This window comes from Siphateles boraxobius, unplaced genomic scaffold (genome assembly GCF_051911475.1).
Source record: "Siphateles boraxobius isolate OS27281-9 unplaced genomic scaffold, OSU_SipBor_1 7, whole genome shotgun sequence".
NCBI lineage: Eukaryota > Metazoa > Chordata > Actinopteri > Cypriniformes > Leuciscidae > Siphateles > Siphateles boraxobius.
This window is the reverse complement of record NW_027509197.1, coordinates 31,099,839-31,171,927: the sequence shown is the minus strand read 5'-3', so window position 1 is coordinate 31,171,927 and position 72,089 is coordinate 31,099,839.

The window sequence follows — 72,089 nt, the reverse complement described above, 5'->3', positions numbered from 1 at the left end:
GTTAGTGTCAGGTCTGGTGGTATGGTTAGGTTTAAGGGTAGGTTAAGGTGTAAGGGAAGGGTCAACTGTGTAATTACAAATGTAAGTACATAAATTAATTACAGCTGTAATTACATGCAGGTATTTTCATAATAAAAGTACAATGTAAAACATGTATGTACACAATAAGTCCATTGTATCAAATTATTAAATTCAATGTAAGTACATAGTACTTAAAGCCACTTAATATAAAGTGGGACCCAAAGTTACTTATAGTTAGTAGAATGTCTAAAGTGGACAATCGAAATAAAGTGGAACCAAAGTAACGTTTATACTTTTTCAGGACAATATATTCTGTGAAAAGTGCTATGCAATAGAATTGAAATGAATTTAAAATGTATGAAGTGAACTTACATTGTGTTGTGGTCTACTCTCTTAAAATATCAGTTTCTAAACAACCATAGTATTGCTCCTGTTTCTCTGAATACCTTCTTTGACTATAAAAATGAGATGTTGGCAAACACATTGTCAGTTGGCCATAACTCTTTAAATTAAATATGAACAGATTCAACAGCACTCCCATAATATCATCAAAAGAAGTTCTTTAGAAAGGAAAGGACTGTTATTTGAAGTAATTTGGAATATATACTAAAGTAAATTAGTTAAAGTCTGCATTTATATAATATAATTAAAAAAGTTGTGTGCAAATGAGCCCAGTAGCAGTATTCGGTTGTCAAATTGGTGCATTTTTGGTGGAAATTTAGAACATTTTTAGTCCCATGCGAAGTGCTTTAAACCACTTGCACGGTAGCGAAACCCATGAATATCTCATCAAAGTGGCCATCAAGAGAATTAGAACTCTCTTCCCACTCTTTGCAGTCTGAACTGCTGCCCAGCTGCATTAAGTTGCTTTTCCCCATTTACTGCCTTGACGCCTCTCACCACTGCTATGTTCCATGCCCTTTTATCTCCCCAGAGTGCATCTCAAAGTCCTATTATGGGTCTAGAGTTAATAAAAGCTTGGCCACAAAATGGATATGTGCTTCAATATATGCTGGAAGAGCCTACTTTTGTAGAGCCCTTCTGACCCACTTCTGACCCACAATATACAAACATGTTGAAGAAAATGTTTTATGTTTTAGATAGGCTATGTAAATATCATAATGGCCTGCGAGGCTGCGACAGCTCTTACTTTTTTTTTTTTTTAATTGTCTATTGCCTGACCAAAATGATTTTCCATTCCACTGTGCTGCTTTTCCATTGTTTTTCAATGTAAGCCCTCTAGACGTCTTTAACCACTGTGCTCACGTCTCGCGTCTTTTGCAGCATCTCATGCATGACACGCAGAGGTAGACAAAGTACACAACTTCCTTACTTGAGTGAAAGTACAGATACTACTGGTCAAATTACTCCGTTACAAGTAAAAGTTGTAAATACCAATTTTGACAAGTTAAAGTACAGAAGTACTTGTTTTTAAAAGTACTTAAGTATCAAAAGTAAAAAGTAAATGCCAGTGCATTGTTTAATTATTGTTGCATTGTTGTATGTACTTACAGGACCTTATGCCTCTGAAGCAGCCTAGTAAATACACCTACCAGTTAATAGTATGTTATAAAACCTATAGAAATTAAACAACTGAATTGACAAAAAATACTCTTTTTTTAACACTCCAACCACCCCAACAAAAGAAGTACACATCTGTATCCATTCATGCACATTTGAATCAAGTAGTCTGTAAAAATCCAACCTGCTTTAAAACCCAGCTACACCATAGCTGTATAACTGCCCAACAGCATGTTTTAACAGACAGCAAAACAGATAGACCTATTTGCAATAGATGCGCACACTGCACTGAGGATCTGTCTTCATCCATGTTCAAAGAAAATGATGGGAAATCGCCGTACTTCACAACACGTGACCCTACAAGAGTGATTACAGATAGGTACCTGTCACCTGCAAAAAAACAATCACGTTTTAGAGATGAAAAAAAAAAAAATCATCCCCTGACTGACGTTACTACTTTTTACTCAACGACCTTGACAAAGTTTTAGTAAAAAGTACAATATTTGTCTTTCAAATGTAGTAAAGTTAAAGTAAAAAGTTTCCAGAAAAAATTAATACTCAAGTAAAGTACAGATACTCAAAAAGTGTACTTAAGAACAGTACTCAAGTAAATTTACTCCGTTACTGTCCACCTCTGACACACAGCATTCTAAAAACGTGTTAAACAAGTTAAAAGAAGTTAAACTTTTAAAAAACTAATGCTGTTAGCAGAAATAGTTCTAAGCATGTCTTGTATTCCTTCAAATGTATCTTGGTTTCTTTCTTCAGTAGTTTTGCACATAAAAACACATGTTCTAAACACATGGCGCCGAGTATGGCTGCCGTGTCTCTCGCGACTCCACAACCTGAGTTTTTTAAACGCAGCTTTTTAGTTATTTTATATTATACTTTTTCTTAACATATATATGTAAAGTTGTTAGCCTGCTAGCTTATGACAGAGATACTTTATTAGAAATTCGAGGCTCAACGATCAACCGCCCCATTCCGGAGTATATTGATATTGACCCACTGGTCACATTAACAGAGGAATACCCATATACCAACTCAGCGGCGAGACCAAGGAAAAAACGCAACAAACATCGAAAAAGAGCACGCAGAGGAGGGATACTTGTGAGACTTAGGCGGCGAGCAACCGACCTCCACTCCCCAGTATATTGCTGGCAAACGTTCAGTCTCTGGATAATAAGCTGAGTGAACTCTGGGCTAGAACATCCTTTCAACGTGAGACAAGATACTGTAATGTTATTTGCCTAACAGAAACCTGGCTATCATCGAGCGTGCCCGATCACGCAATTGCCCCCCACGGCTTCTCTACGTTTCGGGCGGACAGATCAGCTGACCTCATCGGGGAAGAGGAAAGGCGGTGGGGTCTGTTTCCTTACCAACAATGCATGGTGTAATCCGGATAGTATACATCCCATTAAGCAATTTTGCTCACCTGACGTGGAATACTTAACGCTGCTGTGTAGACCATTCTGGCTGCCGAGGGAGTTTACGGCCGTCATTTTAACAGTAGTCTATATTCAACCACAGGCAAATACGGAGAGCGCACTGAAAGAACTGTGTAACTCTGTCGCTAACGTTGAAGACAAATATCCTGAGACAGCTTCCATACTGCTTGGAGATTTTAATCAAGCTTCCTTGAGTAAGGTACTGGCAAAATATTTGCAGCATATTCATTTCAAAACTCGCGGCAGTAAAACTTTAGATCACTGCTATTCTACCTTCCGCAATGCTTACAAACCTCTCCTCCGGCCATCGTTCTGGAAGTCGGACCACGCCTCTATTTTGCTGCTGCCAGCCGATAAGCATAAGTTAAAGCAGAACGCGCCCATCATGAGGTCAATTCCCCGTTGGTCCGACCAATCGGATGCTGAGCTCCAGGACTGTTTTGAGACTGTGGATTGGGAAGTGTTTTGGAAGGCGACTGCTGATATTCATGAATATGCTGATGTGGTGATGTGCTTTATACTAACGTGTTTTGAAGACATTGTCCCTATGCAATCAGTCTGTGTTTTTCCCAATCAAAAAGCATGGCTTGATCACTCTGTAAGACTAGCCCTCACTGTAAGAGACAAAGCCTTTTCTTCTGGGAACTCGGAGGAGAAGAAAATAGCTCAATACAACCTGCGTAAGGCAATTAAGCTGGCTAAGAGGCAGTATAAGGAAAAAATTAAGAAACAGCTGAGTGAAAACGATTCACGCAGGGTATGGCAGGGTATACATTCCATATCGGACCTTAAGGTAAACCTAGTTGTACAACTAATGTCTTGCCTACACTGACCGATGAGCTGAATCTTTTTTATGCCCGGTTTGAAACCACCAACACGACCCCCCAGAGTAGTCCCGCCAGCAGTGCAAACACTCCCAATAACACACCAAGGACATTCTACATCACAGAGGGTGATGTGCGACATGTATTTGAACGAGTGAACATCCGAAAAGTGGCTGGGCCGGATGGGATTCCTGGCCGAGTGATTGGAACTTGCGCATCACAACTTGCAGGTGTGTTTGTGGACATTTTCAATCTGTGTCTGTCTCTCTCTGCATTTCCCTCTTGCTTTAAATCAGTGGTCTCAAACTCAATTCCTGGAGGGCCACAGCTCTGCACAGTTTAGCTCCAACCAGCTCAAACTCACACCTGCAAGGAAGTTTCTAGCAATCCTGAAGACCTTGATTAGCTGGATCAGGTGTGTTTGATTAGGGTTGGAGCAAAACTGTGTTGAGCTCTGGCCCTCCAGGAATTGAGTTTGAGACCACTGCTTTAAATCATCTGCAATAGTGCCAATTCCCAAGAAGACTAAAATCATGTGTCTAAATGATTGGCGGCCTGTTGCCCTCACTCCGATAGTGAGCAAATACTTTGAACGCCTTATAAGAAATTACATCTGCACTCTTGTTCCAAAAACTTTGGATCACCATCAGTTTGCCTATCGAGAAAATAGATCCACAGAAGATGCTATATCCACAGTACTCCACAACACACTTACGCACCTGGAAAATGAAAACTCATATGTCAGAATACTCTTTATTGAATATAGTTACCGGAGTACCGGAGCACCTCAAGGCTGTGTGCTTAGTCCTCTTACACATATACTCACTATACACATATGATTGTACACCATACACATACACTCACTATACACATATGATTGTACACCATTACACTCGCCAAACTTCATTATCAAGTACGCTGATGATACCACGGTAGTGGGCCTGATTAGAGGTGATAACGAGTTGTTGTACAGGGAGGAAGTGGAGAATTTGGCACAATGGTATCAGGATAACAATTTGTCACTAAATGTGGCAAAAACGAAAGAGATGGTGGTGATGATTCATGGGAATGCTGTGGAAAGGGTGAGCTGTTTTAAGTTCCTTGGGATCAACATCACCAATAACCTCACCTGGGACCTACACACTACAGGAATAGTGGGGAAGGCTCAGCAACGTCTGTTCCACCTTAGGCGTCTGAGGAAATTTGGCATGGGCCCCAATGTTCTCTGTGCTTTTTATCGAGGCACAATTGAGAGTGTCCTCACAGGGGCCATCCATGCACAATGGCAACTGCACAATAAACAGCCGCAGAGCAATAAAAAGAGTGGTCAAAACTGCTCAGAAAATATGCGGCTGTAAGCTTGCACCTGTAGCAGACCTATATCAGGAGAGCTGCAAGAAGAAGGCCCAAAGGATTGTCAAGGACCCCAGCCACCCTAACAGCAACCTTTTCCAGCGGCTTCCCTCTGGCAAGCGCTACTGCAGTCTGAGAGCAAAAACTTGCAGACTTAGAGACTTTTTTCATCAAGCTATTAGGCTTCTTAACAGTAGATAGACTTTTATTTACTTATCACAGTAATGTACTGTATTCTAATTATTGTGAGCAGTTTTTAAAATGTGTTGTTGTTGTTGCTGAGGTGTGTGTGTGTGTGTGTGTGTGTGTGTGTGTGTGTGTGTGTGTGTGTGTGTGTGTGTGTGTGTGTGTGTGTGTGTGTGTGTGTGTGTGTGTGTGTGTGTGTGTGTGTGTGTGTGTGTGTTTTAACGTATGGATATAGGTATTCTAAACTGCTGCTGGTTAGGAGGGGGGAGACTTAAGATTTTTGCCTATTGCATTGTATGTAAATATTATATGAGAGGCAACTTCAATAAACTAAACTAAAAAGGGCACTTTAAATGTGTCTCCTGTAAAATTAATTAATACTAATCTTTTAATGCCTTTGGTGGATGGGGCAAATTAAAGCCTGCAAGTTTTGCATGTTGTTCTTACAGGAGTCATAGTATGAAGAAGTACCATTTGTGTCCACAATATTTAATGAAGAACACTAAAAACAATCAAATTATTAGTTAACATTATTAATTTAATAATAATTATTAATACATTATTCATTATGAATTTTGTTTAGGAATGGCATTGAAGAAGAAGTGACCATTATGTAGTATTCAGTGGAGCTGTTTCAATTGGCAAGCTTTGTATGTTTTTGAAGGTCTCTTATGGTCTCTTATGCTCAACAAGGCTGCATTTTTTTTTTTTTTACACAATTTAAAATAACTGTTTTCTATTTTAATAGTTCATATTTTAAAGTGTATTTTTTTCTGTAATGACAAACCTGAATTTTCGGGCAGACAATGGTCGGCACCTTCAGAAAACTTTCTAATATGCTGATTTGGAGCTCATTTAACATTTCATGTTGTATGATCAATATTGGAATTTTTGTTTTGTTTTGTTTTTTTTGTGGAAGGTATGAGCATTTTATCAGGATTCTTTGATGTATAGAAAGTAGTAGTAGGCAGACTGATTTGTTTTGCAACAATTTAAAAGTGTTTGCTGTCACTTTTAATAGAATGCATCCATGCTGATTTGAATTATTATTTTCTTCAAAAAAATCTTACTGACCCCAAACTTTTGAAAAGTATTGCATTCATTTAGTGTGATGGATTGAAAAGGCACTTGACTTAAGCTTCCACTATAGTGAAATAAACTCAACAACCTTTTGGTACTACCAAATCTTTTAAAAGAGTGCAATTATGAGTTGAAAAGAATCATGATTCTGATTTTCAGAATTATGATTCTGAAAATAAGCTTGTAGCTGTTGCTGAGTTTTGATTTTGCTTAACTTTGTTTTTCCTTGCCAACTCGACCCGGCAATTGAACCTTTCCTGCCGATGTGGTCAAGAGGTAATACAACTTTTATTAAAAATAGGTTTTTAGAACATTCAGCAACATTTTTCATCTATGCTGTAAACGATTCAGTATCAAAACAGACTGGTCTTAAAATAAGAGCAGATTGTGTGAGTGATTAAGCTGCTGAAATAGTCAGAAAAGATGGATGTCTGATTGATTCGTAATGTGTCTATTTGTATTCTCAGTATCGTGATTTTAAGAGTTTTGGTTGCCTATTCATTAGTACTCAATATACTGTAGTTTAATTCTCCTGAAATGAAAACCCTATTCACTGGTCTGTTTAAAACATTATTGAAGTGGACTGCAATAAATTACTTCAAATACAGTTTTAGTGCTCACTGCGTCCAACTTCTTAAACGTTCAGATACCTGCAGAGCAGGGGTTGTAAAGGTCAGAAGCACATCATTCACAGATGAACTTTATCATCTCAAGAGGGAGAGATTTGAGCAGCATGTGGAAAATGAAAGAAATAATGTGAAATTTAATCAGCTGCAGTCTGTTTCACTGTTATTCAGATTTAATTTGAGTGTTGGGACTCAGTGATGCATAATGTATTTTTCACACCAAAAAAAAAAATAAGAAAGAAAGAAAAAAACAAAAACAAACTGCTGCCTCCTATCTTTAGGATAGATTTATTGCTTTATTCTTCACCCCTCAAGAGGAATTCTATTTTTATCGCAGAAGGCCATTTTGTATAAAAGTCTTCAGTTAATTACACAACCCAGTGGCTTCGGTATAGGCTGCACATTTTCTCATTAGAAAACACAGGGAGCCTGGACTGAATACTCATGAGGTTATTAGTTTAGCGAACTTAATTTCATCTCAAGAAAATTGTTTGTACATGGAATTCTGATCCTGCCATCACCATATCAACCTTTTACATTAGCTACATTAGACGCAACTCACCATGATTACCTTAAGCTAATGTTGTGATTGAAATCACAATGTTTCTGATTTAACCCAGACCTGCAGGTGAGCTTTTGGGAATTAAACCCCTTTCATGAAATAGAATGCTGCTTGTCTTGTGCTTTTTTAAGAACCGATTAGCATTTTCAGCTTGTTAAGCTCAAAATATTAAGCAATATCACACAAGCAAACAAGAACTTCATTTAAAATGAATGTAAGGAAGTAGAATCAAAATGGAATTGAAATTCGAAGTAACTAATTTTTCAGCTACTGCAATTTTTGAATTGTTTGAAATGCCATCTGACATTTGTATCTAGTTTACATATAATTCCATCATATTTAATTTACTTTTTTTATCTTCATTTCCCAGAATGCTTTACCTGTGTTCTTTGAATTATTATTCAATGATTTCCTCTTCCTGTCAGGTACTTCCTGTAGGTGTAGCCAGTTCAATTTAAATTCACACGTATAAATCGGAGGGGAGAAAATTCTGAATTTTGTACTGACAACAATTGAGCGGTGCCATTTTGAGATCAGAAGATATGTTAGATTAGTATAATGAGTTGCACACCATATAGCCTTGTCAAAACTGTCAACATTCATTCTCTCCCTTAGTTCAAAGTGAGGATATTTTCTCTGAAGATAGATGTTTCCTTAACTCAGAGTTAGCATCTGTTCTGCTAGAAAGCATGTTGCTTCATGAGAATAGAGTGAGTGATATTGTCATTCACTTTGGCTAATAGAGGTCAAGGTCACAGCAATCAGATGAGAGAAAAGCAATCTTGCGTGACTAGGAAATTACATCAAATTAAATGAAAATGGCAGCTTAGAAAATACTGAAATTAATAGCACAATGGACTGTATGCACAATCGCTTCAGCATTTAGCCTCAGTGGCCACTGCAAATCCCAGTGCAGCGCATTGTCTGGAAATTATAAGGTAAATTATAAGATATAAATTAAATCTTCAGGAAGTGTCCCACAACAGGACACAGCGATATTGATCCGATCCACCTTTATGCCAAAGGCATTTAAAGTATCTGTAATTCATTACTAACACACTATGTTTATACAAAAATGCTATGTTTTATTTATTTATATATATATATATTAAAATACATAGGTATAGATAGTTGGTGTGCATAATGTCTGGTGTTCATATTACTCCAGCAAATTTCACTGGGAATTTTACAAGCATGTGAAGGCTTTTAGTTCAAAATAGTTACAGAAATTACAACATGGCGTGAATGAACCTTTAGTCACCTTGAATGCTGATTTGAGTTCCACACCTGTTTGCTGTTCCGTTGATTACTCCGTGTTTTTAAGCCCTTAGCTTCCTCTGTTCATTGTTTGTGTCATCTGTGTCGTTGGGTGATGTTTATACATTTCTGTGTTCCTTGAGCATTGTTATTAAAGACGTAGTATTTTCCTGTTCGTGCGATTTACTACAACTAAGACACCTGACACAAATATCTGAATTCAAATTTAGTTGACTTCTCAAGGCTGATGATGATGAAAAATGATAATGACCAGCATATGCAAATGCATGGAGAAGTAAACGTTTTTCTGGGCGGTAAATAGTTTCCAGATACAATATTTTCTGTTCCCGTAATCATAATGTATTCTGCAAACAAGAATAACTTTGAGGAAATATTACAATATATTCAAGATAAACATTTACACAAAGTCTAGGGGAATTTCTTTATTGCTGTGGGAGCAGAAACCCTTGACTCACAACTAGCTACTCTGTAAGACTGTATAACCTTGAGCCCTTCCATGCTAATCCCTTTGGGTCATTACATATACAACCTCCACCCTTGAATCTCTTTGCATATGGTCCAGGCCTCCTGTCCATCTCTTTCTGCCATTTAACATCTTTACAAGTTGACTTCCACAGCATGCAACAATCACTCTTTCAATTCCCTTTATGCCCAGCTTTAGACTTTATCTAACCAAACAGCTGCCAGTGCGAGGGTGAGGTCTGTTCCCTTCTCCCATGCACCTCTGCTTTCTCTGACAAACAGATGGATCTGTCCGTTTCTCTGTATGCAAACCATCATGGGGTGAGGCAGAGAACAGACAACAGGCTGATACCCGGTGTGCATCCCAAGCAGTTTCTCGGACAAAGTCAGAGGCAGCTGGAGACATTTCACATTTCAAAAATACTTACAGGTGACTTTTCAAGAAACTCATTTCAACACACTTTCACTGTTGAGAACTGAACTGTTGTGGTCATTTATCCAGAAAGGCATGCTATGTTTTATATATATATATATATATATATATATATATATATATAGTTGTACGGGGGGCTCAAAAAATCAATATAATATTTTAATTTATTTTATACTTGCATATGCCTAATGTGATTTGCATCAGACATGATAATATTCTAAAGTTTGCAGAAGCATTGACAGAAGCAAGCAATAATTTGCTGGTTCACAGGTAAAAGTCACTACAAGTTGCAAGGCCTTATTTTCATTTTATTAATCCAGCATACTTTCCTCATTTTAGGTTTGTTAGTCACAGCTATGCCACTTATACCACACTATAGAATCTATTATAATGGTTGAAGTTTATTTAGAGACTTTATTTGGGTATTATGGATCAATTTGACATCACCACTGTCTTGTTTCAAGATAATTACAGAGGCAAAGATGCAAAAGGGTGCATCATGATATTTGCCTAAAACTAATTGGAAAATGAACTCTTCTTTCACAACAGTATACATTTCTGCTTACATGTTTTTTGCATGGTAATGCCTGCACTCATCTGTTTTGTAATAATTTGACCCACCACCCCTGTTCTAGTGTTCATTTGCATATTCATACAATGAATGCTTTCCTTTTGCTAACAAATCACCTCTCACCCCCTTTATTTGTACTATTTTTTGATTTATCCTACATATTTTTTTATCACTACTTCTTTCTCGATTGTTCTATTTATGCAGAGGATTTTTACTATACCTTGAGAGAGCTGTTAGCTTTCCCATTAATCTCAATGAATGTTGGATACCTTGGCTCTCTTAGTGAAACTGTATTTTGTTCTGCTAGTACATCCGTGTAAGCGCTGAATGACCTTGATCCTTCATTTAGGACAGAAATTTGCTTTGAAAACAATTTGCTAAATGAATACGTGTAAATGCTAGCGTCTCTTTCAGCAATTCTGAGGTGAAGTTATTTTTACTCTACTGCAATTTAACTGCTGACAAAATGTGCACTGCTAGAAATATTTTAAAGCTTGCTGAGCTGTACTTGTTTTAGTTTATTTTTAGCCAACTAAATAAATTTCAACTTTGTGGATCATTCTATTTCCATTCTCTCTTGGACAGGTAGTTAAGACCAGCAGTTGTCTAGGATCTATTAGTACAGGAGTTTGTGCTTTGTTGTTGCAGTACACTGAAAAAAACAATAAGTAAAATTTACTTAATTTTTCTTTGGCAAGACTTTGCACGAATATTTTTTAAGTAAATATCGAGCCCGTTCTCATCCTTTGGCGGCATATGTGACGCCATATGACAAAACGGCGAAATACTACGCACATGGCACCCTTTAGCGTGAATATAACACGCGAACCCAAGGCGTCATAAAGTTGACTGGCATCCTTTAGCGTGAATATGAGACGCAGACCCTACCCCACACCTAAACCTACCCATCACAGTGCGTGTTATATTGACGATAAAGGGTGCAATGTGCGTAGTATTTCGCCGTTTTGTCATATGGCGTCACATATGACGCCAAAGGATGAGAATGCGTTAAAATATCACATATGGAATTAAGTAAACTCTACTTAACTAAATTAAGTGAAAGTAACAAAGAAAATAAGTTATTTTAACTTGGCTAGTAAAAGGTTGATTAATATCTATTTAGTTGAAGTTTCCTTTGCAATACATTTCACTTAAACAATATAACATTGAATTAAACCACACGTTTAATGTGTATGCTTTACTTAGAAACATATAAGTAATTAATACAATAGATATTGTATGAACACCATATCTACATATCAGAACGCATTATGTTAACGGAGAGAACTCAGTACTTGGTAGACAATACACAATGACGATAACATTTTGTGGATCGTTTTTGTGTTTGAATGTGTCATTTTGAGTAGAAAATGAACTCCAAATGTCACAAAATGTCACTAATCCTAACAACAAAAGTAATGATAAAACAGTGTAAATACAGCTGGAAAACAGTTAAATGTTTTTAAATGCATTAAATGAACACCAGTATCAGAAAAGTTGAGTAATTTAATTTACTTCATTTTATAACATTGATATTTATGCTTTCATTTCTACACGCTTGAATTGAGTACTAATATAGAATTTACTTCGTTTTTTTTTATTCTTGCCTGAACTAACTTTTCATGTAAATAACATTGTTTTTTTTCTATAGTATTTTCTTCACTTCAAAATATTTTTTTATTTTTTTTATGCTAAACTTTTAGCATTCTAGATGCATCATTTGTTTTAGCTTCTTGTTAGAATAACACGTGAGATTGAGTATGGACTGTAGACTGTCTCAGATCCACTTTTACAATTGAAAGAGAACAGCTAATTATGTTACATTTTATTAATGTAAATGGAATTGTTTGGTATTGGCAGACTAGACCTGTTCAGACATTGCTGCTTCAATGTCTGAAATGATTTTTTTGTGATAATGTATACATGCCAACTTTATCTTTAAAAAAAGGACGAAGAGAAATATACAAAATCGGAAATGCTTGGAATTGATTAAGCATGAACAGAAACAAAGCCACCATTTATCTAAACAGATAGTACACACATGTGAACTTGTGAATGGGATCCTTTTACAGACACATCTTAGGAAAGCAAAGCTTTATTTACTAAATGTGTGGTGAGGAAGATGATTAATTTCCATCAGTATTAACCTCAGGCTAGCCTTGCTCTTACCTTAACTTTATTAAGTCAGTGTGAATAACAATGACCAAATGTAATAGAGAGTGCCAGCTAACAGTTTGTTAATACAAACCCAATGGCTCAATTGTCACGGGCCTATTCAGTTTATGTTGAAGAGACTTTGCTTAAAGCAGCAAAAGAAAAATACATGCATCTGGTAGTTAGCTGTATTCTTCCCAATGCTCTATGATTATATCAGCTAGAGGGTTATGTCTAATTAGAGTAATTTGTGAACTATACTTTTGTAAACTGAACAGTATATTGTTGCAATGTGCTTTTACTCAATGTCAAGCATGGAGTACTTGGTGGGTCAGGTAACAATAATAAATTAACAATAATACATTTTGGCTGTATCATTGTCAGGGTTGGTTGCAATGTAAGAATCGCACAAACGAAGGAGTCAGTATAACAATATTTAATAACAAAAGCTCAGGAGATCAGAAACAACCAACATACACAAACGAGAACAGATCAAGAAGTAAGGGGAACATAGGGTGCACTGAGGAGGGACATAACATTCTCAATATCCCTCCTCGTTCCTCCGTCCTCCATCCTATGACCCGGAAACCGATCAAGCTCAGCCATCTTGAAGGACATCTCAATGTCCTTGAAGGACATGCTCCGCGAGGAGGCGATGTTTGAGGCGTGAGGAGGCTTCCTGAGGAGTTATAAGCGAGGATACATGGGTGTCTCCTTTGCGGAAGTATTTTATCGACTAAACATGGCGCATGTATAAATTCTCCTCCCCCTTCACATCGGTCTGAATCATTTTTATTTATACTTTACCGTTTAAATAAACCACACATCTCACATATTTCAACAGGGTATCTTGCTTTATTATTATTTATTATGAATTTCTTAAATAACCAAACTAAAACAATATAAGGGATCCTTTGAGCGCTGCTTATGACGCTGTGAAGTGACGCTCGAGTGATCAAGTCTTACAATGTATAAAAAAGCTTTCATTCGTTTCCCACATCCTCATTTTCTTTCCTTGCAGCCTTCCCTCGCATCATACAAGGGGTGGAGCTTAGACGCAAGGAAAGGAAGCGAGGAAAAGAAACAAGGATGCACAAATAAGAATTGAGAAGCACCCATGGAGCTTAGATAATCAGGAGAACTAACAAGATAATTAACAGAACAGGTGAACGTAATGACTAATCAGACACACTGGGAAACTGGGTGACAGGCATAGGGAAGATAGAACCTCAACACAATGAAAACATTACCATGGGCAGATTCCAATCGGAAGTGAGCATTCCTATGCCCTACTCACTCCGATGGCCAGAGCATTTGAAGTGTGGACTTTGGAGGGAGCAGGGGCACTTGCATGTCATAATGAAGCTGTAAGGAACGCACTCGGCAAATGGAGCAATGAAAGACGACTTAATTTCCACATTAACTTCACATGGATTATTACCACTACAAAGCTAGGCAGTGACAACAAGAATATCGTCTCGGGTTACGACTGTAACCCTCGTTCCCTGAGAAGGGAACGAGACGCTGCGTCGAGAATCGACACATTGGGAATGCCTTCAGCGTGACGTGTCTGAAGCCTGTATGGAACTAGTCCAATCTTGATTGGTGTTGCGTCATGACGTCAGCCGTGACGTCGCATGTGACGGTGAGCGGAAGCTATAAAAGGGAACCGGATCATAACAATGACAGCTTTTGATTGGTCGAAGCAAGCCTTACTCAGGAGCGCTAGAAGTGTGGCCGAGGGACGCAGCGTCTCGTTCCCTTCTCAGGGAACGAGGGTTACAGTCGTAACCCGAGACGTTCCCTTTCGAGGGAACTCGCGCTGCGTCGAGAATCGACACATTGGGGAACGAAATGCCTACTGCGCCACACTGAGAGAATACGCCCTGGTGTGAAGCAAACTGGCACACTCAAGACGAGAGAACCCGTGAGCCCGGTGTAGAGGGCAGATCCAAACTGTAGTGTTTTATAAAAGTGTGAGGGGAAGCCCAGCCTGCAGCATCGCAGACCTCTTGGAGGGAAACTCCTGCTAGCAGAGCCTTAGAGGAAGCCACTCCCCTAGTGGAGTGGGCTTTAAGCACCAGAGGTGAAGGCAAATTACGCACCTCGTAAGCTAAAGAGATTGTTTCCACTATCCATCTGCTAATAGTTTGTCTTGAAGCAGGTGACCCCTTCCTAGGGGACCCAAAGCACACAAGTAGCTGGTCTGATTTCCTCCATCCCAAGGTTCTTTGCATATAGATCTCTAGGGCTCGGATCGGGCACAGTAGATGTAACTTCGCTTGCTCATCCGACACATGCGGTGGAGGATGGAAGGCCTGGAGAATTAAAGACCGTGCCACATTTGACGGCACCTTAGGCACATAGCCAGGTCTAGGGTGGAGAATGGCCTTTACCTTGCCGGGGGCAAACTCGAGGCAAGAAGGAGCGACAGATAGAGCCTGAAGGTCCCCGACTCTCTTTAGGGATGTGATGGCGAGCAGGAACGCTACCTTGAAAGACATAAATTTCTCAGTCACCTCATCCAAAGGTTCGAAGGGTGCCAGGGATAACCCCTCAAGAACCACTGCCAGGTCCCACGTGGGGACCCTGGACTGGATGACAGGCCTCATCCTCCTAACTCCACGAAGGAAACGAACTATAAGTGGGTGTCTCCCCAAGGTGCCCACCCCTAAAGGCGTGTGGAAGGCAGCTAAGGCCGCCACATAGACCTTGAGCGTGGACGGGGAGAGCCCGTCAGAGAAACGACTCTGGAGGAACTCCAGCACTGAAGCCACAGGGCAGTAAACTGGGTCCACCTGATGTTCTCTGCACCATAAAGTGAATACATTCCATTTTAATGCATAAAGTTTCCTCGTGGAGGGGGCTCTAGAGTTTAGAATGGTCTCGACAACCTCAGTTGAGAGACCGGCATTCAAGAATTGGTCCCCCTCAGGGGCCAAACCCACAGTTTCCACAGCTCTGGTCGAGGGTGAAATATTGTGCCCTCGGCCTGAGACAGAAGATCCCTCCTGATTGGAATTTGCCACGGAGGGCCTGCAAGAAGAACCATAATGTCCGAAAAACCACACTTGGGCCGGCCAGTACGGGGCTACCAGGAGTAAGCTGATCCCGTACCGCCGAACTCTCTCTAGAACCCCTGGGAGCAGAGCGATCGGGGGAAATGCGTACAGACGTTGCCTCGGCCACGTCTGTACCATAGCATCCAGTCCGAGAGGAGCTGGATGCGCAAGGGAGTACCAGAGAGGACAATGGGTGTTCTCTTGAGAGGCAAACAGGTCCACTTCCGCCAGACCGAACTCCCTCCAAATCGACTCCACCACCTCGGGGTGGAGTCTCCATTCCCCGGGCCCTCAGCCCCTGCCTCGACAGGATGTCTGCTCCCACATTGCGGTGCCCAGGGATATACATAGCTCTGAGTGAAAGAAGTTTTCCCTGGGACCACAGGAGAACCTGATGCGCCAGTCTGCACAGAGGGCGCGATCTCAGGCCCAGGGCCTGGGGACAGGAACTCTGGTTTCTTCCACATGACCAAGGAACGAAGGCATCTGCGCGTTACCTTGATCGTGCGAAAAGGGTTGCCCCTCGGGGAAAACCCTCTGGTCCTGAGCCACCACTGCAGGGCCCTCATGTACAGCAGACCAAAAGGAATTACGTTGGATGCCGCTGCCATAAGGCCCAGCACCCTCTGGAAGTGTTTGACAGTGATGGTGTGGCCTAATTTGAGACTCGTGACTGTGTTCAAGATGGTGTCTACACGAGCAGGAGACATCCGTGCCTGCATCGTGACAGAATCCCACACTACCCCCAGGAAAGTGGTTCTCTGTAGAGGAATTAAAGAACTTTTCTTGACATTGAGTCTTAACCCTAAGCACCTTAGATGGCTTAGAACAACATCTCGATGTTGAACCGCCGTCTCCCTTGACTGTGCCAGAATGAGCCAGTCGTCGATATAATTGAGGATGCGAATGACTTGAAGCCTCAGAGGGGCAAGGGCAGCATCCATGCATTTTGTGAAGGTGCGAGGTGACAGTGCTAGGCCAAATGGAAGAGCTCTGTATTGATACGCTTTTCCCCCGAAAGCGAATCTTAGGAACTTCCTGTGTTGGAGAAGGATGGAAACGTGGAAGTAAGCATCTTTCAGATCTATTGTGACAAACCAGTCCTCGGACCTGATCTGACTCATGATAAGAGGTATAGTCAGCATTTTGAACCTGTATCTTCTCAGAGACCGGTTCAATACCCTTAGATCCATTATAGGTCGTAACCCTCCATCCTTTTTGGGAACTATGAAGTACCGACTGTAGAACCCGGCTTCCCTTTCTTGGGGAGGCACCTGTTCTATGGCCTCCTTTGCCAAGAGGGACTGAACTTCTTGCTCCATAACCTGACCCTGCTGTGGACTGACCAGTGTGTGAACCACCCCACTGAATCTTGGTGGACGATATTCGAACTGAATTCTGTACCCCTTTTCCACTGTGTGCAGGACCCACTGAGATATATTTTGAAGGCCCTTCCAGGCGTCTAAATAATCTACTAGGGGGATCAGCCTCTCGAGACTGACCTCGGGTGTTGTGTTTGAGATATCGGTGACCTGAAGCACTTGATTGGCAGGAACTAACCGACATAATAATTTTTCTGCAGGCCTCGTGAGAGGGAACGCAGTTGACAGGGCCGCAAAGTTTTCGGGCGGACACTGCGATTTGCGTTTGTTGAAAACCGATGCGTCCCGAAGCGCACGTAGCGGCGGGAAGCACACATCGATTTCCTGAGGGCGAAGGAGCGAGATGTTGTTGCTCGATCACGGGGGGGACCGCCCTCAGAGGCCTGCGCAGCACGTCAGGGCCTCTTCGTTGAAGCCTTCCTAGCCTAGATGACAGTCCTCAGATCTGCCCTAGGTCTGGAAGGCTTAGATTGAGAGTGTTGCCCCTGGCTCCAGGCTTTGTTCGGGGGAGCACGAGAAGCAACACTCTCTTTCTGCTGCTGCTGGTGTGAGGAGCTGGCGGAGGCCTCATGGGACTGCCCCCTGGCAGCAGACCCATGAGACTTGGAACGACGGCGGGGGATGAAATACTTGAGTGCGGCTGACTGTCGTTTCGTCTCCTGAAACCTCTCGACGACAGTATCGACTGCGTCGCCAAAGAGGCCAGAAGACGAAATCGGGGCATCGAGGAGGAAAGCCCTGTCCTTCTCCCCGATGCCCGACATATTCAGCCACAGGTGTCTCTCCGTGGCTACCAGTGCTGCCATAAAGCGGCCAATGGCCGTCGGGGCCGTCTCTTTGGTAGCACGGAGAGACAGGTCGACCGAACGACGCATCTCCCTAATGTCGTCGAACGAGACCTCCCCGCTGTCGTCCACCTCCTTAAGAAGGTCGGCCTGGTACGCCTGCAGAAGCCCCATAGTGTGCAGGCACGCACCAGCCCGACCTGCCGCCATATATCGGGCGAGAGATGGGTTACAAAATTCTCTTCAACCCGAGGCATCATCCCATAGCCCTTCTCCCTCGACCCCATTACGTTGGAATATATATGCACATTGGGGCTAGAGAGACGAGAAGAGAAGGGCTTGTCCCACGATCTCAACACCTCGGTGTGGAGATCGGGAAAAAATGGGAGACTCCGACGTGAAGGTTGTGGCCGGGCTTGCAGGAAGCGCTCATCAAGCTTGCTTTTATTTTTTCGCTTCCTGCTTATCTGGGGGCCATTCGATATTTAATTTACCCACAGCCCGGGTCACAACCTCCAGCAACTCCTCAAAGGCAGGTGAATGTGATGATGGAGTTTCACATCCACCTGCCTCGATGTTCAAACTATCTGATCCCTCAGAACCAGATAGCTCGAACATCGGGGCCCTCTCGCGGGCGGAAGAAGCCGCTGGGCGGGCTTCCACCTCGCGAGCGAGACCGTGGGAACTGGCCGATGAATGTTGAGACAGGGCTGAAGCGGTCTCAACATCCTCAGCCAGATCCCTTTGCGATCCCCATGAATGCAAGCGCCGCGCCGCCTCGACAGACACGGGACCTGATCCATGGGGAGCGCTTGCCTGATTCATCGAACAGACCGAGGAGGGAGCGGAGCGTTCTCAGGGGCAATTGATCACAGTTTGCACAGACAGCGCCCTCGAGCGCTGCCCGTGCATGCTCCGCTCCCAGACAAACAACACAAAGCACGTGAGTGTTACCCTCGCTTAAATAACGTGGACAAGGGGACACACACTGTCTGAATTGTTTAGCCTTCTCCATCACAAAATACCTTTTACCGAACAAACAACACCAAATAAGACACACAGTTTGACATAGACCGCTTGCTGAAGAACAGAAAGCTGTCATTGTTATGATCCGGTTCCCTTTACAGCTTCCGCTCACCGTCACATGCGACGTCACGGCTGACGTCATGACGCAACACCAATCAAGATTGGACTAGTTCCATACAGGCTTCAGACGCGTCACGCTGAAGGCGTTCCCCAATGTGTCGATTCTCGACGCAGCGCGAGTTCCCTCGAAAGGGAACTTATTATTATACACTAATACTGTATATACAAATAAAAACAAAAACATATGCTTTATGTGTGTGTGTGTGTGTTTTCCAGATCTCATAAATTAGAGAATGTGTAACTTATATGTTTTTAAGTTAGCAAACATAAGCATTAAACACATTTTATTAAACTTTTTTTAAACGTCATGAAATACATGACGAAAATTTGTGTAGAGAATAAAACAACTTGAATTATTCTGTTTATACATTAACTGCAACTCTCCCACCATATCTAGATACGATTACGATTTAGAATTTAAAATTACGATTTAGAGATTTAAATCACGAGGATTCGCCACCCTGGGTCACGTGACAATAAACTATTAAATTACTTCCTTGAAGTGACCATCACGTTACCTTCCCTAACGGACTTGTGGAAGGGCCCTTCGTGAAGGGATTCAGCTTTTCACCTTCGCTGGAACGCCCCTACAAATGGCGCCCCCTTCCCAAAGTGCCCTTTAAGGGTGCAAAAACACAGTTTGGAATTCATCCTATAACAGAACATAACTCCAGGTACGTTTCCATTACAGATTTGCACAAAACTTTTGCTTTTTTTTTCTAAATGTCGACAAAAAACTATTGCGAAATGACGGCGTTTCCATTAACTGATGTTATGCGACTAAAATGTCATTTTTTTTCCTCTCGCGATAAGTCATTCCCAAAATCATGGCGACGGATGTTGCTAGGTTTACATAATATGTAAACCTAGCAACTGTCACAGTGTTGGGTTTGTGTTCCCCTGATGTCCACTAGTTGTCCTCCTTTCCCACGGTGTCCTTCACTTATGAACTACATTTCCCACAATCCTTTGTCTCATCATTGCACTCAGCTGTTCCTTATCACTGATCATTGCACTCAGCCAATTCCCCATTATCATTGTCGATTCCCTGTGTATATAACCCTGTCTGTTTCAGTATGTGTCACGGAGTCCTTGTTATTGTCCCCACACTTCCGTTTACTGTTCGAGTCGGTTCCTTGTGTTTGTCTTCTTGTTATTGGATTGCCTTTTCTGGATTTTGACCTTTGCCTGGACTGTTGTGAGTACGGATTACCCTATAAATAAAGACCGCTATTGGATCACTGAATTCCTTGTGTGTGCTTGTCATGACAGCAACATCCGTTGCCATGATTTGGGGAATGACTTATCGCGAGAGGAAAAAAAATGACGTTTTAGTCGTCATTAGTCGACGTTTAGTTATGCGACTATATGATATATTATATCCCAGCACATTTTTAAGCAAAATATTTAATATTTTTTAAAGTTTTGAATGATAAAATACATATTGTCTTTTTGAACTTGAGAGGAGTAAAAACTGGATGATTAAAATGTAACGTGCCAGAGATAACAGGCGAAAGCAAGGATCTAAATGCAGGGTTTTTAATAAAGTGACACATTAAATAGATAACACACAACTCAAGGAACAAAACCACGAGGATCACAGAAACAGAAGCAACCATTACATGTAAAACAATTGATAAAGTAACAAATGAAACACAAGGGCTATAAATACACAGGGGCAAACAAGCTTAACAAGGTAACGAGGAAACAAGATACACAAGATATTAAAAACTATTACATTTTTAATAATAGTTGAAGAACTAAAAAAATCTTTTCTAATCCATAAAAAAATCCAGTCTAATGTTATTTTTGGAATTCATAAATAGACAATAAGCATCTAAATCTTTTTGAGGAAATAAACTCTTAAAATCTGCCTATTCAGTTTGTGTTGTGTTGATGCCCATTTTCTCCATATTAGAATGCTTCTGCCAAACGCTTTCAGTACTGTGATTGGTGATCCAACTAATTACAGAGGGCCGAGCAAAAGCAAGTCAATGAAATACTATTTTCAAATGACAAGAATTTTGACCAAAAATACTTTTGCTCTAAAGTGTGGGGCTTGTTATCACTAAGTTTATGACAAGTTCAGTCCGCAGTGGGGAAAAAGTTCGGGGGGAAAGAAAACGCTGACAAAATAGCTAATGCTATGGAAAATACAAGTAATGTTAGTGAGGAATCAGGAGGACTTGTTGCTAATCTATTATCCACACTGTTTTCATGATTAACGTTTAAAGAAAAGCTGTTTAAATGGCAAAGGAAGACCTACACCACGGTTTAATTTGGTGCAGAAAGACAAAGCTTTTGAAGTCCTTTCAACCCCAGCAGTTATAAACAATACACCTGGATGACAGCATCAACCAAGAAGCTATTGCTTTTCTTCTGAAGTTGTTTGCTGTTTCGGTAAGTTTAAAATCAAAAGGTCATGTGCCAACTGATTTTGTTCTGGCTGCCACTGCCCCTGTTTTATATACTGTATGATAAGCTGTATTTTAGAAAACCGTAATTTTGCAGAATTACCCTACTGGTCTGTTATGGCCACAGCCATAACACAAAAGAAGGACATTAACAAGGCTCGTTTCAATAGGGCAATTTATTATCAAATAGAACATAAACAATTCGGGAAGGAAAAACAATCGGGGATAACAAAAGAGAGTGCAAAAGAACCACTGCTGAAATCCCATCGCCCAGACATGCCAACGAGGCTTCTTATCCCTCACTCAAACAAAAAGGTGCACAGGTGCAGGAAATCAGTTCCTAATAAAACAAGAACACACATAACAAGAACACTTCTGCCCCCTAGAGGACAGACAAATAATTACACAAAATAAAAAATATATGCACATGTAACATGGTCAATCTGTAAATTTACCAACTCAGCGACCATTTTGCATATTTGCTGTAATTCTGCATAATAGTTATTTTTTTCCCCCAAATCATGTGAAAATTCACTATCTTTGATGCGGTAGTGTCTGTCGTAAATTTGCTTTGGTCAGAGTGCTGTCATTGAATTTTTTAAGAAGTAACAGGTCAAGTGGTAGACTACTGCAAAGGAAAATTAGGACCACAAGGTACAGCAATTATTTTGTGCCTACAGCAATTAGACTGTACAACAATCAGCTAGCATTTAGCTAGTTTATTTATTCACACATGCTTGTCATGTTTCTACAATGTTTGTTGTTTTGTCCGTCTTGTTCGTGTTTTTTCTTTTTCTAATGTTTTAAATGTTTTAATGGTTTTGTATTTAATGCCTTTGTATTTATGTTTTTATTTGTATGCAATAGGTTTTTTGTGTTTTTTTCTCAAGCAATGGAGCATGTGGTGATCACATGAATTTCCTACTAGTGGATAATAAAGTTTACCTTGACCTTGACCTTGACCTTGAGTGCTGTCATTGTGATGCTTTTGTGTATCATTCTTTTTGCAACATGGCCAGTTTCTCTTAAAACAATGTTGAATGCTCACTATATGTAAATGAAAGGACACTCAGATTTTTTGGTCTATACCAACTTTCCCAACAATCATCATGCAGAAGGAGTAAAATGATGCCGGAAGCAATTACCGGTGCTCTCATTTCTAATTACATGCATATAATTTTAAGATTGTATCATATTGATTAGCACTTTTTACTACGTTTCTGCGCCTTGTATTATCCTGACCGTCTGGACCATTGCAGGAGTCTCTTCCAAAGAGCCCTGGGGCTGAATAAACACCTGAGCTAGTTTAGTTAGGGAAGGTGGAAGTGTGGATGGTGGTGGAACACATCTCTCACACACACACACACACACACACACACACACACACACACACACACACACACACACACACACACACACACACACACACACACACACACAAGGTTTCTCTAGCCTGTGTATATTTAAACGCTGAACCCCATTGTGGGCTGCTTCCATTTAATAAAAATTAGATTTCTGTTTTATAGTTGAAAGCATCAGTGACTGTATTCGTTTGGAAGATGTCAGTCATCATTATGTAGATTTTTATCAAATATTATAATGTTGCTCTCAGTAGATGACTTTTGAATTGAATTGTGTGGAGAGTGACAGGAGGTGTTTCCCCCAGCAGTTGTTTTTATTAAATTGCTATTTTATATTGTTTGTGGTGAAGTCTTTCCCAGAGTTTAATGGAAGGGTAGTGAGGCCAAAGAGAGTTTATGGAGCACTGTTATAAAACTTCAGTATGAGACTAGATGTACAGTTAATAAGTAGTTTAGTGTTAATGTAAGTTAGTGTTGATCAACATTTGTGGTAGGACTACTTATTACCATAGCTTTTTCAACTGTAAGACTTTTGCAATATATATATATATATATATATATATATATATATACAAGGGCGTAGGTTTAGGGCGGGACGCTGGGTACTAGTCCCAATCAATATTTTGAGATGACAAATTTGTCCCCACCAATATTTAGCAAGCTCCTTTGAACTGGTAGTTTGATATTTGCGCTGCTATTTGGATCGATTCCAACGGCCAGGACGACGACAGTACAAGATACGCCGTAATTTGATTGGCGGCGGGTTATCTGACGGGCAGGCTACACGCGCGGGCCGGGACTACTTTTTGTGCTTGCACTCACTGGCAGCGAGCGGGTGGTGTGTGCGTGTGTGTGCGCGTGACGACGCCGATGGTAAGTTACCAGGGTTGTCTCTCTGCCTGCCATATACAAAGGCCAGAGTGAAACATTTTAATATTCCGTTTTTTGCCCCTTTTTGTACTTTGTAGATCAGCTATGTCACCCAAGAAGAAGAAAGGGGACATACGAAGCTTTTTCATAAAGCAGAGTGTAAGTAGGCAAAAATAACTAGCCACACAAATAACTAGCAGTAGCAGTGACTGACCAGGCTTTCAAATGCAGGTTCTACTGTGGAAAATAGTATTAACTGGTGATCCTGGTTACCCAGGATATTGTTACAGTTAAACCTAGCTTCTGCAATCGTTCAAGATTAGGAGCATTAATTAGGGGTGTGCAGCACGGATAGACTCATAGAAGTTGCGCTATCATGATAGAATGCTACGAAGTCACTGAATGTTAATTAGCCTACCTTAACTTAGAATCTTGCAGTCATAAACAATGGATCATCTGAGACATTTTTCGTTTCTACATTCTGTTTATGTAATGTATTTGTGAGTGTAGCCTCCTTGCTAGACACATGTGCTGGAAAAACATGTTGGCAATGTTAAAAAGGCGAAAGTTAACACTGTTGGTTATTCAAATATAATGAATCATTACTTGATTGATAATATCCAAATAACAATATCTGGTAGGAGGGTTAAACTTGCTAGCCATAGGATAGACTACAAAATTAATTAACCATTTTGTATGCAGGAAAGACCGCATCAAACCACAACAGATTTACATTTATTCATTTAGCAGACACTTTTTATCCAAAGCGACTTACAATTGAGAACAATAGAGGCAGTAAACCTAGGATAACAATATGCAAGTTTTATGACCCTTCCCAGTTTAATCTAATGGACTTTTTTTTTTAAGAATAGAATGGGGGGAAGGGGGGGGGGGGGGGTGGATGTCCTCACCAAAGCTGAGACCAAACCTACGCCCATGTATATATATATATATATATTATTGCAAAAGTCTTACAGTGAGTTGCCATATGTATATGTTTTAGACTTGATTTTTAAAAGTTTGGGTAATATTTTTAAAAGAAGTCTAAAACTTTTATACTCACCAAGGCTACAATTATTTGATTTGATTTCGGTATTAATAATAACACATATAATATATAAGCTGAATTTTTCAGCATCATTACTCCAGTCTACAGTGTCATGTGATCCTTCAGGAAACATTCTTATATGCTAATTTTCTTATTATTATAACAGTTGAAAACAATTTTTTTGTGGAAATATTAAGCGGCACAGTATTCTTAGATGACTAGAAAGTTCAAAAGATCAACATTTATTTGAAATAGAACTCTTTTGTAAATGATTTTTTTCTGTCACTTGATCAATTTAATGCATCCTTAAAGTCTACCGACTTTTGAACAGTTGATTTTATGTACAAACAAAGACTATCAGCATTATATATTAGTCACCTTAATAATTTGTTACCTTAAACAAATAAAATCTCATATTAACATTGTTTAAGGCTCAGTTGGACACAATGGTAGACAGAATGATGACGGTTATTTCTTTTAACATGGTAGCATACACAACATTGTTAAAATAGAGAGAGAGCAAATGTTACTGTCCTTGTGCAAATTTTTAAACATTGGGTTTCAGTCTGAAAGCCATGTTAATGTAATCAGAGCATGAAGTGTACAACAATATCCTGTAGATGAGTGACTGAAGCGCCTGTGAGAGAACAAGGCAGTTGGCTTCTGCATTAGCATTACATTAAGGGTTTATTCAGCTCGCTTTACCCCACCGTCTGCTGTTCCTCTGATTTATTTTGCTAATGTCTTATCATCGCTTGGACTCGGCCATAATCATGTGTCATCTGGCCGATTAATGAGTCGATATGGCCGGCTAAAGTCTTCAAACATTTGATCATTCAACTCTTTTGAATAGTGGGGGAAGCCTGTCAAGTGAGTCCGTAAACAATCAAGGTTTTTCATTATTCGAAGAAAAATAATCCATTCTAATAATCCATCTATTCAGTGTGGTAATGAATGAACCGAGTGTTGCGAGAGACTGATGACTTTTTAGGGATCATAAAGCAACCCAGAGGGAAGAAGCGAGGCTGGATTATTCAAAAGTGTTTTAATTTATTAGGAAATTCGCAGAGAAGGACTTCCCTTATCAAAGCCGATGCTTCAGTCTAAATGAGATTCTTTTGACATGTCATTTGCCCCCATGGAACAGCAGCTAAAATTGCAGCAGTTGAACCCCCCCCTCCTCGGAATGTCATTTAGAAATATAATTTCCCATTTTGGAGTGAGAAAAAAAATCTGAGGTTACCATCGGCATGTGAGTTATTATCTGCAATGTGGAGGTGGGGGGGGGGGGGGGGGGGGTGTTATGGTACAACGAACAGCACTCAAGCATAGTGTTAATATTGTATGTATTTGAATAAACAGAATATACTGTATGTAGAGAGAGATAAGATGATAGGTTAAGTTGTATATATATATATATAATATATATATAATATATATATATATATATATATATATATATATTAAAGGTAATTTTTTATACGGCTCAATCATGACAATATGACTGCTTACATTGCAAGGAAATAAACTTTCCATCCTAGGATCATGGCAAATTACGTTAGCTGAAATAGAACCTGTTTTATAAATATTTCTTATGAAACCATTTTCAGCACAGATCATTGGATGACCTCTTATGCATTTGATATGTCATCCCATGTATTTTAATGGATGTCTGGTCTCAGTTGTCCATAACCGTTAGTAAAGGGACAATAGTCATAATGTGTTATTTACAATGATGAGACAAACTTTTAGAAGTGAGTTTTTTACTGAGTAGATTTGATAATACACTTAAGGCAGACTTTATAGAGAGTCACATTTTTGTTAAATCAGACAAATCCATATATATTGTAACTTTATTGTAATGACAGTAGATCTGTTTAGTCATTATCTCAATTTGTAAGTCAATCTGGAGGGCATTGTTTAAGGCCTTCTTGTGTTCTGTTTTTAGTTACTTTTATGTTTTTGGTATGGCTGTTTAATTTATGTTTAGAATACAAAGTTAATGTCTCTTCAAGAAACATGTAGTATGTAAGTCATATGTATTATAATGAAAACTGGATGAGAATGACTTAATTGACATGCAAATAATAAATTAAACTCTTTTTTTCCCTTTTGGGTGAAAACATGCCATGAACAAGTTTTGTTTTACTCACCCAGTTGTTCTTCACTATCAAAAGGAGCTTCCAGTTTGAATCTTTTGGCGCATATCTGACTCTGCAATTTTAAGAGCAATTGAAGTTTAACCCCTGAAGGGTATCTATCTCTCTCCTCCAAAGGGAAAACAGAAGAGCCTGTGCTCTTCACGGGGTGCTTGATCCGTTGGAAGGTGGAAACTGAGTAGCTCAAACTGGAGAAAAGAGTGAAACATAATTAGTAGGAACAAAGCTTACAGCAGGAACCCCAGTTCACCCATGACTCCTTTACTCAAATTGATCAGAGTTGACAAACTGGAGCTAAGTTCAGTGTGATGTGTGAAAGGCCAAATCGCAACACTCCTGCTTGTGTAAAAGAGCTTAATATTTGTTTACCTTAATATTAGTAACTGCGATTGTGCATGAGTCGTTGAGAGGTGTTTATACTGTATTTATGTGTTCTGTTGGCAGTATACTATAAATCACCATCCACTTTCTTTGTACTGATACTGAGGCTCAGACATTTTGGCTACTTTGTAAAGAAGCCCAGACTGCAACATAGTGTCGGCCCAGACCTGGCTGTGTGGAATCCACGTGTACCAGATGTGGGCTGGATCTGGGCCGACACTATGTTGCTGTCTGGGAGAAAACATAAAAAATGCATGACATCTACAATGCAAAACACAGCAACCAGTTTACATTTTAGAGCATTAAAGGGGTGGCTACAAAATTGAAAACTCTATATATATATATATATATATATATATATATATATATATTCAGCTATTCAGGTTAGATTTGTTTCTTTTTTATTATTTTACAGTGATAGAGATTATAGACTGTAAAAAAAAAACAAAAAAAACAAATCTAACCCTGAATAGCTGTTTGGGATTTGCTGGAAGCATTGTAAGATCCAAATCTCTCTTTAGCTAACACACTTTAACAACCGCTGGCAGAAATGAAATATGTTATTGAAAAGCACAGTGAGTATCAAGTAGAGGATGCACTCCTCATAGCTTTATCTCCGAGCATATCCTATCGAAAAATCTTTAGAGTGGGAAGGACAGTAACCATATTTCACCTTAATTTCTTGAAAAGGGAGACAGGACTATAAATGACAAAGGAAACAGTGACAGAAGGTAAAATAAATGGCCCCTGTAATTATGCCTGGAGATTGTGCCAGGCTTGGCGATAATTACAAAATTAAACTGAGATCTTATTCATCTGGCAAGTGAAAAATTCAGTGTTTGATTCCGTTCTATCAATATTTCATGTTTCTAATTGGAAAACCAAAATAATGCTGTTTTGGGAGAAGCATATTTGACCTTTCATGTGTTTGACATTCTTTATTTAAAAAAAAATGTCGACAGGGGTCTTGAAATGCCACCTGTCCCAGCTGCCATCAGTGACACGTACATTAAAAGTCAACTTAAAATGCAGTTCACAACCTTTTTTTACAGTACCCGTCAAAAGTTTGAAAATTTTTTGTTTTTTAATGGTTTTAAAGAAGTCTCTTGTGCTCACCAAGGCTGCATTTATTTAATCAACAATAAAGTAAAAACAGAAATATTGTGATTAAAAAATAAATTTTTCTATTTGAATATATTGTAAAAAAAATAAAAAATCCCTTGACGCAAAGCTACATTTCAGCATCATTATTCCATTCTTCAGTTTCACATGATCCTTCAGAAATCATTCTGATATGCTGATTTGCTGCTCAGGTAACATTTCTTATTCTTATCAATGCTGGAAATTGTTTTGCTCATTAATCTTCTTGTGGAAACTGTGATACCAGGAATATTTCAAAAGAGCAGAATTTATTTGAAATATATTTTTTTGTAGCTATGTAAGTGTTTAATTGGGCTGTGCGATTAATTGTAATTGATTTTCTCTTCCAACGATTATGAAAACAAGATAATACAGGTAAAACTATTCAACGCATTCTCATCCTTTGGTGTCATATGTGACGCCATATGACAAAACGGCGAAATACTACGCACATGGCACCCTTTATCGTCAATATAACACGCACTGTGATGGGTAGGTTTAGGTGTGGGGTAGGGTCTGCGTCTCATATTCACGCTAAAGGATGCCAGTCAACTTTATGACGCCTTGGGTTCGCGTGTTATATTCACGCTAAAGGGTGCCATGTGCGTAGTATTTCGCCGTTTTGTCATATGGCGTCACATATGCCGCCAAAGGATGAGAACGGGCTGAACTATTACAGTGCCTGCATTTCATCCAGCACACCTTCCTTTCCTTCACAGCAGTGAGCTTTTGATCCTCTCTAAAAACCGAATGCAGATAAGCAAATGGGCTTCGGATACATGCCTAAACGCCTACACACAAAAATGTCAAAAATGCAAGTAAACGTACATAGTTGAGAAAGAAAATGCGTGTGTAAAAGTGTATTGGATCCGTGCATTATAACTCTTTAAGTGACCGCAGCCTAATATACCTGTTACAGTCTGTCATTAATGATAATCAAACAACTAATGAAAGAGGATAATCACTAACTGATCTTGACTGAATAACTAAATTAGTTTTAATACAATTTGTATCTATGTTTAAGGTGTACAGTAAGATTATGCAGTGTTATAAGCAGTGTTATTTTTCATTTGATTATTAAATATATTTTTGTTGTAGGCTGTTAGTAATCTTACTGAAAAACTTAAAACTGTTTATTTTTATTGTTTTTTTTTGTATTTTGTTATTTGTTGTATTTATTTGTCTGTTTTGTTTGTAATTAGTTTCTTTGTTCTTATTGTATTTGATGGTTTACTTGTCTTAGGTAATTGTTTTGAGGACCTTTTTCTTACATTAGTTAACCTAGTATTAGTTTCTGCTCAAGTATCGATACGTTATCGGATCGGTATCGATTGTGTAATTAGTTGATTATTTGAAATTACTCATATCGTGAAATAAGATTGTGATCCCATCGCCCACCAATAATCATGTTAGATAATCATGAATTCAATTTATGATTTTTGCCATAATCGAGCAACCCTAGTCTATACTGTCCGTTCTGATCAATTTGGTGATTTTATTATAAAACTTATATTATAAGTTTTTATATTATTGTTATGAATTCTGTCCGTGTTTCCCCGTTCTTTGTGTTTTTGGTTTAGTCCTGTTTTCTGTTTCCCGCTCCTCGTTTCTTGTTTAGTAGTTCCCCATTATCTCTATTAGTCTTCCCAGGCGTCCCCGATTAACCACGCCCCCTTGTTATCTTGTTCAGCTCGTTTGCCCTTGTATTTAAGCCCTGTGTTTCAGTCTAGTCTTGGTGAGTTCTTGTGAATGTGTGTGTTGTTACTGTCGATGTTGGTCGTGCTTCCCCTGAGTCCTGTTCCTAGCCTGAGTCTTTGTCAAGTTTGGAGTTTGTTTAATAAAGTGTGTGCTGCAAGTGGATCCTGCTTCCTTGCTTCAACCACCATCGTTACAATTAAATTATATTATAATTTAAAACTTAAATTATAAAACCAACCGTCCTTTTCACTGCCTTTTTTTTTCCATCAAAACTGGAATAGCACTCATAAACTCAGTACTCGTAAACTTTTCTTTCATCTTAAAATAGTTCCGATGCCAGCTAAAACATTCAGGGTAGAATAAAATATGTAGTTTACTTAAATCTGATGACCTCAGCATCCAAACTAACCCATTAGCCATACATACCCATAACTCCACTGGGAATTACAGCGAGAGCTGAATGGGTAACAAATTCAAATTCTGTTGGTACATGTTCTAATCAGATTTACTGCAGGAGAGTGTTTCTACAATAATGTCTGGGCCAGGTTTTAGTAGCTTAGAAATTAGGTCAGACAGAAGCTCTTGAAGAATGGCCTTTGGTATTTCTGATGCCTAGCAGTAAAACCACTGGGAAATATCATACCATCTAGAGACTTTATCTATGAAGAAATTATAAAATCCATACCAACTTGACTGAAACATCACAGGTGCTGTTTTCAACTATTTTTTTGCAGGATTCCACTAGTTTAAGACTGAGATTGATTAAATTGAAATATCAGATCGTGCTAAAATGGTGATACTCCTTCTTTTTTTTTTCTTTTTTTTTTTGGCATAATAGTTCTTGTATAGCCTATATGCTATTTTATACAAAATATATTGGTAACACTTTATAATAACTGCATGCTATTAATCATTAGTTAAGCATTTCTAAACAGTTAATTCATCATTTATAAAGCATTAATATACATTATAAAGCAGTTTATAAATATGCTTATAAATCAAGAATACAGCATTTATAGCTGTATCTATAATGTGTTTAAAATTTGTATTTTCACTCTTTATTAATAATCAATTTATCATTTCTAAACAAAGTATTGCATTATTTACAAACCAGTTATTTATGAGTTGTCAGTGGTTCATAAGATCACTTAGAAAGTGTGAGTAATTAATTAATTAACTATTTAAATGTACATTCATACATCTTAAATATTTCTATGTTCTGTATCATTGTGTTGTGTTTGTTTCCTTTTTTTAGAAGATAAATAGATTTACAAGGCATAAATAGTCCTCACTTTAGATGAGCTCACAAAAATAGTTAACTGACCACCACTAAATGCTTTATAACTACCTGAATTAGCCATGAATTACAGAAATAAATAATATATGATTTATAATATAAAGTATAATACATAAAGTAGAAATACATGCTAATAAAGCATTTATTAACACAATAATACTATATGTCTACATAATAAGATGTATGAATGGACATTTAAATTGTTTATTCATAATTTACTTACACTTTTTATGAAACCACTGACAACTCCTAAATAACTGGTTTGTATATAATGCAATACTTAATTTAGACATGATAAATTGATAATTAATAAAGTATGGACACACAATAATTAAACACATTATATATACACGTCCTTCTCAAAAAATGAGCATATTGTGATAAAGCTCATTATTTTCCATAATGTAATGATACAAATTAAACTTTCATATATTTTAGATTCATTGCACACCAACTGAAATATTTCAGGTCTTTTATTGTTTTAATAATGATGATTTTGGCATACAGCTCATGAAAACCCAAAATTCCCATCTCAAAAAATTAGCATATCATGAAAAGGGTCTCTAAACGAGCTATTAACCTAATCATCTGAATCAACTAATTAACTCTAAACACCTGCAAAAGATTCCTGAGGCTTTTAAAAACTTCATTACTCAAAACTGCAATCATGGGTAAGACTGCCGACCTGACTGCTGTCCAGAAGGCCATCATTGACACCCTCAAGCAAGAGGGTAAGACACAGAAAGAAATTTCTGAACAAATAGGCTGTTCCCAGAGTGCTGTATCAAGGCACCTCAGTGGGAAGTCTGTGGGAAGGAAAAAGTGTGGCAAAAAACGCTGCACAACGAGAAGAGGTGACCGGACCCTGTGGAAGATTGTGGAGAAGGACCGATTCCAGACCTTGGGGAACCTGCGGAAGCAGTGGACTGAGTCTGGAGTAGAAACATCCAGAGCCACCGTGCACAGGCGTGTGTAGGAAATGGGCTACAGGTGCCGCATTCCCCAGGTCAAGCCACTTTTGAACCAGAAACAGCGGCAGAAGCGCCTGACCTGGGCTACAGAGAAGCTGCACTGGACTGTTGCTCAGTGGTCCAAAGTACTTTTTCCGGATAAAAGCAAATTTTGCATGTCATTCGGAAATCAAGGTGCCAGAGTCTGGGGGAAGACTGGGGAGAAGGAAATGCCAAAATGCCTGAAGTCCAGTGTCAAGTACCCACAGTCAGTGATGGTCTGGGGTGCCATGTCAGCTGCTGGTGTTGGTCCACTGTGTTTTATCAAGGGCAGGGTCAATGCAGCTAGCTATCAGGAGATTTTGGAGCACTTCATGCTTCCATCTGCTGAAAAGCTTTATGGAGATGAAGATTTCATTTTCACCACCTGCTCACAGTGCCAAAACCACTGGTAAATGGTTTACTGACCATGGTATTACTGTGCTCAATTGGCCTGCCAACTCTCCTGACCTGAACCCCATAGAGAATCTGTGGGATATTGTGAAGAGAAAGTTGAGAGACGCAAGACCCAACACTCTGGATGAGCTTAAGGCCGCTATCGAAGCATCCTGGGCCTCCATAACACCTCAGCAGTGCCACAGGCTGATTGGCTCCATGCCACGCCGCATTGAAGCAGTCATTTCTGCAAAAGGATTCCCGACCAAGCATTGAGTGCATAACTGAACATAATTATTTGAAGGTTGACTTTTTTTGTATTAAAAACACTTATTTTATTGGTCGGATGAAATATGCTCATATTTTGAGATAGGAATTTTGGGTTTTCATGAGCTGTATGCCAAAATCATCAGTGTTAAAACAATAAAAGACCTGAAATATTTCAGTTGGTGTGCATTGAATCTAACATATATGAAAGTTTAATTTTTATCATTACATTATGGAAAATAATGAACTTTATCACAATATGCTAATTTTTTTAAAGGACCTGTATGTATATATAATCAAGAAATCATTAATAACTGTATTTATAAACTGCTTATTAATGTGTGTTAATGCTTTATAAATGATAAATTAACTGTTTACTAATGGTTAACTAATGATTAACAGCATGCAGTTATTATGAAGTGTTAGCAATATGTTTATATACTGTGTTCTCTGACATTCAAAGGTTTGGAGTCAGATTTTAGATTTAAGTCTCATGCATTTTTTTGATAATAAAATAATTCATTCCTGTGATGGCAAAGCTGAATTTTCAACAACCATTCCTATAGTATTCAGTATCATTCAGCATCCTTTATCTTGATCTTTCAAAAGTAATTCTTATTCAATATATGCTGATTAAGTTCTCAATAAACATTTCTTACTCTGATCAGTGTTGAAAACAGAAGAAACAGATACATTCTTTGATAAATAGAAAGTTCAAAAATATACAAAGTGCAAAGTTCTGTCATGAAACTAGATGGCGCAGGCTAAGGTCCTTAACTCATTCTGCTTGCAATCACACCATTCTCTGTTAAGGAGATGCTGATTGGTTCTTGCTCTTTAAGTAGCCAATGACCTCAGTGCTTAGCCTTCAAATATTTGGACAACATTTGCTGTAGCATTTACAGCTCGCTTTCAGAAACCTTCCACCTCCACCTATTCATGTACGCTATATTGTACAGCAACAGCATGTCTTACCTGCTCACAGCAGCATGTTGTTTATGTATTGGCAGTAGCAAATCCTGTACTTGCTCTGCAGCAGCAGCAGCAATAACCAACAGCAGCAGCAGCATAGCAGATCTGTTTAGCGAGGACCAAAATATGACAGAACAGCATTTATTTTTAATTGACATCGTTTGCAATACATAGTAAATATTTTTAATGTCAATTTCTTCAATTTAATGCATCATTGCTGAATAAAAGTATTAAATTCATTAAAAAAACTATATTCCTTTTATCGTTATTGTTATGCATCTTTTTGTGTTATATAACTGCATAATTTAAAAATTTGTGATGTCATATTTTAATTGATTTTTAAATCATTAGCCTATAGTACACAATCTAATCTGGAAAGTTAAGGTGATGATACACAGGGCAACTTTTTGAGCAATATTGCTTGGCAATGTTGCAACCAACAGGCAACCAGGTGAGACACAGGGCCCACGACCAATCTAAATTATCCAGATATAAATGTATTGCCCATTTTAAATGGGAAAGTGAAAAAGCAACATTCGCTTGGCAAGATTGCCCAGCAACATTGCTCAAAAAGTTGCCCTGTGTATCATCACCTTTAAGGAATGAAAAAACAACAACATGACCAGTCCATGTATTATGCATCATATATTATGCTGGAAGCTCTTTCTAGCAATTTACTGGAATTATGTAATTATGTACTGGAATAATGTGTAACATATGTCCATGTTTTTCGTCAGTAGTGCAGTAAACTCCTGTCCCATCAGCCCCGGCAATAAAAATGCAAGCCTTCACTGTTATGATCTCACTGTGAGCCTAGAAGCCAATCGGCTGCAATAAAGGAGATTTACTCATTGGCACTGGCACAAGCCATTTCCATAAAATGAACATTAAGTGGAATTTATACTTTTTGTGTTTCTTAATGTGTGGAAGAGGAAGTTAGAGAAAATACAGCATATTTATATGGATATCCCCTCTGGGGAGTCCAAGAGATCCAAATGAAGATTAATGCAAGCAATATGCCAGTCTGAAATTTCTGCAGTCTGAAGTCTTTTCACTATGGTGCTCGAGAAAGTATTGTGTAAATTCTGACGTTTTTATTCTCACTCAGCTGAAATTGCTCTTGTTACAGTAACTCACAGCATTTGCGATTTTCCTATAAATGAATACATGTCTCAGAAGTAAAATTAGACCACAAATACAGAATAATAAAGAGATCTAAAGTCCAACGCAGCTAGTGAAAATGTTTCCATTTTGCTCCTTTTTTTTCCTATATAAAGATCCAATATATATAATGATCCAACATTTTCATTACAAATTTCACTGCATAGCAATTTGAGTAATACATAAAATTTGAGAATAATAAAACAATCCTAAATATAATGTTTTCTTTTTCTTTTCTTTTCAACATCCTTCAACTTTTTATTTCCAGATTTAAATAGGAATAGTTTCAGACTTTTGGATCCCATTGCATTAGTAAACAGACACCCAGTAATTCCTATTTCAAATAAGGTGCGGTGAAACAACATTTGCTATCTTTAGTGTTTTCTGACAGGAATTTCTGAATGACTTTCCATCTCTCTCTCTCTTCATTACTGTTGCTCTACTCTAAAAAAGCTCTGAAAACGGGACCCACCGACTTCGCCTGATCACTGTCACGCAGTCTAAACCCTTACATCTGAGTGACTGCTCTCTTCTCTGCGAGCTGACAGTAACAGCCATGTTAACATAAGAGCCAACGACACAAACAAATGCATTTAAGTGCTCAGTGGTGGCACTGAAATGGTAACTCACAGAGGGATACTGTGAAATTTGTACTGAGACAAAAGCGCAGCAGGAGAACAACGACTGCACTGCGGAGCATGAACAGAGGTAATTGGGGGACGCGGGGACAAATCCAGCATGCCAATCCAATGGGCTGCAGACTCTGTGAATAATGCCAGAGAGGAGCTGTGCTCACTTGTTCTATACTGGGTTTTGAGCCTGTGTCACATTTCATGCAAAAAGATGGACTGTAAAAGATAGAGATGCTGACTGCTGTGGAATTTGTGGTTTTGTTGGTTATGTGCCCTAGACTGATCATCACCAACTTTGGAGGAATATTTCGCAAAGTATAAAGTGACTGTTAGCGTTGCTTATTTGCACATGCTGTTCATTCTGTTTTAGCACCAGATTCAATTAAAAGGAATTATGCAAATTGGAAACAGGTGCAAACATGGCCACAACATTAGTTTAATTCCAGGGTTTATTGTTATTTTTGATCATGTATTAAACAAATCCACATCTTGCAGATATTTTCTGAGTAGGTTGTGGAGAATGCAGCAGAGTACCATTATCTATATACTTTGGCTCTGCAGTCCATGCACTTGAATTGGCTATTTAAAATGCCCACAGTGTACTCAACTATACTGTGAATTACAGTATATGTTGGGTTATAACTCTCATTTCTTTCAGTTGATGAATTTATGTTGTCATTGTCAATAGACAAACACCTCTTTATAATAAATGTAATTCTGCAGCTGTTAATAGCATAATTTTAATTTCATCATGCAAGTACCAATGAGTTTTGTGAATAAAGCATTTGTATAAAAAGTTTGTATTAAAAATGACACCATTGGCTTAACTTAAAGGGTAACTAAACACTAAAACAACTTTTTTAGTTAATGATCTGTAAGAATGGAGCTTCATAAATGCTGTTCATTGATTCGAGTAAATTTTTTTTACATTTGGGTTTAAAGTGTTTTAATTCTACAATATATGCTGTAAAAACGTCTGAGTGCTGCCCTAACCAGGTTGAACGGTGACTACTGCAGTTGAATTTTCCTATTGGAAGTTGTGGTGCCCTCAGAGGGTACCAGCTAACCACGCCTTCGCCTACAGAGAGATGCGTCTCAGGTCTCCCCCAACCTTCCGCTGGGCTCTGCCCACTTTTCCTGCATTTTTCAAATATTGCCAGTGGGTGTAGTCAGGCTCTGACCAGGGGTTTAGTTACCCTTTAAATATGGCACCGCACAAATTCGGCACATTTAGCACCTGGTTGGTTTGTGTATGTTTAGTGAATATTGGTTGGCTGCAAGGTAAGCTTGATGCAAGGCCGCTATAGGTGGTGGCACAACCAGGTGCTGAAGCTTCTTGCAGCATCTTTGGAAACTAGATGGACTTCCATCAACCCCTTACCTCCTCCGTTATATATATGTGCTCCGGGGAAGGGGCAAGGGAGGTCAAAGTGAAGACCCCAATACTGGCTAGTTGGGTGGAGCTTGCGTTTAGAAGCTTTCAGCTTACCTGAGTCAAAGGCTTTGCTTTCCGTTTGAGATTGTAGCTACCAATCTCAGACAAGACCTTGTGCTTTGGTCTTTCTCACTTTGTAAGTCAAGCCAGAGACTAAAATATCAACTTCACATCGTTTCTTTTAGTAGGATGAAAATAATCTTATTTATATTGTGAACCAATTATATACAGAAAGCGATCAAAGAACAATCTTTCCACACAGCGCAAGTTTATCTGGACAACTCATTATGAAATCAATGACGCACGTTACACTGCACAACGAAGCTCTTACTGTATGTACATCATCATGTTTTCATTGGTGAAAGCATTAGTGAGAGTGCAGAAACTGCGTTGCAATAATAAGATCTTCAGTCTCGCGATCAACAGACTGTCATCTGCTTGCTCAATGCTCATCACGGCAACATTTTATGTGATGGGAATAGATCAAAATATTATAAAAACTAACCACGATTCGTTAATCTCGATAGCTGTATTAGTAAAAACGTATAATAGCTGTAGTAAAAGTATTCGAAGAGAGTTTCACATGTAATACGTAGTTATTTCATATGCAAGCATGTCAGCCAATCACAGCAGTGGCCGTTACACTGAATCCCACTGCAGACACGTCCCTTCAAACAGAGTGTTCAAATCAGAGGCTAAAATCAGGCTAGGAAAAATGCCTTTTATTTCTATATGATGACTATTTTTTATCTAAAAAACATACTAACATTATAAGGGCAACCCAGGAAACATTATACAATAATAAAATAACCCCATGTCAGGGGACCTTTAAGTATGAGTAGCCGACGTGGAACAACGTGGCTGGAAAGCAAAGGTTTGTCTGGTCGAAGTTGGCTGTCGAGGCCTCTTAGGTAGATCTGCTATCAAAATTCTTAAGGACTTAGGAATTCGAGGCCAAGCCCAACGGCAAGCTGTCAAGGCCCTCTCCAGTGCCGCTGAACAGGTGAGTCGATGGCTCTGGATTAAGAGGAGGGATATCGTCTGGGCCCCTGTAACAACAGAGGCCTGTGCGGAGTGGGGTTAAAAGCAGAAGGGGCTCACCTGGGACTCCAGATGTCGCCAATGAGCCCTCTGGAGGTTGAGTGGGCATATATAATCGAAACACCAAGGAAAGAAGGTGCCCACCTAATGAAGTTTTTTACCTCCATCACTCTATTCCTATCACCACCATATTGCTCCATATTTGTTCCCCACTCATCTCGGGAAGGTACAATAATAGCAAGGGATATTACCATCATACTAAGACAAATATATTTTTAAGAACTCCAAAGAACACTAAAGCACACTAAAATGTTCTTTGGAGAACCAAAAATAGTTATTCTATGACATTGCTTTGAAACCCCCCTTTTGAAACTTATTTTTTAGAGTGTAGTGGCAAAACTGTTTAATGAATTTGTCTTTAGATGACTCCATAAATGTGGCATCAGTTTATGATCATTTTAGTAAGGAGGTCTCTGCATTTTGTTGTTATCTGACATAATTGCTTTTTTTGTAAGCTTGAACATGCATTAAATATCCAGTGGCATTTTTAACCTATCTACAGTATAAACACAAGTACAATTACTCTGTTCTTTACAACACTAGTATGAGTATACTGAACAGAACAGTTTTATTCTTTCCTCTCAGTAAAGAACAGTTCCTAAAAATATGATGGGGAAAATGATGGAAGTTGTTGAATTATTTAATTTAAGTCAGGACATTTTCTTCAATACATTATGCTATCTATAATCACTACTCTTGCCATTATCATCACTCTTTGAGTTTGTGTGGTTATATGTGTGTGGGAGTGTTTAGTATGTTCATGAATATGTATGACTTTTTAATTGAATTCAAATATCACTGCACATAGAATGGTCGATTGACTTCACTGCTATAGTTTTCTATAGGTAAGCGAGTAAATCAAGTTTCGGAATGTTTAGGAGGGTAGATGTGTGCGTGGGTTTTGAGTATGTGGCTTCTAACAACTTTGAGCCAGTATTTTACTTGTACTAATGTTAATCATATTCTAAATTTCTTCATTTTTAGTAAATGTCAAGTTGAAGTAATATATTTTTTAAATGATTTGCTAAACTTGTACTATAGTAGCTTTTTCTTCTAGCTTTTACCTTGACTTCACAATCTCATATTTCGGCCATCCAATTTATTTCCAATCTTATTCAGTGATCCATAGAAATCTTTAATGGTTGGATCAATGCAAAGCTTGTTCCCCCTCAATAATATAAGATTTACAATAAACCACTAAGCATGAGTTATATTGTAAGAGAATAGCAATAGACGGCCACGTCTATGAGCAGCGTCTGAGAGGGAGATTTATTTTCAATAACGGCCCAAATTTAATAAAGACATTGTCTTAAGGACATTTTTTATGTTCCCATCACGATCGAAAGATATTTAAAGGAAGAAAACAGAAAAAGATCAGTCTAAAAAGCTGAGCAGAAACCCAAAGACAGACAATTACATGTGAACTAGAGCTTGCCAAGCACCCTTTAAGTCGCTTGGCCAATTAAGCTCATTTAGTGAACTAGTTTGCCTCTAATTGGATTTAGTTACACAAACAGGAGGCGGAAAGTTTGAATGGTCTTTATATGCACACAGTACCTGTTTTTTTTAAACACAGGCATCCTGGGAGATTACCTGGGGATGAATTTTGTATTCCCCCTTGAAGGCATCAGACAAGCTCCTCTTACCTTCTCACTGCTCTACTTCTTGTTTCATTCTCTGTGGAACCCTTTGAAACTACAGTAGTGAGAAGAGATGACTCCCACCAGTTGCCTTTGGGCTGTTTACTTTATCTAAAAGTACTGTTAAAATGTATTTCATGCAGTGCAAAGTGATATTGTAAAACACTGATAAGGATGACTAGTTTTGTGTGAAGCACGCAAAGCAAATGCTGAAGTTGCATTTCAGCCAGATTGCTCCCTAAATCTGTATCAAAATATACATCACAGTAACATAGTCATGAAGTTCTTGGGCTAGTGGCGGAAAGGATGCAGGTTTGATTCCAGACGTAGTTACGTCATGTGGCTTTACTGATTGGATGGCTATCATAAATGCCCTCCAAGATAGAAACCACCTTGTGATGGGATTTCAGACACATGCAGTATGCAATTCTTAATTTGTCTGGTTCAGACCACATACATTTTATTAATGTATTTAACAAAGTAATGTCTTTGTAATGACAAAGTATCATGTCTTATTAAGCTTAAAATTGATGGAAAATACTATTTTGATTGCTTTATTTGATTAATCAACTAATACTCTAATGAAAGTTAGTTGACATGTAGGTGCAACGTTACGTAGCCTATAATCAACAGCATATCTAAAGGGGACCATCAAAATAAAGTGTAACCCTTACTTTTGCAAATATCTTTGAGATGGATGCTAATGGATAGCTTTCTCCATGTATTACAGATCCCTGTCACATATCTATTTGAAGTGGGAATTGTCCAACTTGACAGCTCTTTTTTCACTGTACTCGCCTACTTGAATTGCCATCTTAGGCGAGCCATTTGGCATCTAACTATTCAACACACACTTGCTTCACTGATCTTGTTGATCCTCAGCATTACATGGTGTCATATATTGCAAATGCCAGCCGCTTGAAAGGTTGGAGAGGTGGAATGCATGATAAGGGAATTGTGACGGCAGTGCTCATCGACGTGCAGATTGATCCGCCCCTCAGAGATGTCCAGAGATATGTCAAATTTATGTTGTTTATGTGCCCAGCTCTGCTTTTACAGAGAGCATACATTATTCATGTAATTCTGGATTACATTTTGAGGCAGGAGTATTTCAAATTGACGTTGTAGTGTTGTAGGCATGTTTTGGCACGCTAAGGTTAAAGGTTTTTATTTAATGAACCAGATACATTTAATTTTTTTACCTTTGCTTTTCGTCTGTTGATGGGCATTTAATGCATTAAATATTCCATTTCCAACCTTTGTGTCACTTGCACATCCTAGCACTCAACATTTTCACAGCAAACCTTTAAAAGCTGTAAATTATTTAGTCCCTCTGTTCCAGGCTGAAAACCGAAGCTTTGTTCAAAATGGACCCATTAAGTCTTCTTATTTAGTTAGTTAGTTAGTTAGTTAGTATAAGAGTACCTTTTAAGAAAATGGTTTCTGATTTCAGGCAGAAATAAGTATATTACAAATTTTACAGTCACCCAAGACACTTTGCATTTTCTTGCAAAACTATTGTGTTCCCCTCAGAAACTTTGTGTTCACTCGCTCACAAAACTGAAATATAATTTTTAATTTATAATATTTTGGTTACACTTTATTTCGATAGTTTATTTTAGACATTCTACTAACTATAAGTAACTTTCAACTATATGTCAACTAACTCTCATTAGAGTATTAGTAGAGTGTAGTAGACTGTCAGTAGACTGTTAGGTTAGGGTTAGGTGTTAGGGTTCAGGTTAGGAGAATAAGTTGACTTGTAGTTGCCAAGTTACTTATAGTCAGTAGAATATCTGTTAGGGACCAACAAAATAAAGAGTTAGCAGATATTAAGCAGACAGTCTACAAATACTCTAATGACAGTTAGTTGACATGTAGCTGCAAAGTTACTTATAGTTAGTAGAATGTCTAAAGAGGACAATCGAAATAAAGTGTTAACAATATTTTTTTCATCACCACGTCCTCTTAGGACGATCAAATCATGTCAAATGATCTTGAACAATTTCAGATTACCAAGTGGATATTTAATGACTGCAATTCTTATTTCTAAGTTAAAAATGAAATCGTCAGTTGCCCATTTGTGAAGTAATTAATACTTATTTCAATCTTTCCATCATATACTATTTCTTATTGTTTACATCAACAGCTGCATATTATGGGAGCTTGTTTCCGCCATGGAATAAAAAAAAATGTGAAAGATAATTGCGACTTTTTATCTAATAACTCTCTAATAATCTAATAATTATCTAATAACTTTTTTTCTCAGTAGTGTGCGATTTTGAGACTGGGCTTTTTTTATAATCGGCAGTAAAAACACATTCCGAACGCTGGCTAGTAGTTGATTCTCCACAGATACTTCAATCAGTGCAATACTGTATTTAAAGCTTGAACGTTTTAATCCACTTTCATTGTAATTGCATGGGAATATCTTCAGAATTGCAGAGTTTGTGTTTCATAGGAAAGGAAGTCATACAGGTTTGTATAAAGGTAAATATATGAGAACAGAACATTTTTTGGGTTAACCATTCTTTCTGTGTTCAGTCAGTGTGTGTGTTTGGTCTGTCTCTGTGTTTGCATACTTGTGTTTTCATCCACTCCCTCATCTACTCTTTGTCAAAAAGCATGAGTCTCAGACAGTTCTTTGATGCGTCTCTGAGACCTGTGGCTTTATGTCTGAGAACTAAACAGGAATGAAGAGAAGAAACCCCAAGGAGTGTTACTGACAGCCTGGTTGATCCTAACTGGCAAAGATCAGCTGTTTAGAACACAAAAAGACTTCAGATTTGCTTGTGTTGTAAGATTACTGTTTTGTATTTGTTTGGGCTTTCTGATTAACAAGTTTAAATTAAGATTCAGGCCGATAAAGGATAAATAAAACAAAGTAAATAGCACTTTTTTAGGACACTGACAAGTAGAAAATGTGCCGCACGAAAGCAGGATGATCGAATCAGTGGTTGTAGGTAGTTGATTTCTGCGTATCCAAATGTACAAAAATGTACATGTCCTAATTACCACACCTATGAATACTAATGAAATCATGATAAGGAAATGTTTTATAAGAACCTAAAAAATAAATATTTTTAAAAAAGTAATAGTAATCATTCTTTGCTCTTGGAATTGCAGAACCAGGCTGTTGGTATATTTGTAAACACGCATCATACAGTTGAAGGATTTTCAGCCATTTAGAGGAAACAGATCCTGTTTTTCCATGTTTCCTTCTACCTCTTAAGACAGGAAACATCAGTGCTGATGATGACTGTCTAGCTTATGAAGGTAATGCATCCTGAACGATTTCAATGTAAGAGGCAGATGAGAGCCGAGTAGAACAACCTCATTATCCTGTCGTTAGCAGCCCAAGGACATGGCCAACTCCACTCAGCTAATGCAACAAGACACAGCGGTGGAACCCAGCAAACAGGTGCACATGAAATATCTGATAAAAGCAACACATTAGTACCTGTAGCCTGCGGTGTGAACTATTGCCAATAAGGAAAGCAAGACAGCTATGCTTCGGGGTGTCTGTGTGATTCAGTATGCGGGTCGGAGCTGTTAACACATCTGAGTTTATAAAAGCGGATTTGGTGGCTGCAATCAAATTAGGATAGTGTTGCTGTAGTCAAGTCAAGTCATCCTCATTTATATAGCGCTTTTAACAATGTAGATTGTTTCAAAGCAGCTTTACAGAGGTAAACATATAATTTCAAGGTAACAGAGATTGGTTTGGTTTTATAGTGGTTCTTGAAAAATGTTTTTTCCATCTAAAGTTAGTTTTGATTGATTCACTTTCGTCTAAATGATCATTTGTTATTAAATTAGGGGCCGCTAAGACGACACCGTTCTCTCTAAACAGACTTTAAACGTGAACCTGTGATAGACGCTGATGGCTTTCGCATACGCATTAAGAATTGAATCTATAGTTATGTGCGTTTGAATATATTTGCGCAGGTTTGTAATTCCTTACAAACCATGCCTAATCAAACTACTTGTCTTGTCTATAAATTTTGATGCAGAATTTTATTTTATCTTATCACTTTGGGTAGTTACGCGAACCGAAAAATTCCACAACGCTTTATCTGTAGAGTGGTATTGGGATCCTCCATAGGGAGAGGCTAGTTGGCACTTCAGCACTGCATTGTAATCAGGTCCAGGCGAAAGTCCTTCGTCAGATCTGGAAACGGCCTGGATCCGGCAGGCTGCCGGAAAACCTCGGGATAAACAAAGACACTAAAATTAGCGTAGATGCCATTCTTCTTATGATGTAACGAGTACATCAGGATTTAAGGGAAGTGTTTCCAGTTCCGGCTGACCTAATCTAAGCAGCCTAATATTGAATTATAGAAGTCTATAGAGTGTTATGTGGATGCTAGGTCAAAGAGATGTGTTTTTAGTCTAGGTTTGAACTGACAGACTGTGTTTGCTTTCAAGACAATGTTAGGAAGATTGTTCCAAAGTTTTGGTGCTAAATAGGAAAAGGATCTACCGCCAGCTGTCGATTTAGATATTCTAGGTATTATCAACTGGCCAGAACTTTGAGATCGCAATAGACGTGAAGGACTATAATGCGTTAAGAGCTCGCTCAAGTACTGGGGAGCTAAACCATTTAGTGCTTTGTAAGTAATCAGCAATATTTTAAAATTTATACGATGTTTAATAGGGAGCCAATGCAGTGTTGACAGAACCGGGCTAATATGGTCATACTTCCTGGTTCTGGTAAGAACTCTAGCGGCTGCGTTTTGAACTAGCTGTAGTTTGTTTATTAAGCGTGTAGGGCATCCACCCATTAGAGCATTACAATAATCTAGCCTTGATGTCATGAACGCATGAACTAGTTGTTCCGCATTTGTCAATGAGAGCATATGATGTAATTTAGATATATTTTTAAGATGGAAAAATGCGGTTTTACAGACACTAGACACCGACCTTTCAAATGAAAGATTGGTATCAAAGAGCACACCCAGGTTCCTAACTGACGACGAAGACCTAACAGAGCAGCCATCAAGTGTTAGACGGTATTCTAGGTTATTACGTGTGGAAGTTTTTTGTCCAATAATTAGAATCTCTGTTTTTTCAGAATTTAGTAGTAGGAAATTACTAGTCATCCAATTTTTTGATATCAACTATGCATTCCGATAATTTAGTGAATTGGTGAGTTTCGTTAGGTTTGGAAGAAATATAGAGCTGAGTATCATCAGCATAACAGTGAAAGCTAATTCCATGTTTCCTAATGATATCTCCTAAAGGTAGTATACAATAAGCAGTTATTTTATGGCATAAACATAAGTCATAGGCCATATGGAGTGCACTGTGTAAAATGATACTTAGATTTAAAAAATATACTGAAAACATTCCAAAGATTTACTTGATCATTTTATGTATTTATTTTTTAACTTACAAAACGTCTCAGGTTACGACTGTAACCTATGTTCCCTGAGAACAGGGAACGAGACAATACGTCAACGACGTTATGGGGGGGAACGCCTCAGGCGTGACAGGTGTCTGAAATCACTATCAAATCACGTCAATCATATTGACCGGCGACAGCCCGTGAATCATTAGCGTGAATGATTAACGTGCGACCTGGAAGTATAAAAGGGCGCCTTGCAAACATGACAAATCACCTTATCGTCTGAAGGGACTGTACGGTAGGCAAACCCCTTCAGGGAGACGTATTGTCTCGTTCCCTGTTCTCAGGGAACATAGGTTACAGTCGTAACCTGAGACGTTCCCTTTCGAAGGGAACTCAACAATACGTCAACGACGTTATGGGGAACGATATACCAACGCCGCCATGCTAAGGGGAGTGCATGCCAAGTGGCAGTGACAACTGTCAGAACCAGCAACTTCAAATGAAACGCTAGAACCACTCACCCTCAGGTCACACTGGGCTGTCAGTGACAGCATTCCCTACGGTCATAGCCCAAGCTACAGCCTCACAGAAAAACCTTCATAAACATGGTTAAATGAAAGGTCTACCTGGGCCGGCTCCGGGCCTGAAACCTCAGCTTCCAATTAGAAGGGGTCCCTTCTAGGGAATGTGGCTAGGGAACCCAAGGGAACCCCAGCCAGTCACTATTCAGGGGAACGTACTCACCCCGAAATGCCACCAGGACGGCCTGACCTGGCGCCAGTACATAGACACTTAGTCTGGCCAAATCCTGTCTGTCTGAAGACAGAGCCTCTGGACAAATGCCTTAAGTAAGGCATCCAACCCGAGGGACTGCAAAGCTGGCAGAGAACCACTCGGCCCGGATCTCAGAGACGGGATATCCCGGAGAGTATGACTCAGCATAGTGCTTTTCAACCCTTGCTAGCGAGGGGAGTTCTCTACTCGATCCATGGATCAACCCAGTGTCTGTGTTTCAAAACACTGAGGAGGCCTGTGAAGGCCTAAGGGCTGATCTAACTGGGAGGCCTCACGAGAGGCCTACGACCGTCTGACCAGACTCAGGAAGACTCACTCTCAGACCTGGTGAGGCCTACTACCTGTCAGCCTCAATATTTGGGAGCTCACATTCAGGGAGGCCCAGAGAGGCCTACTACCTGATAACCACAGTATGTGAGATGCTCACCTTCAGAGAGGCCAAGAGAGGCCTACTACCTGATAACCACAGTACGTGGGAACTCACCTTAAGGGAGGCCCGGTGAGGCCTGCTACCTTACAACCACAGTATGTGGGGAGCTCACCTTCAGGGAGGCCTGGTGAGGCCTACTACCTGGTAACCACTATCTTTGGGAACTCGCCTTCAGGGAGGCCTGGTGAGGCCTACTACCTGACCGTTCTCATTCAAGGAGGCCTGGAGGAGCCTACTACCTGATAATCACAGCATGTGGGAACTCACCTTCAGGGAGGCCTGGTGAGGCCTACTACCTGACAGCCACAATATTTGGGAGCTCACATTCAGGGAGGCCCAGAGAGGCCTACTACCTGATAGCCAACGTAAGTGGGAATTCGCCTTCAGGGTGGCCGGGTGAGGCCTACTAACTGATAACCATCTTAAGTGGGAATTCACCTTCAGGGAGGCCTGAGTGGCCTACTACCTGATAACCACTGGTAGCTTTGAGCCCTGAGTCAGGGTGATAGTATAAGGTGGCCTGCTAAGGCCAGTCAGCTGGGGACTCGCCTATCAGGGAGGCCTGGTCGGGCCTACTAGCTAATAGCAAGTCATATTCTGCCATAAAGTACACTGTTGGAAACCATACTACACAGCATAATTTACTAATGGGCTTCCAGTAGCGCTATAAGGTATGTCCCACAATGTTGGGACCACCTCCGAGGAGGCCTGTTTAAGGCCTACTACCCATCAGTGAGTCAACTGCCCGAACCACCAAGGCCAACCACGTAAAGTGAGCTGGCCTACAGTGCCCTCTGGGGGGCTGTCCAATCAAGGAGGCCTGTTGAGGCCTACTACCTAATGGCGCAGCCTTCGTTGGCAGAAAAACTGTTTACACAGCGCCTACAGCATCCTGGTGCCTAATCACATTGCCCATGGCAGTGTACTCCGCAAGAAAGCTAGCACCCTTAAAACAAGGGGAGTACAACATACGCCACTCTGCCTCAACGGAGGCCCCAGTTAGTCAGGGGCCTACCATCTATGCATGGGCGTCAGCTCAGGGCAATGCTCTGGCTTCAGGGGAGTGTACTTCGACCAAAGAAGAAGTGAAGCTTACTTCATACTCGACCCGAGCCATAGTGGTGTGAGGTAGGATAAAACAGAACTGGGAGTGAAGTGCTCAGACCTACCCTGTATCACAGGGGAATACTCACACCTCACCCTGAGGTTACCAGGGTGCGGGCCTGCCAGCGGCTCTAGGGGTGACAGAAATGTATCTGTGCCCAACCTAGGGGAGTGGGGCTTGAATGAAAGCCAACCACCTACAACCTAGCGCTCGAGCAGTAGCTCAGCGAGGTGAGTGAAGCCTAAACTGGCGGCCTAAATCCGTAGGCCAGTTCTGCATGGCAGGGTCGGGCAGGAAACCCAGTCTTCCTCGTGAAGCGAAAGACGGCCTAATACTGCTCAATAAAGACATATATACCACGGAGGCCTGTTTGAGGCCTACCATGTCCTTACAAACCATCCTCTGCACCACGCTGCATTACTCTAGTCACCCCAGAATGCAGAGAAGGGGGCGGGCCTTGGCCTAACGACTCCCACGGGAGGAGGCTGTTTATACAGGGATGCTAGAAACCAACATTCACAAAGTGAAGGGTCAGAGGAAGAAATGCTAAATTTTTTAGCAGAGCGCCTCTATTATTCCTGGCACAGCCTAGGCCAGCTACAGAGGTGGCCCTGGTGAGGGCTAGCCTGCAAGCATAGATCAATCTGAGGGCTCGGAGGAGCCACAGCCTTACTAAAGAATATAGTCTGTATTATTCCATACAAAGGGCTGCAGAATCGCTCAGCCTAATGAAACCCAAACAGAGCTCAATGGGCGAAATACTCAGGAAGAAGTCAACGGACCCGTGGGCCGGACATAAGATCTATCTGAAGCTCTAGCGTCAGTCAACACTCTAAGTAAAAAATTCTAAGAGAGAGACCAACTACTCTACCCTGAGGTGGCTAACAGCCCGAAGGCTAACATAGTTATCGTTCTGGCCACCTAACGGGGAACTTCAGGGCCCTAATGATCCAGGAAACTTCTCTTACCTTATTACATTGACATGACCCCATAGCTCTATACAGGGAACGAGGTCTGTAGAGAGATACATCTCGGAATTTTAATTCACAAAAAATTACTCTTAAAAGACCAGTCAGCTCACCTGCGGCGTGCGGAGTGAAGACTCGCCAGATAGTTCTTTATGAGGGGTCCACCACTTTACATGCCTGAAAGAGGCGTTTCTACTAGCCAAGCCTAGGCGTGCCATTGGAACATCGTTCTTACCATAGGCCCAGCCCCAGGCCTGATGTAATGAACGTCTGGGGAGTCAGAAGAGAGGAGAGGGCTGGATTTCTTTTTAATGAAGCCCTCCGGGGAGATTATCCATCAGCGACACTGTGTGCGCTTGTGCTGGATAACCTCCCTCAGATCCCTCTTCTTGCGGGAGTCACGCCTCTTCTGCGCCCTGTTCCTCCACGGAGGGGGCGCACGAGAGGCGACACTGGCTCTCTGGCCCTGTCTACGGTCCTCGGACCGTGAAGGGCCAGGCCCTCCCGCCTGCCTGGGTGTGGAACCGGATCTCAGCGGTATCCAGGATCCTGCAGCAGGTCGGCCTGGTATGCCTGCAGCACCGCCATAGTGTGCAGGGAAGCACCAGCCTGAACCGCTGTCGTGTATGCTCTGCCATTATAACGTGCTGTTGACTTTAGTGGTTTGGATGGCAGGGTTGGAGCTCTCAGTGTCGACGCCTGCCCAGACACGAGATAGTTCGCAAACGACTCGTCAAATGGGCGGCATCGACACATACCCATGCTCTGCGATCCCCTCAACATCAGCGAAATTAACCCGCTGATGTCGGTGAATACGGGCAGAGTATGGGCTCTTCCATGCCCTCTCGATCCCCGTGTGAAGATCAGGAAGGAATGGAAGGCTCACCTGAGCTAGTGGTGTATGGCAGGGGAGAAACCGATCGCCAAGCCTACCGCGAGCGGTCTCTCCTCTAGCGCGTCGCCATGGCAGCTACAGCCTGTTGGCGGCGCGCTCCACAACATCCACCAGGTCTGCATACACGGGGCAGGGTGGCTGAGAGGGTTCAGGATCTACCTGATTATAAACCTCCTCAGCCATCTCCTGCTCGTCCTGAAGAGCAGCAACTGCAGGAAACCATTGGTGCCTGCAGTTCGCCCTCGTCAGCCGTCGAATCATTTGAGAGGTTTACAGGACTCTCAAGATGATCGATGAGCTCTATCTGGAAGCCCATGATGCAAGTCGCCGCTCTGCCTCGGCACGAGCGGGACCACGCGGACCAGACGTTGAACCCCCTTCACTCGAGAAGAGGGCCAGACGAGAGCGGAGCGTTTTAAGAGAAAAACGCTCACAGTTCACACAGAGGATTCCCTCGAGAACCTCTCGTGCGCGCTCTTCTCCCAGGCAGGAAAAAACACACTCGTGTGCTGTACATTTCATTTTCTTACCGTTTCATTGAGTAGCGTTTTCAAACAGACAGTCCCTGAAGACGATGAGATGATTTGTCATGTTTGCAAGGCGCCCTTTTATACTTCCAGGTCGCACGTTAATCATTCACGCTAATGATTCACGGGCTGTCGCCGGTCAATATGATTGACGTGATTTGATAGTGATTTCAGACACCTGTCACGCCTGAGGCGTTCCCCCCCATAACGTCGTTGACGTATTGTTGAGTTCCCTTCGAAAGGGAACCAAAATTATGTGGTTCAGTTCCATTTACCTTCTTCCCAGAATGCAATACCTAATTAATGTGGTTTCATTTTTTGACTAACAGATGGCAGAGGTCTTAGTGGTATTTTAAAGTTGTTGTTGAAAAAAAAGGTAGTTTTGAGCATTTTAAAACCATGTAAACCTAAACAGAGTTAGCCTAGAATATTTTAATTTTATGCAATTTAATCTAAGATTGATACAATCTCAGAGTGATTTCAAACTTTATCTCTAACCTGTAGTCATTAGTATGACTTTGAGGCATGACTATCTACTTGAGCGACCAATGGAAGACTAGTGTTCTGCAAAATTATGCTAATTATGCACTTCAACTATTACCATCAAATAAAAATATGAGAATGTGTATTTATTAAATGCTCTGCTCAGCTAAGTCTTGGTTAAAGCACATTTATCCCGTCCAGCAAAAGGACAGAGAAGTAAAAAGATGCAACACTTTTAATTATTCAATAGTTACTTAAACTGATGTGATTATTGTTTTGTGGGCACATGCTTTGTTTATAATTTTCCAAGGTCACACCCCCAAATTCCATGCTTTGAAAAGTTGTCTAAATTATTAGTGTTTGCTTAAGTGATCCAGCCATCATGTCATCGCCAGGCAAATGCCTGGGCTCCCAGCAGAGCCGCACACACTGCCTAGAGAAGAGCCATTGCTCGTTAATCATTTAGAGGGAGCAATTTGCGGAGCACCTGTGTCCCAAGCAGGTAGCTATTAGGAGGATTCATTAAGTGGAGGACTGCAGAAGTAATGGCCAGCGGCAAAGCTCATTTAGAAAATATTGGTTTCTTTGAATACTGCCTGATAACAGGGAACATGTCCAATTTTCTCTAGAGAAAATGTGGTGTATTTATGCTGTTAATTATTTAGTCTGGAGGCATTGGTTAAAGCCTGTACGACTCTGTCATCGCAAGTGGGCTTTTATGTCCATAGTACTGAATGACTTTAGCTGAGTTTCACTTTAGTGCTATATATTTGGAAGTGTGTATGTATATATAACATCTTTTGAATATTGTATAAACAATATAATATATTATGATTTCTCTTAACTTGTCTGCCATCTTGGATGTGCAGACTATGCAATTAGAATGATTAGAATAAGTGTGTCCCAAAGCATAGTATGTTGAAAAGAGTTTTCCAAAAGTCCCTGGATGGTCTTTTTGAAGTGTGGATCCATGCACACTCTAATGGTTAATGTTGCCCACAACCCAGTGTGCTTTGGAGGAGGTTTCTGTACAGAACTACAAACATTAATGAAAAGCATAAAGGAGGTTATTCTTAACTCTGAGATTAAATTAAATGTTGAGGATACTAACTGTGACAAGATGATTGACAGGCCAGTTTATCGTGAAAAGATGCACGTAACTATGCAACAGAGCATCCGTTAAAGAGGCAATTTTATGATGGGGTATGTTCCAAAGCGTGTACACTTCTCTGCTACTCACTCAAAAGCATGTACCTTTTTCTTCACAAAAAAAGTACATATTTTAGGGAATAGTATAAGGAGACACATTGGGACACAACAATTGTGTAATGGGATTGCTTTCTCTGTGAAGAGTACATGCTTCCTTAAAGGAACACGCCGACTTTTTGGGACTTTAGCTAGTTTCCCCCAGAGTTAGATAAGTCCACACATACCTTTTTCATCTCCGTGCGTGCTGTAACTCTGTTTGACGCACCCACCGCTAGCCTAGCCTAGCACAAAGACTGGATGTAAATGGCTACAGCTAGCATACTAATCCCAATAAGTGACAAAATAACCCAAACATTTTCCTATTTACATGTTGTGATTTGTATAGTCACAGAGTGTACAAATAACAAGGTCATATGAGACACAGACATCTTTTAACCATATAAATACTGGGAACTATATTCTAAGAAGGCGAAGCACTGCTACTTGGGCAGAGTGATAACCGCAGCACCTGAGACGAATACAAAAAACAAAATGGTGTTTGTTTAGATTAAAACAAACTGGTGCAATTGCTGTTAGTGAGATTCATTTGAACAAGTATGAACACTGCCATCCCACCATTTCAGGGGGTCTTGGTTTGCTTCCAAATGAACTTTAGTATTATTCGACTGAAATATGAATGCAACATGGACCAAAGACATTTAAACCAACCAAAAAACAGGATGTGATGTATCAAGATGCGACTCTAAAAAGGACACAATGCTCAAGGATTCTTGGTTCTTCTCGTCATAGTCGCTATGTTACCTATTACAGTTTTATAAAGGCATCAGAACCACCGTCATTTGTGGAGGACTTCCTGGCACTGTTTTGATTACTTTAAACATTTTATAAGCTCTTTGTGAGTTCTCAGCAGGTAAAAATGCCAACGTATGTACATATATAGCTACAGCAATCTCATTTATCCCAGCACACAGTTTTGGATGTTCAGTACGTTCTGTCACCAAATATATGTCATAAAAGAAGTCCAGTCGGTTTGTGACCTCATCCTTAGGCATTTTGTTTTGTATAGTTAGTTTCAGTGTTAAAAACGACAGGGTGAACCAGGACTAAGTGTATCACTTTCTTTTTTGGTCTGGATCAAAAGAAGCGAACTACAAGTGTGAACAAATCCTAAGTAGTCAGCTCTCAAAATTATGTAACAGAGCTTGAATATCCTACGCTCAAAAGTTTATTGTTGAAAGCAAGACATCCATATTGCAAGCAAGTTAATGTTCAGATAATAATTTAAGAAAGTCATACCGCACCTTTCTACATATAATAGCTAAATATTTGTTTGTACTGTGATCATTTGGATATGATTTAAATACATAACTGGTAATGTGCATTTTTAATCCACTATATTAAATATTTAACAAATTAAAATGTACCCTATCAAGTTTGATACAAATTTGTGCTGTCACACAGTATATTTTTTCAACTGCCAAGCTGCTCCTTATTATCATGGTAGGATGACATGTTTGGGATTATAGCAGTTGTGACTGCCACAATGATGACAACATCACGCAACACAAATTGGCTTGAGGCTGCATGTTGAGTAGCGCTGCTTCAAGGAGTGTGTGTGCGTGTGTGTGTGTGTGTGTGTGTGTGTGTGTGTGTGTGTGTGTGTGTGTGTGTGTGTGTGTGTGTGTGTGTGTGTGTGTGTGTGTGTGTGTGTGTGTGTGTGTGTGTGTGTGTGTGTGTCCAAAGAGAGTGCATGTCAGCAGCAGGACACAGATCCTGGGCTCAATCCAGATCTGTTCTACACCACCAGTTATTTGTCAAAGGATCTCTCTGCACTCTCAGTCCACAGCACAGACTCTCATCTAGAATGAATGATGGGAATCACGGCAGGACTGGACCACCGCTGAGATGTACCTCAGCACATCTCTTATTAACCTAATGACCCTCCCGTGACATCAGAGTCAAATTAGGTTTATTGTCCTTTATGTCGTGTCACTTAGAGGAATAGTTTACCCAAAAATTTAAATTTCCCAAAATTGCATGATGTATGTTCTTCTGCAGAACACAGAAGGGAACGTTTGCTCTCTGGTCTGGTGTTAACACACTTTGCAAATGTTTATTTTTATTTTTATTTTTTTACATGTATAAGTAAAATTAAAGATATATTTTTGATAGACCCTTTTTTGTCTGATTTTTTGAGCGCATACATTTCTTTTTGATATTTGCAGAACACAAGAAAAAAAATGCTCACTTAGTTTCTCATAGTCAGTGATTTAGGGAATATATAAACAACACTAATGTACTAAAACAGAAAAGCATGGCATCACCGTTTTCACAAGTTTTGTAGTTTACACAGAGATGATAACAATATAGTTTTCAAAAATGTGCACTTTGAAACCCATTTTCAAACGTTTATTTGTTCAGGCCCCTATGAAGTCCCGACCAAAATGCATAAAAAGTTTTCCGTTTTTAATTGAAAATGGTGTCGTGTAAACGTCCCCTTAAAGTCTGTTAGTAATTGTAGGTAAAAGGTGGTGAATTTGCACACAAGTGATAAATTGGTGATTTAGTGGTAGTGCTTTAAATGAGATGAATTACAAGACTAAAATTTCCATGTGTTACCATCATGTTTACTTTGCTAAAGTGCAAATTACCAGCATGCTATTAGCAAGGAAAGTTAGCTAAGACATGAAATCAAAATGAACATTTCTTTCTTTTTTTTATAGAATATTCTAGTATTTGTTAAAAATGTATAAAAATGTACAAAATCAAGTCCCACCCTACATTGTTTCTCTTTCAAGAAGCCGTTTCACTCGGATAAAAGTCACAATATAGGGAAGAAAAAATTATGCCAACTTACGTTTCAAGCTGACTTAACATTTTTATCTCTGTAGTTTATCTCTGTTGTAAAACCTTGACTGTAAGAAAATGTCTTCTTGCATCTTATTATTGTCTATACAGTAAAGCTTTAAAGGCAGAGAGCCATACAGACAGACCACGGGCTGTTAAAACCTTGTGACCTTGAACTGTATTTTTTTTATTTTTTTTTTACAAGTTTTTGATTGTCTGCTACACATTAAAACAAAGTTCAACTGGTTCGCAAGGATTATTAGCATTCTGTATTCCTAGCAATCAAAAAATGATTTGTGAGTGATTGTCAACAGGATCGGCGGTGTTCACAGTGTTAGATTCTTTTGTCTGCATAAAAAGCTTTATGATTTCACCTGAAGTCAGTCCTGCTTCCAGAGGAAACTGGGGAAGAGTGCAAACAGAATGATGGTAATAAAGTTGGAGACAATAGAGAAGAAAATTAGACTGCATTTTAGCTATCCCTTTTGTTATTTTTGAAAGGATAAATAAGGATAATGAGTGGTGTAAAAATACCATGTACATTTTTAGTTTCCTCTTTGTTCACTCTTTGCGATGGCTATAATTAATGGTGGCCCTCTCGCAGGCTTTTTGTCTTCCCAGAGGGATGTGCTGTACGATTGCTAATTCAGTTTTGCAGTTCATTCAAGTATTTGGGGTTTTCTTGGAAACCGGGGCATTATATTAAATTTGAGTACAGGGAGCAAGTGAAGAGATTTCAGGATGGGGGTGATGTGATCACCCCCATCCCTACCAGAAGCCTTCCCTACCAGAAGCCTTCCCTACCAGAAGCCTACGATCGATCAATGAGCGATGGCTCGTGGTACCATCACAGCGAGGCACAAAATCACTGTCCAGAACATTCTCATTCACGGTTCCATGCTGGTGGGATGACCTACCCACCCTCGTCCGGAATGCAGAATCCCTGACAGCATTCAAAAGACAACTGAAAACTCATTTCTTCCGTAAGCACTTAACATATAAAAAAAAAAAAAGAAATCTTCGCTTGTCTGGTTTATGCTACTCTGAGCAATGTTTGAACTTTGTATTCTGAGCACTTCTTGCGTTGTTTTTGCCACGATGACTCGCTGGTTTAATCCTCAAATGTAAGTCGCTTTGGATAAAAGCGTCTGCTAAATGACTAAATGTAAATGTAAATGTGATCATGCTTGGCACCCTCATCAGAATCCTGGCATGGCTCTTCTGGATGTATTGTAGTCTCTAGATGCGTTTGCCAGAGATCCCGATGAGTTGTGCATTACAGTAGTCCAGCCTAGAGGAGAAAAGGCGTGGACGATCCCCTCTGCATCTGCCAGGGTGAAAGTTGGATGGAGTTTGGCGATGTTCTTGAGGTGGTAGAAAGATGTCTTACAGAGGTGTTTGAAATGGGTGTCAAAGGTGAGTTGAGAGTCGATTTTAACACCCAAGTTGGTGACAGATGTGGAAAGGGAGATAATTTGGCCAGAGAAAGTGATACTGGTGATGGTGGAAAAGCGGAGCGGATGTGATGTGCCAACTAAGACGGCTTCTGTTTTGGAACTGTTCAGCTGAAGGAAGTTGAGCTTCATCCAAGCCTCTATCTCCTCCAGGCAGATGGGCAGTGTGGATGTTGGCAAATGTGCAGAAGAAGAGGGCGTTGTCCTGAGATAAAACTGTGCCATCAGCTTAACAATGGAATGATATACCATTTCTGCTAATGACTTTGCCAAGGGGGAGCATATAAATGAAGAAGAGGGTGGGGCCCAGCACAAAGCCCTGAGGGACACCACAGGTGACGTTGTGGGTGTGTGATTTAGCTTTGAGTGGTTTAATCCTGACCAAGGGTGTTTTTGTGCTATGGCCAGGGCGGAAACCAGACTGAAACTTTTCAAACAGGTTATTGTGTTTGAGGTGAACATGAATTTGTGCTGCAACTTTTTTTTTCCAGAACCTTTGATTGGAATGGAAGATTGGAAATGGACCTGTAGTTGGAAAGAACTTCTGGATCCTGTTTTTTTTTTTTTTCAGTAGAGGTCTGATGACAGCAGTTTTTAACATAGATGGGATATGGCCAGCCAGGAGGGAGTGGTTTATGATCTTGGTGATGAATGGAGAGACGGGGAGCCTTATGTTGGCCTTCAGCAGGGCTGAAGGGAAAGGGTCCAGGGCACAGGTGAACAGTTGAATTTTTTTGATGACGTCCTCCACTTCTTCCTGTGTGGCATCAAAGAAAGAGCAGAGGGGCTGGACAATCTCAAACGGTGGGTCGGCCGTTAGGAGGGGCAGGACAGCAGTAGCTGTAGTAGAAGTGTGAGCGGATGTTATTAACTTTTTGTTTAAAAAATGTGATGTGCATGTTGCACCTCCTCTGTGGTCTCAGAGTGGGAGAGTAAGGGGGGTTTAAGAAGGTGGTTTATTGTTGAAAAAGTTGTTTGGAGTTACCCGGTCTGTTGTTGATGAGTCGCTGCTCAAAGACACACCCAGCCTCCTTCATCATTCACAGCACGCAGGTGTACCAGGGTGCTGAGCGCGTGAATGAGACTAACCTGGATATTAAGGGGGCGTGGCGATCCAGGAGACAGCTCAGGGACTGGTTGTAGAAATCCACAGAGTCAGCAACAGAAACAAAGTCAGCAGAGCCGGAGAAGAGAATTTGCAGGTCCAGTGCCAGGGCATCCACATTGATGTTTTTCAACTTTCTGTAGTGGATCTGTCGCTTTGGTTTGGTGTGGGGGGAAGGAAAGGGCAGCTCCATTGACACGACCTTGTGATCTGAAGCACCAAGGTCATAATCCTGTAGGTTGCTGATAGGGGTGGAGTTAGAGATGACCAAATCGAGTGTGTGTCCCCTGGAATGTGTGGGGGCATCAACATGTTGTTGTAAGTTGAGGGAGTCTAGAAGCTAAAGGAAATCGGCAGCGGGATGACATGAGGGGGTGTCGACATGAATATTTATATCTCCCAGAATTATGGTATCGGCAGAATTAGAACAAAGTGTTGTGAGGAGATCAGATATTTCCGGGATGAAAGCAGAGTTGGGTTTAGGGGGCCAGTAGATAAAGAGAACAGTCATGGGAAAGGGTGGCTTACATTTAAATGCAAGACACTCGCAGGAAGATGTTACAGGCAGCACGATGGGGGACAACTCCAAGTCGTGTCGGGGAATGACAGTTAGGGCACCACTGTGGCCAGTGCTTCGAGCTGCCTCTAAGAAACTGTAGCCTCGGGGACAGGCTTCATTTAGGGCAGAGTAAACCTCTGGCTGGTGCCAGGTTTCCGTCAGACACATGAAGTCAAGTCCTTTCTCCCAAATGTGTTCTTCAATCAGTGTGGATTTATTGTTGATGGATTGAGTATTGAAAAGTTCGAATTTGACCAAAGACTGTGGGGTGAATCTCTGTACAGGTCGCAAAACATTAAAATCCACTCCGCGCAGACTGTAATCCACTCCAAGTAATGTATCCAGCCGAGAGTGTGGGGATTCCATGCTGGAGTGCAGAGGTCTCACGATATTTCCAGTGTTTGATGGTAGCTTGAGCGACGGTACTCTGATGACGGGTCAGACATGCAACGGATGACCAGAGATATGGAATATTTGTAGCAAAGCAGTTTGGCTGGTTATGGAAGATGAATTTTCGACCGTAGCCTCTAAGAATGCAATGAGGGCGACTCAAAATCGAGTTACGTGTGGAAAGTGTGGGGAACACTGAAAAAAAAGGAGTCTCGTTGATTTTCACTTGTGCTAAAATCATTGATTTGGTATTCCAAGAAAGAAACAATGTTAAAGATTAAATAAATAAATAAATAAAATGTTAATACACTAAGACATGATTTCACTTCTTGCAGGCAGTGAAGTTGCATCTGAATTTGTGAACATTTTTTTTTACATTTTCACATGTGAGTTCCAAATTAAATATACTAGCACAAGATTAAATGAAATGAAATGAGCACAAGGTTCTTGGCACACTTTGGTCCCCTTAGTACCAATTGAGCAGCATTTAAACACCACAGCCTACTTGAGTATTATTGGTGGTCATGTCCATCCCTTTCACAGTGTACCCGTCTTCTAATGGCTACATACAGCAGGATAACGCGGCATGTCATAAAACTCAAATCATCTCAAACTGGTTTCTTGAACATGACAATGTGTTCACTATACTCAAATGGTCTCCAGTCACCAGATCTCAATCCAATAGAGCACCTTTGGGATGTGGTGGAACGGGAGATTCACATCATTGATGTTACTGAAAAATCTGCAGCAACTGCATGATGCTATCATGTCAATATGGACCAAAATATCTGTGGAATGTTTCCAGCACCTTGTTGAATTTATGCCATGGAGAATTAAGGCATTTCTGAAGGCAAAAGGGGGTCCAACCTGGTACTAGCAAGGTGTAACTAATAAAGTGGCCGGTAAGTGTATATTTATAATCAAAGGGTGCATGCAGTAGTGCCTTATTTGAAGATGTCTAAGAAGAAACATTCATTAATTGAAATATAGATCACATAAATGCCCTCTTTGTTTATCAGACATCATTGAGATCATTTTTCCATCTGTTTCATTTTTGAACGTGGTATATTTGGATGCTGCGGTCTGTGAGTGTGCGGGTGTGTTCTGGTCTTCAGAGAGAATGTCCCCGCAACAGGAGGCTGATCCTGGCCGTAGTCCAGAGATGTTCATGACTACCAGACGGAAGAGGACACCATTTGTCAAAGGACCTCAGGGCACAGTCCACCGGCCAAGCAGAACTTTAGTCAGGTGTAATCTGATGTCACGTTTAAATGGATAAAAGTTTTATCATTATTATTGTTATAATATAACTGCCTAATCACATTAGTACTTGTTCATAATGTTTAAATGAAGATTTTTATTCATTTGTAATTGGATATGTGCTGAAACATACAATATGGATGTTTTGAGAGATAATCTAAAATGTAATTGCATTTACGTATACACAACTTTAATTTTTTAAATATGCATTAATACTTTATTTTATATTACAAATATTTGTATAGTTAAATTTCTCTTGTGATTAAATCCTTCAAAATGTTGAATACAACACCAGAAATCAAAAAGAAAATAATGAAATAACTATAATGTCAAATCAGGTACATGCATTATTAAATAAATCTGATGACATTGAACATATTTAATTAATCTCATTGTTTAAATACAATAAAATCAACTTATTGATTCCATAAATTCAATGTTATATTAACATAAAAGGTTTTGTAAACATTTGTACGACTCTAATTGTGTTTATACATTTCATAGTCTATGCCAAAGTATTAAAATATGCATGTCAGAATCACATATACAAATACCTATGATTATTAATATGATCTCATTGAATATTATAACATGGGAATCATGCACACATAAAAGTCTGTGTGGTGTTTGACTGCTGTGATATATATGTAAACGTTTGGGCTTGTTAAACAACAGTGATGAACAGAAGTTCTTATCTTAGAAATATCAAAATGGTTGTGACTTTGCAAAATAAAGTGTTGACCCACACACATACAGTACTGCATGAGCAGCTCAGCCTACTGACGTGTTTTGAACCACTAGCCGTATCCCACAAACAGATCTTGCATAAGCTGTGTTTCTGTCAAGTGCAGTTGCCATCACAGCCTGAAAATGACAATATTTTTAAAGCATAGCACATGACAGCTTCACCAGTGGACTTTTCTTCTTAAACTTTAGGAAAAGATTAATTTTTGTTTGACATGAGCATATCTTTGTTCCCTCTTGTTGCATGATTGTTTTCATCTTACTTTTGAAAATCCTCTATATTTTTTTTCTTGCATTGGCCCTGACTGTGCTTTTCTTGGTTTTGCTGTAAAACAGAAGACCAGCCTTTTGTCTGTTTTCTGTCCTTCTCAGAGAATATGTTTGCTTTTGGGCCTCTTAAAACTATTCCCAGTGTTGTCCCTCGTATTTCATGCCAGATTGTCACACATGAAGAATGATATTACCGTTTGGAAAGAGCTGTATGGTGGGATTTAGTTGCACTAGTTTCTTGACTTTCGATTTTTGAAAATGTATAAATTTTCACCCCATTCATTCATAAAGCCCCTGGATAATTGTTTGTTGTACTCCAACTGTCTCAGCATTTTCAAGCTTGAAGCCTCTGTGTGCTTGTGCTTTTGTGAAAATCTATTTTGATTTTTTGAGAAACTTTTCTCCAGGCCTCTCAGCAACACATTTCACGGTGTGTTACAGATCTGTTAAAATTTTGCAGGGGGGGGGTTGTCAGTTTGTTATTGGTCTATTGGAAACCCTTTTTTTATTTTATTTATTTTTTTATTTTTTAATAAAATGAGTCTTGTTTTGTCTTTCCTTCTCGCTGGCCCCTCTGTTTCTCTGTTATATTTTCTTACTGTTCCTTCTCTAATAGCTGTGTGATAGTTGTCAGTTTTACTGTCTCTTGTTTTGTAAAACTGCTTTTACAATGTCTGCTGTTTTTTCCACACGGGTTTTTATTGTCTATATTTTATTTAAGCATTATGCTGGTGTTGTTGAGCCTGGGTTGACAACTGCAAACTAAAATCTGGTATTTATCAGTTAATTTTCGGTTGCATTAATTGGAGTAAGAATACATTTATATACTTTATTAGCTTGGCTCATTACATTACAAGTAAGTGATTTAACGTGATGTTTTTCCACTGCGGCAAAGGGGGCAAACTTAGAATTTTTCCTTAGAATTTCATAATGCCGTAAAATAGTATTATAATTGAAAATAAATGTTTTCTGTTTTAATATATTTTAGAACATGATTTATTTGTGATTGCAAAGCTGAAATCTCAATAGCCATTACTCCAGGCTTCAGTGTCCCATGACCCTTCCAAAAAAGTTGTAATATGCTAAAATTTGATGAATAGAATATTATTTGATGAATAGAAGGTTCAAAAGAACAGCATTTCATTCAGATTTATTTTTGTAACAATGTAAATTTTTTTCACTGATATATTTCAGAGAATATTAGTTAGAATATTAATCAACCTCCTTAGCCATCTTGCCACACCACCATCTTCACAAGCATACACACTTACATGCAATTGTAAATCCGGCATAGTTTCAGTGATTGCTTCCCTTACAATCGATGGCATTACATGCAATTACTGTGCCTTGGGTCTGAATGGTCGCTAGACTAGGCCAGACAGCTGGGCATCACAGCTGACATAAATGGTAGCTGAAGATTGGCATCTTTTAATACCATGCTGCATAAAAGGCTAATCTTGCTCAATCAATGTCCCATTGAAATATTGTATGGAGTAAGGTAGGAGACAGGGGTAGCCATTGCTGACAGCCACTAGTTCTGTGTATTCTAGTTCTGGGGGCTGCATTCACTTCACAGGGGAGGCCATTCTGCCTTTTCAAAGACCATTTGCTTATACTGATGATTTCCTGCTTTAGTTTCCAATGCAAAGCTGTGGTGAACATTCATACACTTTTTGTATCTCTGATGTGTCCTCATACAGTGTTCTAAACTTTAAATTAATTTAGACATATTTAAATACACATATTAATACACATGACAATTAATAGCTCAGTTGCTTTAAGGATTTGAAGTCAATAGTTTTCATTATTATTATTTAATCCCAAGAGTGTTGCCTTTGTGCTATGTTTTTCTATTTTCTATTCTCTGTTTGATAAGCGCATTTATTTTATGCAGAGTTCTTAAATTAATTTCAAGTGAAGCATAAATAAATGATAATGAAGATAAACGAAGAGTCCTAGAAGGACTTAGTCAATTGCATATTCAAGATATATTCATTTCATTATGTTGAGAAATATCAGATGAGACTATAGATTGTATGTGCTTATTTAAATGATGCACATGCACAATAAATTATACTATTTACTCTTTCATTCAAAGAGAAATTACATCTATTGTTTCGTTGCTTTGTGTGAATGTGTTTACTGTATACTACATATCTTTAGTCCACTGGCTTTGGCGTGTTTGCTGTGTGGATTTGGTGTTTAATGCTGTACTATGTTTCTGAGGTGCAGGCGTTTTATCGCATACTGAGTAGAGGATTGGCCTGAATCAGCCCATATGGTACCATAAATATTAGCAATACACATAGCCTACATAACTCCAGTATATATTCCAAGAGGTTCAGGATAACGTGGATCCTAAAAACAAGCATGAATCATTTTTAGGAAAATAAATAAGTATTCTTCAAATGAGTTGCCTGTAGGCCCATATGGAAAAGTGACTGCAATTTCCTGCTTTGTTTCATCTTATTTATATTTAATTTCAGCTGTGAGACATGGAGGAGAATGATTGTTTGAACAAATGTCTCTGATGCTTCTGAGGCCATAGGGTTCTACTTATCTTGTCCACACAGGATGGAGTCATATTATTTGCGGTGAAGTGTGGAAATGCGGATGGAAATCTGTCTGTTTGGTGGAGGTCCTTAACTTGACCCTTAGTTAAGCATTAAGCGCCGAAAGCTAACAACCATTACAGGTAAACCGACAAGGCTTTGGATGCACTCTTTCACAAATCACATTCAATAACCATATTTTCCCAAATGGAACACCATATTTTGCTGCAATGTATATTTTAAGCATTCAACAGCTTCCTATCTGAATTTATGAAATAAGTTTTATGATAGATGTGTTATTCGGCAACAAATTCTTGGCTGTCTTTTGGTGTTTTTGAGAAAAAATGTTCAGGAGAAAACAGTCAGGTGAACTGAAAATACCCACATTCAAAGCAATTTGATCGTTTTGGTCTTTTAAATCTGCTTCTTGACTGATTCTGCAGCGCTATCTCAATATCCCTTACGAGAAAAGAAATGTATTCAAGTGTGCTATTAGTATAAACCTTTTTAACTAAAATTAAGAAAGTATAATTTTAGTCTTTTTCAGTGCTTCACAGTACTTTATGTACTTCTTAAAAATATACTTGCACTTAATTATACTTGTCTTATGCTGACAGAAAGGTCTAAGTATATTTGGCCTACTTGTACTCAATCTTAATGGATTTTAAACTTAGTTCCCCTTCAGGGACTAACGCTGCGTGTAATCGCAGTGGGAACGCCTCCAGCGTAGTGCGTCTGAAGCATGAATGAAATCAGTCAATGGAGAGAATTAGCGTCACAGCGAGTGACGTCATCGACCAGGAAACTATAAAGCCCCCCTGACTCACAAGCACGCCAGCTTCTGTTACTTCAGCAGCGTTCTGTGTGTGTTTGAACTGTCTATATATCTCTATATATTAGCAATATGAGCCAAAAGCAAATGACGAGCGAGTCTCATTATAGGAGATGCGTTCCCCCCTGTAGTAGATACCTTACAGGCGGGGATTAGCATCGTCTATGTGTGATTTGTTTCGGAGTGCAGCATGCCCAGTCAGCTCTCAAGGGGGCTGATTGTGAGCATTGTGAGCGTCTTCCTTTGAGGACCTTGCGCTCTCGCCGATCGCTCTTCGAGGAGGGCGGTTCGGTGCGCGCTCCCCGCGGCTCGGGTCACGCTTCTGTTGAGGCAGAGCGGAGGCGCATGTCGTGGGGATCGCAAATGGATCTCACCGAGGGGTATGAGACGGGCCCCGCCCTATCTCAGCCTTCACCGGAGAGATCCAGTGCCTCTATCCCGGCTGTGGAAGCGCGGTCCTCCGCTACTTCTCCCCGGGTTGAGGCACATATTGTCCGGAGCTTCAGCTATCCAGTTCTGAGGAGCTGGATGTTGAAAGCTTCGGATCAGAGGAGGCTGGTGTCTCGTCATTCCAGTCTCCCCCCAATGATGAGCTTATTAATGTGCTTTCCCGTGCTGTTGAAAAGCTCAGTATTGAGTGGCCATCTGATAGGCAGGAGTCTCATATTAAAAGCAAGCTTGACGATAGATTTTTGCACACGAGCACTCAGCCCTCTCGCCGGTGCTTGCCTTTTTTCCCTGATCTTCACACTGAGGTTACGAAGACCTGGGTTAAACCTATGTCAGCGAGAATTTATACACACACTTCCAATGTTTATTCAAATATTATGGGAGCTAAATCTAGTGGGTATGTGATGATGCCGAGGGCGGAGGAGACGCCCGCTAGCTATCTTTCTCCCGAATCGACATCATCGCTGAAAGCACCGGCTCTCCCCACCAGACCTTTAAAAATTACATCAGCGCTGGTGGGAGAGGCTTATTCGGTGGCGGGGCAGGCAGCCGCGTGCTTGCATACGATGGCTATTATGCACGCTTATCAGGCTAATCTGCTTAAGGAAGCTAGCGAGCAGGGGGAAATTTCTGTTGAGACGATCAATGAGCTCAGACAGACAGCTGATTTCGCTTCTCGAGCCACCAGGCAGACGGCCAGATCAATCGGTCGCTCTATGGCAGCCCTGGTGGCCACAGAGAGGCATTTATGGTTAAATCAAAGTAAAATGCTAGAGAGAGAGACATCTGTTCTGTTAGACGTCCCTGTATACCCTGTGGGTTTATTTGGTGATGCTTTGCATTCTGTTACTGAGATGTTTCAGGAAGAAAAAAGACAGTCAGCAGCGTTTCAGAAATGTATTCCCCTTAAAGTAAAAATTCCTGGGGATGCTGGGCGAGGGCAGCCTCAGACGCCGAGTAGTTCTTCTAAAAGAGTGCAACAAAAACAGAGTGTTGCCTGCCGGTGCGCGGCTACAGGGCGCTGCGTCTGTCACTCGGGATATTCAACCAGAGGCCAGCCACGCAAGGTTGGTTCCCTTAGTAGAGTTTCTGGCGGAATGGAAAATTCTTCCCAATGTATCTCAGTGGGTCCTGAATACTATAAAAAACGGGTACGCTATTCAGTTCAGAACGCGTCCACGTCGGTTCAGAGGGGTTCTGCCCACAGTGGTGGGCCCCGAGCAGGCTCTGGTATTAGAACAGGAGGTAAACACTCTGCTGCTAAAAGGAGCTATAGAGCGGGTTCCTCCCCCCAGCAGGGAGTTAGGATATTACAGCCGGCACTTCATTGTTCCAAAGAAAGATGGGGGGTTGCGTCCCATTTTAGATCTGCGTCTCTTAAATCGCACTGTTGGGACGCTCAAATTCAAGATGCTCACTCTCAAACAGATCGTGTCACAAATCAGATCCGAGGACTGGTTTGTTACGATAGATCTAACAGACGCTTACTTCCATGTATCTATCCTCCCTCAACACAGGTAGTTCCTGAGGTTCGCTTTCGGGGGCGAAGCGTACCAATATCGGGTTCTTCCGTTTGGCCTAGCATTGTCACCCCGAACATTCACAAAGTGTATGGATGCGGCTATAGCCCCTCTAAGGCTGCAGGGCATCCGCATTCTGAATTATATCGACGATTGGTTAATTCTAGCTCAATCGGAACAACAGGCGGTTTGGCATCGAGATATCGTTCTTGCTAACATCAAGAGTTTGGGGTTGAGGCTCAACGCCAAGAAGAGTTTGCTTTCTCCATTACAGAGAACCACTTTTCTCGATGTAGTGTGGGATTCGACGATGATGCAGGCACAATTGTCACCTGCTCGTATTGCTTCGATTCTCGCCGAAGTAGGTCATCCACTGTAAAACAGTTCCAGAGAAAGTTAGGGCTCATGGCAGCCACGTCCAACGTGATACCTTTTGGCCTCTTGCACATGAGACTGTTACAGTGGTGGCTCAGAACCAGGGGATTCTCCCCGAGGGTAAATCCGCTCCGCATGATCATGAGTTCGCGACGGTGTCATTGTATCCTGATCATGCGGGAAGACCCTTGGTTTCTGTCCCAAGGTCCTGTGTTGGGAGCTCCTTGTCGTCGCGTAATGCTAACGACGGATGCCTCTCAACATGGTGGCCCCTTAGGTCTGGGAGGAAGTGTTTCAGACCCAGGAACACTGCCAACATCTCCAGACAATTTATGTGCCATAGACGATGCTGGTCCTTCCACAGACCCTGAGTTGGGGGGCGATCATGAGTGGTCGCCCCCCAACTCAGGGTCTGTGGAAGGACCAGCATCGTCTATGGCACATAAATTGTCTGGAGATGTTGGCAGTGATCTGTTCAGTGGCTCTGAAACACTTCCTCCCAGACCTAAGGGGCCACCATGTTCTTGTCCAGACAAACAACACATCGGTGGTCTCTTATATCAACCATCAGGGGGGTCTGTGTTCTCGCCCGCTTTACAAACTGGCACGTCAAATCCTTCTATGGTCCCAGGGGAAAATTCTTTCTCTGAGAGCTATTTATCTTCCGGGGTATTTAAATCAGGGGGCAGACATACTGTCGAGGCAGGGGCCGAGGCCCGGGGAATGGAGTCTTCACCCCGAGGTGGTGGAGCTACTATGGGAACATTTCGGTCATGCCGAGGTAGACCTATTTGCTTCCCGAGAGACATCACACTGTCCACTGTGGTTCTCTCTCAGCCATCCAGCCCCACTGAGGTTGGACGCGATGGTACATCCGTGGCCGAGGTCACGTCTGTACGCATTTCCCCCGATCGCTCTGCTCCCGGGAGTTCTGGAGAGGGTTCGCCGGGATGGGCTCAGTCTTCTGCTAATAGCCCCGTTCTAGCCGGCCCGAGTATGGTTTGCAGACCTAGTGTCTCTCCTCGACGGCTCTCCCCTGGAGATACCAATCAGAAGAGACCTTCTTTCTCAGGCGAGTTTGTCGATCCATTACCCCCGCCCGGAACTATGGAGGCTGTGGGCTTGGCCTCTGAGGGGGCCCAGCTCATAGATTCTGGTCTCTCGACTGAGGTCGTTGAGACCATCCTCCAATCAAGAGCTCCTGCCACGAGGAAGTTATATTCCGCGAGGTGGAAACTTTTCACCTCTTGGTGTGGAGAGCGCCAGCAGGACCCAGTTAACTGCCCGGTTGGTACAGTGCTGGAATTCCTGCAGGACCGTCTCTCCACGGGGTTATCCCACTCCACACAGAAGGTGTATGTGGCGGCCTTAGCTGCTTACCACGCCCACTTATATCTCGCTTCCTTCGTGACACCTTGAGGCTGAGGCCAGCTGTTCGCACGAGGGTCCCATCCTGGGATCTGGCCATTGTCTTAGAAGGTCTCTCCCTAGCTCCTTTCGAGCCCATCGAGGAGGTTTCAGATAAGTTTCTTACTCTTTAGACTATTCTTCTTCTCACTGTCTCATCTCTAAAAAGAATAGGAGATATTCAAGCACTTTCGGTGGCTCCCTCATGCCTGGAATTTGCTCCTGGTATTGTTAAGGCCTTTCTCTGTCCGAGACCAGGTTATGTTCCTAAGGTACCAACTACTTCTGTTAGACCTATAGTACTGCAGGCTTTCTGTCCTCCGCCTTTTTTGACGTCAGACCAGGAGAAGCTTAATTTGCTGTGCCCAGTTAGGGCCTTAGATGCGTATGTCCACAGAGCTGCCCTGTGGAGGAAATCGGAACAATTGTTTGTCTGTTTCGGGTCACCTAACAAGGGGTGTCCTGCATCTAAGCAAAGGATGAGCAAGCGGGTGGTCGAGGCCATCTCACTTGCTTACGTTTCGGCCGGTCAGCCTTCGCCGTTGGGTGTACGGGCCCATTCTACCAGGAGCATGGCTGCCTCTAGAGCTCCTCTTTCAGGGGTTTCTCTTCAAGATTTTTGTGATGCGGCTGGTCCTCACCGCACACTTTTGTCCGATTTTATTCTCTTGATTTTAGCTCCACTCCTGGGGCTCAGGTTCTCTTGTTGGCTTGTGTCTCCTAATCACACACGACAGGGACTTGTTCGTATGGGGACTTGGGTATTGCGTTCCCACTGTGATTACATGCAGCGGTAGTCCCTGAAGGGGAACATCCCGGGTTATGTATGTAACCCTAGTTCCCCGAGGGGACGGACGCTGCGTGTCCTGCCATTCTCCGGCATCCCCTTGGATCGCTTGCTTCAGTAACATCAGAAGCTGGCGTGCTTGTGATTCTGGGGTCCTTTATAGTTTCCTGGTTGATGACGTCACTCGCTGTGACGCTCATTCTCTCCATTGACTGATTTCATTCATGCTTCAGACGCACTACGCTGGAGGCGTTCCCACTGCGATTACACGCAGCGTCCGTCCCCTCGGGGAACTAGGGTTACATACGTAACCCGGGACGTTTTCATTCTGTCTTATAAACATAAATTGTTTGAAAATATTGATTTATAATGAAAACAGTCATGTTCCTAATTCTGAGCATCAGATTTTTTTTTGTTGGCTTTTCCATTGGTAGTGTACATAGGAATTTACTTCAAATCTACTTTACTCTTTCCCCAAAGTTTACTACTTAAAGTATACTTAAAAGTATTATTTTATAGACTAAAAAGTGAGCCAATTTAGTCCCAAGTAGTATTGAAATTTTTTTGTAAGAGATATAAGACTCAGTTTTCCCACTCAAAGCTGTTTCCAGATTCAGCTCATTTGCATGTGAACACCAGAAGGTTCTTTTGAACAGATGGCACGTCATACACCATGAAAGAAACGGATAGTAGCTGGCAGCGTTCAACCATGAGAAAGACACTTTAAAAACCATAAATGGCAACTGTATCAGCATTCGCAACAGCTAAAACAGTAAATTGTACCATTCTGTAACTTACTTCAGTATGCCTGGATCAGCTGTAGACAGGTGCTCAAACAGACTTCAGTTTAGACGGTCACTAGACCAGACCAAACAAAATGAACAGTGCGTGTAATTGTGGGATGACTCAAAAACAAATCATTATTATGTTTTGTGCATAAACACACGGTGCCCACTTCACAACTCTGAGTAAAATTACCTAGAAAGTTCAGCATTTGAGACATGGATCAATTTAAAATGGCTGCAATTCACTAAATTGTTGCTTCAGTATGCAAGTCTATTCACAAAGTTACAACAATTCTGTGCATCTATCTATAAACTAATACTGAATCGAATAAACAACAAAATGATGTACAATTTTTAAAAGACAAGGAAGTATGTCAGAAGTTTTTTTTTTAAAGTAGTATTTTTGGTTACATATTTGCTTAAACAAAAAATATGGTTTGTTTTCCATATTCATTATTGACATTCAATATTGTTGTACTGCTGTACCTACTGTAAACCAGTGAGCTGCCTACATAGGGAACATTTTCAAGACAAAGGCTATTCAAAAAAGCATAAATATGCCTTATTTCATAACTTGTGAAGGTAACATTACATTCTGGACAATACAATCCCATAGAGCCAAAATGATTCAAATCATATGATGAATAAGACATTTAGCCGAGACATTTCAATTAATACTAAAAAAAAAAAAAACATTCAAAAAAAATAGTTGTCAATGTTTAAACTGTTTTTAAAAGTGTAATTAAATGTAGGTGGTAAGAAGTAAGCAGCTCACTAGGCTTTGTATCAGAGCTGATGCTTCAATAGCCAAGAAAAAAGCACAAAAATTCTGTCAAACAGTAAACATCTGATTATACAAGTTATTATGGCAGAACACATATTATGTTTGTGTTAACATACGCTATCATCATTAGTCTCTGAGGTCCATGTGTCTCTAGAGGGTCATTCATATTTTTCATATGATAGTGATCATTGCCCATTTCCAACACAGGCTGATTACAGCAATTACAGTTCATTTGACATTTAACACAGAACTCTTAAAGTAACATGAGGGTGAGATGACAATTATGGCATAATGCTTTCATCCAAAGACCTGCAACTAAATGAGAAATTACAGTCTCGAACTGAACTGAACTGAAGGTTTGGCTGATTAGCATGAGCCAGTTTGCTCCTGCTGGTTATTTTGTTGTAACTACACCATATAGCAAGTAACATATGCATTACTAACATTTCACAATATAATTATAGAAGATTAACAAGTGCCTGATTCTTTTTAAGGGCCCTTTAAGTGCATGAAATGGACTTGTTATTGTTTGGATCTGTTAGTGACTAAATGCTACTGTTTTTATTCCCCAGAAAAGCTGCAAACCTTCAGAAGCATCTTCATGTGGTTTTCATGACAAAGTCAGAATGTAAAGAGCCGTAATTCTGTGCACAATTATGTGTGAATAATTTGCAGGAGAGCAGTTATGGCCGCTTATGCAAAACCTGAGATCGCACGACGGGATAATGTTTCCCCTCCTCCGACTTAAAAAGGAACCTCTTTGCAAATACTGCTTATAATTATGGCCAACTGTTCAGAATTAAAGCTAGTTTTCACAACATGAGACCTCTTAAAGACCGCAATTTTACTCCAGATGAAAAGCACGTCTTTATTCTCAAAGCGCTTTGTCTGTGCAAACCTGTCACATACTGCACAGTACAAATGAAATATGTGTTTGTTCTGCTGTTAAGGTGTGAAAAATGGCAAATGCTCATTATTTTATTTTGCAAATTTAAATTCACTCTTGAATCATTTCAGATTATGTTGTTGTCAGACCTTCTTATATAAAACTTTTAAGAAAGTAGTAGCAGGTAAAAAGTAGTAAAGAAAAGTAAGGAACATTGCTTAAGGAGATTTATATTTTGGTCAGGGACAGCCCTAATTATATTACAAGCATTCTTAATAAATCATATACAATTATAAGAAGGCTGGTTAAGAAGCTTGGTAAAGAAACCAGCTTACCCCTTTAAAAACACAACTTACGATGGTGACCAGGAATGGTTGTGTCAATCAATCAATCAATCAATCAATCAATCAAATCAATTTTATTTATATATAGTACACTTAAAACAACTAAAGTTGACCAAGGTGCTTCACGGGTTAAATACAACAACAGGACACTACTCACACAATAAAACATTTATAATACACAATATACTATATATAGTGATATTAAAATTACCAGGAAAATAACAGACTTAACTCGAAGGAAATGCCAAAGAAAATAGATGTTTTTAACAATGATTTAAAACATTCGAGAGTTGGGCAGGTTCTAATATGGACTGGCAGGTTGTTCAACAGGTTAGGAGCAGCTCCACTAAAGGCTCGATCACCTCTGGTTTTTAGTCTGCTTCTAGGTACATCCAGGAGGAGGAGATTAGCGGATCTCAGCGCTCTAGCTGGAGTATGAACATAAAGAAGCTCCGTTAAGTATAGTGGAGCCAATCCATTTAGGCATTTAAAAGTTAAAAGTAAAATTTTGAAATCAATCCTGTAATGAACAGGGAGCCAGTGGAGGTAGCGCAACACAGGTGTGATGTGGTCCCTCTTCCTCTTTCCTGTCAGGAGGCAGGCAGCAGCATTCTGGACTAACTGCAGTCGCTGAATCAATTACTTGTCTAATGTCTTTATGAGGAAGATAAGCCTTTACCTTGGCTATAGTGCTCACCTGGAAAAAAAAAAACTCGATCTAACAGTGGCGGATCTGTTTATCAAGCTTAAATGCATCATCCAACACAACAACAAGACTCCTCACAGTTGAGCGGCTGTTTGAAGTTAAAGGGCCGAGAGAATCTACATCAAGCAGTTTCAGGGTGTCCAAACACTATGATCTCTGTCTTGTCTCCATTTAAGTTGAGGAAATTTAGATTCATGTGTTAATGTCCTTCATACAATCAAACAGGGGCTGCAGTGGGCCCTTTCTTTTACATTCAGGGGCAAATACATTTGAATATCATCTGCAAAACAGTGAAAAGAGACATCGTACCTCTCAAAGATGGAGGCCAGGGGCAGCATTTACAAAGAAAATATATTCAAGTTGTCTTTTCTGTCATCATATATGTTAATATGACTATATTTTTCTCATTCCT